Raw genomic sequence first — 72,089 nt, 5'->3', positions numbered from 1 at the left:
ATCACGAAATAGTAGAACGATTAGCTTTGACTGTTCCATTATTATTAAACTGAGTCCTATCACTGAAAAAAAAGATGATGCGAAAAAAAAGCAAATGAAAGGATTTCGGTAAAAACAAGTTCATATAATTTATTTTTATTGATTATTGTGTATCGACTTGATAGTCTATCAACTCTTTGGGAAGAAGATTGAAATTCATTATTTTATTATAATTTGTCTTTCATTAAAAGCTTTAGGATTATATAATGCATCTAGTCACTTGACACTGGGAATTTCCGTTATATTTATTCTGCGCTTCAGAAACAAATCTAAAGTTAGCAGAAATCAATAATTTGTATAGCAGCTTTTAATTCACTTCAAACAAAATTCTTGATTCAACGTTCGCGCGCATGGATTGGTAATATGTCTTTAAAAAAAATTGTAAAAATTAATATCACTATGCATGACCATCTTTTAAATAATGAATTTAACTTGGGTATCAGTCATTACCGATTATAACAACTTATTGGCTTTACCAATATAACCGTACCAAACATTTTTGTATAACATAAGTCACGAAATGATATATGTATTCTTTTTTATTCGTCGATAAGTTTGTTTAAAAATGAGGTCTCATCTCATAAACCAACCAAATAGCATCAGAGGCGGTTAAGGGGGACAGGGGGGTTCCCCCTTTTTTTAGGAAAAAAATTGGTTGAGTATATAGGGAATCACTAGATCGCGACGGAACGGCTCCCTTCATGCAGCCAGTGGCCCCCACTTATGGAAATTTCTAGATCCACCACTGACCATCGTCGCTGGTTGTACAACAAATTAGTGAGAATACGAGAAACAATAATACGATTCATAAACATTGCTCTTTCTGTAAATATAATTAGCCAATGATGTATTGAGCGAGTCCATCAGAGACGCACAAATATATGATGTTCCGTTTAACTTGAATGGCTTGACAGTAGTGCATACACATTGAATAGCAGTTATTAAGTAAACTATGATATAAAAATTACCTGAGTGTTTGTTTAGTCCGTAATCCACATTTGAAATTTGATATGGTATGGGATTAATCAGGCATACAAGATAATATAACTATTTATTGTTTTAGTTTTGTTTTAAATCAGTGACTTTATTAACTGAATAGAACATTTTAAGTTGTTATAACAAAACACATAATTATCAGAAGGACTTAATTTGGATAGAATATTTTAATTGAAACCAACACATCAGATCAAGAATATTCCATCCCAGAAAATTAAAAAGATATCTTTCTAATGACTTTCCCCAAATTTTTTTTTCCCAAAAGTTCCAATCGAGCTTTCTTCTTCACTTTACGTCTTACGTCCGTCATCGTCGTTCGTTTTACTTTTACAAAAATATTCCCTTCTGAAACTGCTGGGCCAAATGAAACTAAAATTGGCCTGCACCATCCTTAGGGTAACTAGTTTTAAAATTGTATCCGATGACCCCACCCATCAACCAAGATGGCCGCCATGGCTAAAAATAGAACATGAGGGAGGGGGGGGGATGGGGGGTGGGGGGGGGGGGTTAAAATACAGATTTTGGCTTACAGCTCCGAAACTACAGCATTTAGAGCAAATCTGACAATAGGGTTATTAAGTTCATCAGGTCAAGAACAAACATCCCTGAAAATATCAACAGTTGTTGGGTTCTATCTTAAATTGGTTATTGAAAGGAAATTTTTAAGAGCTTTTGGTTATTATCTTGTGTATTATAATAGATAAAGATAAACTGTAAACATCAATTTAAAGAGTTCAGCAAAGTTAGGTCTACAAGTAAGTTTATGAGTTACTGCCCTTCATAGTCTCAACTTTTGGGAAATAATTGTTTTCTTTTACAAAAATCTGCTCCTCTGAAACTACTGAGACAAATTTGACCACACGTGGCAACAATCATATCTAGTTAAAAATGTGTCAGATAACACTTCCTACCAACCAACATGGCTGTCATTGCTTAAAAAAGAACATGGGAGTAAAAAGACCATTTTGTCTAATTTTAGCTCACCTTGACCAAAGGGCCAAGTGAGCTTTTCCAATCACTTTGTGTCCGTCGTCTGGCGTCGTTAACTTTTACAAAAACCTTCTCCTCTGAAACTACTGGGCCAAATTTAGCCAAACTTGGCCACAATCATCATTGGGGTATCTAGTTTAAAAAAATGTGTCCAGTGACTCGGCCAACCAACCAAAATGGGCACCATGGTAAAATGTAGTTTTTGGCTTATGACTCAAAAACAAAAGCATTTAGAGCAAATCTGATATATGATGTTAAATTGTTTATCAGGTCAAGATCTATCTGCACTGAAATTTTCAGATAAATCAGACAACCCCTTGTTGGGTTGCTGCTCCTGAATTGGTAATTTTAAGAAAATTTTGCTGTTTTTGGTTATTATATTGAATATTATTATAGATAGATAAACTGTAAAAAAGCAATAATTTTCATCAAAGTAAGATTTACAAATAAGTCAACATGACCAAAATGGTCAGTTGATCCCTTTAGGAGTTATTGCCCCTTGTAGTCTTTTTTTAACAATTTTCATAAAATTTGTAAATTTTTACTTATATTTTCCACTGAAACTACTGGGCCAAGTTCATTATAGATAGAGATAATTGTAAGCAGCAAGAATGTTCAGTAAATAAGATGTACAAACACATCACCATCACCAAAACACAATTTTGTCATCAATCCATCTGCTTCCTTTGTTTAATATCCACAAATGCAAAAACCCATTTCTACAAAAGTATACAACCTTCTACAGAGTGTGGGTGATCACAATATCTTCTAAACTCTAAAATTCTGTAGTTGTTATTTGAATTTTATCATAGCATGGTTAACATTTAAGAGTATAAACTCTTGGCATGTTCATAAAGTATAAAGAATATTTATTATGGATCATAAAATAAAACATAACATTTTTCCTTGTAGAATGTTGATCTGTAAAGCATATGCGATATAATGTATTCAAAAGTTTCACACTTTGACTTATTTAAAATAATAATAGTTCCATCCATGATTCAATATTTATTTTTTTAATAGCAATACACACACCCAACTGAGAATAATGATACACACCATATAATCAGCAGACATGCTTAACCTACAGCAAAGCTGGAGTATGAACTTTTGGAAGCTGCCATTGTAGAATTTTGGAAGACTTTTTCTGGAAGGCTCTGCCGTGAAATAAATCTAAGAGGAAATTGATAGTTGTCTCAGTGGCAATCATACCACATCTTCTTTTTTATATTGTGAAAGGAATTCAATTTAAGCGATTAACTGCAGATCACATTAAAATTCTAGTCTTCAAGAAAATAAAATCCATTAGTTAGATGGTAGAATATTCATTTATACAACAATGTGGTCCACTTTTCTATGCATAACTTAAGTTATAAAATAACAATTCTTTTTAATTAAAAAATAAGATATGTAGTATGGCTGCCAAGATACAATGTTGATTTTTCGTAAAACATGTCAAGCATTTCTTTTTAGTGATGCAAAGAATTTGCCAAAATCTACAAACAATGCAGTTTTAAAAAATCTTTTATTATGTCTTTCAAGTTTCATACCATGTTCATTTATAACCTCAAATATTGGTAAAGCCTCATTATTACACATATATGCAACTGCAGAAGCCCATTTCTACAAAAGTATACAACCTTCTACAGAGTGTGGGTGATCACAATATCCTCTGAAGTTCCAGCTGTGTTAAAAAATTCTGTAGTTGTTATTTGAACTTTATCATAGCATGGTTAACATTTAATAGTATAAATTTTTGGCATGTTCATAAATTATAAAGAATATTTATTATGGATCATAAAATAAATCATAACATTTTTCCTGTAGAATGTTAATCTGTAAAACACATGTGATATAATGTATTCAAAATGTTTCACACTTTGACTTATTTTTGAAAAAATAAAAGTTTCATCCATGATTCAATATTTGTTTTTTTAATAGCAATACTTAACCGAGGAAAACGGTACACACCACATAATCAGAAGGACGCCTCCGGGTGTGAGAATTTCTCGCTACATTGAAGACCTATTGGTGACCTTCTGCTGTTGTTGTTTTTATTTTTTTATTTTTTTTTTTATTTGGTCGGGTTGTTGTCTCTTTGACACATTCCCCATTTCCATTCTCAATTTTAAACTTAACGTTCACCAAAGCTGTAGTATGAAATTTTGGAAGCTGCCATTGTAGAATTTTGGAAGACTTTTTCTGGAAGGCTCTGCTGTGAAATAATTCCAAGAGGAAATCGACTCTACCTGTTTGAATGGATAAACTTCCCCACACTTTGCACCAGTACTACATCAGGCCTGCTACCTTAAACAAGTCTTTGTTAGGCTACTTTTAATTTTAGATTTAGGTGACTATGAATTTTGAATTGTTATAATGTTTAGTTCTTGTTCTCCTTTGAATGTGCATTTTTTTTCTTGTGTACAAACGAAATGTTTTAACTTTTTCTAAACCAAACTAGTGTTATGAGTACACCAATTTCACAGGCGTGTTGGACACCAAAGAAAAGACAAATGATAGGATCCTTAATATGATGTACTTGTTAACAGGATTGATACGTAGCTGCTATCAATATTTATGTAGCAGCTAGTCTATAGCTACACATTCAATAGTCAAAATCTACGTAGCAGCTACGATATGGAACGCAGCCCTGGTTTTGTGAAAGGAATTCAATTGAAGCAATTAACTGATCACATTAAAATTCTAGTCTTCAACAAAATAAAATCCATTAGATAGATGGTAGAATATTCATTTATATAACAATATGATCCACTTTTCTACGAAGAACTTAATACGTTATAAAACAACAATTCTTTTTAATTTAAAAAATAAGAATATGTAGTATGACTGCCAATGAGACATTTATCCACCAGAGACCAATTGACATAGAAATTTTGCTAGGTCAATGTATGGCCTTCAACAATGAGCCAATTTCAAACTTTTACCAAGCTGTACAAGAACATGTTAATAACACATCATGTTATTGTTAATTTATTGTTTGTTTCATATCCATACAAAACATGCCTCCAATGCTACTAATAAAATCCTTCAACCTTATCATCTGTTTGATCCATTAATAAAAACATCAATCAGAATTTGTTATTTATTACATACTATTAATCAGATATATATTTAGAAATATAATAATAAAAAGTAAAATAAGGAAATTACATAAAATTTGTACACATAACAAACCTTCAATTAAGTAAACAAAATATCACAACCATTCAAAGAATCATTCCATGATTGAGGTAGACTTTGATTACAAAAGACAACTGTAAAATTTGAAAAACACTCAGTCTGATATCTATGGCAAGCGTTGAACCTACATCTTTAAATCCTAGCCAGTTTTATTCAATTTGATTACTGGCCCTTAAGAAAACAAAATTCAACTCTGTGTGACTCCAACTTGATTTTAACTACAAATAGAGAATATTCAGTTGGATTTGACAATATTCCTGTCTTGTTTGGTTAAATTGCTCCAGTTTAAGAGATGTTATGTTCATTAAGATTCATTAGGAGTATAGTTATTTCTATCATTTCTAAGAAATGATCAAAACCAAATTAGATTATTTTCAGGTTCAAACTTCTTATGATTGTTGAAACGAATTTCTATCATATCTTTTTTATAAAAAATTATTAGATAATTCATAATCAGAATTTAAAATTATCTAAGGCTTATGGTTTATCAAAGGTAAATAGTTTGACTTGGTCAGGTACTGGTTTTGAACACAAAGAACTTTTACAAAGGACCAACCAAAGTACCTTATTTCTGCCTAGAATAGTTCGAATCAGCCTGGTAGTATTAAAAACAGAACATGAAAAAGTTATGTTTGATGAACAACAAATGATGGCAATAACTCACACTGGCAATTTATACAATAATAGATAATTACACAGCATGAATAATATAATGTTTAAAACAGGGAATATCATCAACACATGTTTTCAAATAATATGGAGTCATTACATAAAATTACAAAACCATTCAAAAACTAATGGAATTAATTGTTTAGATATGAACATTAAATTTGATTGCTGGGTATATTATTTATTCTTATATTGATATTGGGATGTACCCTGTAGATTTCAAAATTCAGCACTGAAAAATAATGGTATAATCATTTATAAAATAACAAATATATTAAATTACATTTTCTGATATGCGAAACCATTAATAAGATGAGCAATCTAATATGTAAGATTCTTTAAAGATGTAACTGAGCAAAGTATGAAATTTATAAGAAATATATAAATTGTTTAGTCATTACATATGTAACATTATACAAACAGATATACTGTAAAATAATCTCTTTTATTCATTTTCAGACCTTTTTACAATTACAAAATGTACATTTAAGAAAAAATAATATTTACCCTCCTATTTTATTTTATCACATCGAAAATTTTATTGAATATTATATATGGACAGTGTCGCAGGATGATAATTTTTTATTTCTGAGTCACTGATTTTTTTTTTAGAATCAATTTTCAACATAAAAAATTAGGTCAAAATAATAATAAAAAAACCCACCAAATAAATAAAGAATAAAGGTTTGAAATTCTAAATTGTTCTTCTTATTTACTGTAAAAGTAACAGAACACAGTAATATAAAGCATTGAATGAAAATCTAGTATCTACTGATCAGTGTCAAAATGTGCAAATTTTCTGTTCCTTCTTATAACATTGGAAATCAGATCTGACTTAGGATATATAAAGACAGGAATGTAATCTGTCATTCATATGGTTATACATAACACACACCAAAACCAGCAGGTCCAACAATATATCGATTTTAACATATGTAATAGTGGAGGGATATTTAATATAAGTTAAGATTACTAAAATAATAAGATTGTAATACTGGTTATAATTTAAAAGAGATACTATAGATAAAAGTAGTAAAATATAAACAAACAAAAAAGGCACTATTCCTGACTAGAAAAATATTAAGTTAAATATAGATACAACCTATTCTATAATCTTTGTTCCATTCTTATTTTATATGTAAAACATAGGCAAATCCTAGGCCTCCTTGTAGTGGGAACAATTTGGTTGATTGTATAGGACATAACTGGAGGCCCACCCCCTTTTAGGTCGGTCAGTGCCCCCTCCTTTTAAAAAGTTCTGGATCTGCCACTATAAAATATACTTGGATTAAAGTCTATGAAAAAAGGTTTAATAATGTATGTTTCAGGAAATAAAAGTTGTTTTTAGGTGCTTTTTTGTTAAGGGGATAGAAGGGGTAGAAGGGCAAGGCAAGTTAGATTTATCATATTTTTAACTTAGCTCACCATGTAATACTGCTATTAACATTACATGAAAGGAAGACGGACAATATCATCGACATGGCAAAATAGAAGAACAAACAACATGCAACTTAACACCATACAGAAAACTGTGGATTGAATATAAACCAGATGCTCCCCAGGGCGCAGCTTTATACGACCGCAGAGGTTGAACCCTGAACGGTTGGGGCAAGTATGGACACAACATTCAAGCTGAATCCAGCTCTTAATTTGGATTGTGATTAAATAGTTGACACAGCATAGGTTTCTGACACAGAATGAATGTGTTCTAATGAACTTAAAATTTTTTTTTTCTCTTAGAGCAATTCACTATGCTGTTGAATATTAATCCTCTCAAAAAAATGTTTGAAGAAATTTTCTTTATCTTTATGAAATTTCAAATGAGAAAAATTGAACCACCCCACCCAATTTTTTTTTTCACATCCCACTTTCCCTTATTCCAAAACTAATCTCAATTAAAATTTCTAATGGAGTTTGCAACAATAACCACTCATTTAAATACATCATAAAATATTAAGATGTAAAAAACTGTTTGTTATCACTGAATGGTAAAGATTGTTTTAATTTATCAGTTGGTAGTAAAAAGTGAATATACATTGTATATTGTATATAACAAGTGAAACTGCGAGCTACTGCTCACTGATGATACCCCCGCCGCAAGTGGATAATATTAATAGTGTAAAAATATGCAAGTGTTCGGTAAACAGGAAGTTGTCGAGTGATGAATCTGAAAACGCATCACACGGTATAGGTGACTTATATAAATCCAGAAACCAAATTTCAGAAATCCTTGAATTGTAGTTCCTGAGAAAAATGTGACGAAAATTTTCAACTTGGCTATCATGTGTAAAATCATACAAGTGTTCGGTAAACAGGAAGTTGTCGAGTGATGAATCTGAAAACGCATCACACTGTAAAGCTGACTTATATAAATCGTGAAACCAAATTTCAGAAATCACAAGGAAGTTGTAGAGTGATGAATCTGAAAACGCATCACACGGTAAAGCTGACTTATATAAATCGTGAAACCAAATTTCAGAAATCCTTGTTTTGTAGTTCCTGAGAAAAATGTGACGAAAATTTTCAACTTGGCTATCATGTGTAAAATCATACAAGTGTTTGGTAAACAGGAAGTTGTCGAGTGATGAATCTGAAAATGCATCACACGGTAAAGCTGACTTATATAAATCGTGAAACCAAATTTCAGAAATCCTTGTATTGTAGTTCCTGAGAAAAATGTGACGAAAATTTTCAACTTGGCTATCATGTGTAAAATCATACAAGTGTTCAGTAAACAGGAAGTTGTCAAGTGATGAATCTGAAAACGCATCACACGGTATGGCTGACATATATAAATGTTGATACCAAATTACAGAAAGGGTGGATGTGTAGTTCCTGAGAAAAATGTGACGAAAGTTTTGTGGGACGGACTGACTGACGGACAGACTGATGGACGGATGGACAGACGGACGGACTGACAGACAGAGGTAAAACAGTAAACCCCCCCTTTTAAAAAAGATTTAAGTTGATTCTGGACAAAGAGAGATAACTCCAATTAAAAAATTTCTTGCTATTTCACAATATCGTGCAATTAGATATTTCTTGCTTACTATTCTGGACAAAGAAAGATAACTCTAATTAAAAAAAAAATTGCTGCTATTGCACAATATTGTGCAATTAGATATTTCTTGCTATTGCCCAATACTGTGCAATGGAAAATTTCTTGCTATTGCACAATACTTAATATAATAATTTTGGATCCTGATTTGGACCAATTTGAAAACTGGGCCCATAATCAAAATTCTAAGTACATGTTTGGATTAAGTATATCAAAGAATCGCAAGATTTCAATTTTTGTTAAAATCAAACTAAGTTTAATTTTGGACCCTTTGGACTTTAATGTAGACCAATTTGAAAACAGGACCAAAAATTAAGAATCTACATACACAGTTAGATTTGGTATATCAAAAGAGAACCCCATTTATTCAATTTTTGATGAAATCAAACAAAGTTTGATTTTGGACCCCGATTTGGACTAACTTGAAAACTGGGCCAATAATAAAAAAATCTAATTACATTTTTAGATTCAGTATATCAAAGAACCCCAAGGATTCAATTTTTGTCAAAATCAAACTAAGTTTATGTTGGACCCTTTGGACCTTTATGTACACCAATTGGAGAACGGAACCACAAATTAAGAATCTACATACACAGTTAGATTCAGCATATCAAAGAACCCCAATTATTCAATTCTTGATGAAATCAAACAAAGTTTAATTTTGGACCCTTTGGCCCCCTTATTCCTAAACTGTTAGGACCAAAACTCCCAAAATCAATACCAACCTTCCTTTTATGGTCATAAACCTTGTGTTTAAATTTCATAGATTTCTATTTACTTATACTAAAGTTATGGTGTGAAAACCAAGAAAAATGCTCATTTGGACCCCTTTTTGGCGCCCCTAATTCCTAAACTTTTAGCACAAACACTTCCAAAATCAATACCAACCTTCCTTATGTGGTCAAAACCTTGTGTTTAAATATCATTTATTTCTATTAACTTATACTAAAGTTATGGTGCAAAAACCAAGAAAATGCTTATTTGGGTCCCTTTTTGGCCCCTAATTCCTAAACTGTTGGAACCAAAACTCCCAAAATCAATCCCAACCTTTCTTTTGTGGTCATAAACCTTGTGTCAAAATTTCATAGATTTTTATTGACTTAAACTAAAGTTATAGTGCGAAAACCAAGAAAATGCTTATTTGGGCCCTTATTGGCCCCTAATTCCTAAAATATTGGGACCAAAACTCCCAAAATCAATCCCAACCTTCCTTTTGTGGTCATAAACCTTGTGTTAAAATTTCATAGATTTCTATTTACTTATACTAAAGTTATGGTGTGAAAACCAAGAAAAATGCTCATTTGGACCCCTTTTTGGCGCCCCTAATTCCTAAACTTTTAGCACAAACACTTCCAAAATCAATACCAACCTTCCTTATGTGGTCAAAACCTTGTGTTTAAATATCATTTATTTCTATTAACTTATACTAAAGTTATGGTGCAAAAACCAAGAAAATGCTTATTTGGGTCCCTTTTTGGCCCCTAATTCCTAAACTGTTGGAACCAAAACTCCCAAAATCAATCCCAACCTTTCTTTTGTGGTCATAAACCTTGTGTCAAAATTTCATAGATTTTTATTGACTTAAACTAAAGTTATAGTGCGAAAACCAAGAAAATGCTTATTTGGGCCCTTATTGGCCCCTAATTCCTAAAAGATTGGGACCAAAACTCCCAAAATCAATCCCAACCTTCCTTTTGTGGTCATAAACCTTGTGTTAAAATTTCATAGATTTCTATTCCATATTACTAAAGATAGACGAAATTTTTTCAAATTTTGCGATCGTATAAAAATTAAATAATAACCAGGATATGCAGCCATTTTGTTTTAGCATACCCATATCCAAGTTGGTAATGCAATCTGTGAATGAAATTTGAATGTACAGCCTAGGTCCTAAATCCCCTGCTAAAAAATGTCCCTTATTTCAGATTTATGATTTTGATGATTTTGCAGATTTGACATACATGAAGACTTTAGCATTTGGACAAAAATAAACAACCCTCTTATACACAGCCAATTTTGCATAGGTACTATTTTTGTACTTAAAATATGTAGTGCTGAAAATTTACTTTTGACATTAAGTACTTTTTCTTTACTTTAAAATTGTTGTACTATTTACGTACATGTATTATAAAGTACTTGATTTGTAAAGAAAATTTTGGTACAGTAATTATACCAAAAGTGATCACAATATTCCATGCTTGAAAAATATAATTTTAAGAAATTTGAATTAGACATACTATCAAAAGGCTAAAAATGGTAACGTTGTAACCAAAAATATGTAGTATTTAAATTTTCTTCAAGTACAAATCAAGTACTGTAAAATACAGGTACCTAAATATTACAATAATTTTAGAGTAACAAAAAAGTACTGAATATTAGAAGTAGATTTCCAGTACTACAGATTTTTGGTACAGACAAAGTAGCTGTGTAGAACAAAGCAACCAGACAGAAAAAAAACCAAATAAATAGGACTATAAAATTTCTAACTATTGATGAGCAACTAATAATATTAAAACATACATGATTTTATATAACAGTCTAAGATATAGTTCATACAAAATATATACAAATATAAAATTTATAAAAAATGCCCTTTAATTATTGCATAGCTGGGATATGTCTGAGGGAGGTCTGAATATAAAAATCATTTTTTTCCTCAAATTTTTAAGAAACAGTTATCATCATCCTTTAAACAACTTAATCTTAGGCAGGTTCTTATTTGATTAAATTAATTTTGCTGCTTTATTTAAAGTTTACAACTTAAATATGACTGTAAAACAATAAACAGTTGGCAATCCAAGTTTGTTCAGAACCATTTGTTTTTTAAAACAAAGTTGGTAATATTATGAATATAAGTATGATACAAACATGTTTCAAAAGGTTAAATTCACAAAATTTCAATACAAGCTTAGAATTTGTCTAATTTGTTTTTATGATTAAGACTTATTTATTTGTTAAATTATGACAATGAAGGACGAATAACATTAAGACTTTGATCAACTAATGTTAAAGGAATTATGTCAATCCAAGGAAAGATAATCTTATCTTTAGCAGGAAATTGTTAAACTTTTCATAATTTTCAAAGTTGACCCTACCTTGTCTTTAACCACCAACTCAAAGTTTTAGTTCAATAACAGAAAAAATATTATCAAAATTCCATTAAAATGTTGTATAATTGTGTAAGTGAAGGACTAATAAGCATAAGTTTTCAATAAACTCATCTTTGTGAAATAATCTTGTGAAAATGCAAGTGAACATAAAGCAATCATTTAAAAATCAAATGCAACTGAAATGTTATAAATTACACTATTAATATGTGTTTGACTACATAATTCCGTTAATGTTAAAACTTAATCTGAAAGCACCAGGACATTGTCTTTCCCCCTAACACTATCATCATGTTTACTAGGTAGGCTATGAGCCATCAGTATCACTAAATAATATCTCAATACTAAAGGTCTCTCGGAACACCTTCTGGGCTTTCTTCTTATGAGGATTATCTATCTCATCTCTGGTCAGGAATAATCTACAAAATAAAAAAAAGTTCACCAACATAAGCCAGAGAGTTGAGTGTTTACAAATATGTTTTTATCTGCCCTATCTTTATGTGTCTGTCCAAAGTCAGGAGCCTATAGTTCAGTCACTGTCGTTTATAGTTTGTTATATTTGTTTTTCGAAATTGTTTAGATTAGTTTCTAACCAATAATCTAATAAATAATTTCCCCCAAATATAGCCCTGTTAAAATAATTTTTTATAATAGGAACTGTGATTTACCATGAAGGAAAAATAAATCATCTTTAATTATGCTGTATATGGAAACAGAATATTTGTGTAAAATGTGACTACTGTAAACCAACTTATTTTCGCACACGATTTATTATTCGCAAGTAGAAAATAGCTCCAACTTAAAAAGTCATGAATATGTATAACTTGGATCTTTCCTTATTTAACTGCATGAAGTAAATTAGATAATAACGAAAATAAAATCACCACGAAGTGACCTAGAAAGGGCTAAACGCAAAATAAAATATCCACGAAAATAATTTGGTTTACATAACTGTAAATTCAGAAATTATTGCGAGGTTTTTATTATTTCCACAAAGGCGACAGAGTTGTAATCTCAATAATCTTAACTAACATTTTGAAATGTTTTATATTAATTATACAGGATTTTTCTGAAAATGGTAATAATTAAAATCGCATTTAAGTCTAAAATGACAAAATCGCAATAATAAATGCATGCAATAATTACGCACACAATTATTACGGAATTTACAGTATATGAATTATCTCTTGATCACTCGACATGCTCAATGTCTAGTCAGAAACTTCATAACAACATCTGGTATATTACTACCATGAGGCTAGTTAACTAGTCTACATATATACATAGTATTACCTGTTGTCTTCAATAAATGCAGCATAGAACCAGAAATAGAATGCACAGTTGTCATAAACCTTGGGTATATTTCTCTGTAAAGTAAATTTACACATATCAATATATAAGAACGATGAAAAGGACATAGATTTTTTTAAAAATATCAGATATAAGCAAAATAATATCATGTATACTGTCTTTACATTGGATTCATGTTTTTGTCCTAGATTACCAGTTTCATTGAACAAGGAAGTAGTATACAGTGTAATGCAATTCAAGCAAAGGTGTCCAATGGAAAATAAACGTTTCTTAATATCTTTGATAAAAATCTTGTGTTGACATTTTTTTTTTAGCCACTAATTTACTATATCTGTTATCATATATATGTGCTGGTGGTTGTTCCACAGGGCAGTAGTATGTGTCTAGTGTGGTTGTTTTTTTTATGAAAAGCAGCTACCGCTGGCTAGCTTACATATGTGAGCAAAAAGAGAGCCGAATGAGTAAGCCTCTCCTGCCAGTACATAGCCTCTACACTGTCAAGACTTCTACAGTGCCTCCACGCGACAGCACATGGTAACTGGGATCTAGTATCTCAGGCTTTACTGTTGAGGATCTTGGAGCAGCAAGGGCCCTAAAGATGCAGAATGTAGGCCCACCTGTGTGTGGACATGCCCTTACTCTCATTAACCTTGCCCCAACTATGGGTAAATAGCCGGTTAGATGAAGATCGTTAACCCAGGAAGGTAATTTATCTAGGAGAAAGAAAACTCTGAAATAAAAACAGGCAGATAATGGTTCGTCAGCCTTGGTCGGCAACTTGTCTAAAGGAAGGAAACCTCGACAAAAAATCCCTGGCCCTCCAAGTACCGGTAGGGGGTTCGGCATAGGGCCAAAAACTCTATCCTGTAAAAAGAATTAAGTTACGGAAACAGCAACAAAGTGTTGCTGCCCTACATGCCGATGGCATACCAGGCAGTAAGTAAGTAAGTTATCATATATCAAGTACATTTATTTTTACTTACAGCTTTTGATACAAATCTGATCTTGACATCATTTGTGACGACTGGTTTGTTATAAAATGTCACCAATATATAATCTTCTTCTTTATTGTGTTCAACCTAGGATAAATTATATAATAATAATGACTTGAAAAAATCTGAGTAACCTGGATGTATAAAAGTTTACACTAATCTTAAACATCAAAAATAGAATATCTTGAAACTAGAGGCTCTAAAAAGCCTGAGCTCACCTTGGTCTATGTGAATATTAAACAACAGACACAGATGGCAAAATTGTGTTTTGGTGATAGTGATGTGTTTGTAGATCTTACTTTACTGAACATTCTTGCTGCTTACAATTATCTGTATCTATAATAAACTTGGTCAGGTTAGTTTCAGTGGAAAATGATGGTGAAAATTTGACTATAAAGGGCAATAACTCCTTAGGAGGTCAATTGATCATTTTGGTCATATTGACTTATTTGTAAATCTTACTCAGCTGAACAATATTGCTGTTTAAAATTTATCTCTATCTATAATAATATTCAAGATATTAACCAAAAACAGCAAAATTTCCTTAAAATTAACAATTCAAGGGCAGCAACCTAACAACGGGTTGTCTAATTCATCTGAAAAATTTAGAGCAAATAGATCTTGACCTAAATAACAATTTTACCTCTTGTCAGATTTGCTCTAAATGCTTTGGTTTTTGAGTTATAAGCCAAAACTTCACTTTACCCCTACGTTATATTTTTAGCCATGGCGGCCATCTTGGATGGTTGGCCTGGTCATTGGACACATTTTTCAAACAAGATACCCCAATGATGATTGTGGCCAAGTTTGGTTAAATTTGGCCTAGTAGTTTCAGAGGAGAATATTTTTCTAAAAGATTACTAAGATCTACGAAAAATGGTTAAAAATTGACTATAAAGGGCAATAACTCCTAAAGGGGTCAACTGACCATTTCGGTCAAGTTGACTTATTTGTAAATCTTTCTTTGCTGAACATTATTGATGTTTTCAGTTTATCTCTATCTATAATAATATTCAAGATTATTAACCAAAAACAGCAAAATTTCCTTAAAATTACCAATTAAGGGGCAGCAACCTAACAACGGGTTGTCTGATTAATCTGAAAATTTCAGGGCAGATAGATCTTGACCTGAATAACAATTTTACCCCACGTCAGATTTGCTCTAAATGCTTTGGTTTTTGAATTATAAGCCAAAAACTGCATTTTACCCCTATGTTCTATTTTTAGCCATGACGGCCATCTTGGATGATTGGCCGGGTCGTCAGACACATTTTTTAAACTAGATACCCCAATGATGATTGTGGCCAAGTTTGGATAAATTTGGCCCAGTAGTTTCAGAGGAGAAGATTTTTGTAAAAGTTAACGACGATGGACAGCGACGGACGACAAGTGATGAGAAAAGCTCACTTGGCCCTTCGGGCCAGGTGAGCTAAAAAGTAGATTCATATTCCATCATAACAAGAAATTCATTTTTTAAAAGATTAAATGTTCTTTAATTTGAATTTATTATTGTGTATAATGGAGAGGCTGCTAAAACACTGTATAGTTGGTGTGCCATGTATAATCTAGCCAATAAAAAAACTTAATTTATTGCTAAGGAAAAGATTGAGGAGTCAAGGGCTACTACTGATTTAAGTTGTGCTCATTTCATTTAAACATCATTCATGATATATTTTGGCAAATATTCAAACATAAGTGTATTACAAATAGGAAATATCTATAAAGGAGTAGGTCCAGTAAGACCCATTTTTGACCCCAAAATATAGCAGTTTTACAAAATTGTTAAAATGTAAACTTTTAGTTATTTATTGGACAGTAGAATGCTTCTGCTACATAAATATGGGCTGTTTTTAACAATACAATGCACATATATCGGGTACTAGCACCATTAAATCATGCTAAATTACTAAAATCATCACAATTCTAGTATTTTAGTTAAATTTTAGATGGTTTCCGTGTAAAACGAAAGTGGACGCATTTGTGTTCATTCATAATATCGAAATGAGGATGAACACGGATGCCGGCACTTTCATTTTTGACATTTTTCGCCATATTTGGTAAATTTTTCATATTTGAGGTTGAATCAGATCATTTTTTATTGCCTAATCAGTCGAAATCTTTCACATAAACTAATTGAATCAAATGAAATAGACACTTAAGTGTTTAGAAAGTGGTCAAAATCTTTCGTCAGATGAACTTGAAATTTGAGGCCAAAATCGGTCCTTACCGGACCTACTCCTTTATAATCAATAACTTATATAAGGTATAAGATTTTACCTTACAATCTGTCTGCTGTTTGAAGTCCACTTGTGTATACTCTGGAGAGTAACCTAACAATATCTGCATAGCTAAATCTGTACCATCACCATTGCCTACACCTAGAATTGTCAATTTTATACATGACTAAAGTAAATGGTTCTCTCCTTCAGGTACCAATGTGCTTAATATATGTGTGTTCTGTTTGCTGTTTTACTTTTAAAGATTTTTTCTTTTCAACTTTTCAAAAATGTTTGCTCTGGTCAACTCTAATAAGACCACCACTATTAAACCAATCACATCATGTGGCTGTGCCATATCAAGCTTTATAGATCATGCTCTTTCTTGATCATTAATTTGATTTCTATGATGAGATTGTCAGTCCCCTATACTGTGGATTCATTTATTTTCGTGGATATCAATTTTCGTGGATTGCTGAAAACTTCATATTTGTGGATATTTGATTTCGTGGTTTTGCCAATCTATGTACACAAAGCCTATTGAAAATATGTTATTCGTTGAACATTTGAATTCGAGGTTCACTCTTATCCAGGAAACCCACGAAAATTGGTTATGGCATATCATACTTTTTCAACACACAAATCTAATTTGATAATTTAAGCTTCAAATTTAGATTTTTTTGTGAATCTGTTGTAATGTCTGCTCATGCTGTGAGATTCATTTTAACAGTCTACAGATAAAGGAAGGTGTGAGTGCCAATGAGACAACACTTCATCCAAATAACAATTTATAAAAATAAACCATTATAGGTTAATGTACAGCCTTCAACACAGAGCCTTGGTGCACACAGAACAAGCTATAAAGGGTCCCAAAATTACTAGTGTAAAACCATTCAAACGGGAAAACCAACGGTCTAATCTATATAAACAAAACGAGAAACACTTATATATTACATAAACAAACGACAACTACTGTACATCAGATTCCTGACTTAGGACAGTTGCAAACATTTGCAGCGGGATTAAACCTTTAAATGGATCCAAACCGTCTCCCTTTTTCTGAAACAATAGCATAACATCACAACATAGAAAAACATACGATAAAATATCAATTGGCAGACTTAACTCCTCAAAAAACGTAATATAAAAAATCTATATAAAAAAGAGAAACAAGATACATATAAATTACAAAAACAGACAGCAACTACTGTACATCAGAGGACAGGTGCAAACATTTGCAACCGGATTAAACGTTTTAATAGTACCTTCTCCCTTTTTCTGAAACAATAACATAACATCACAACATAGAAAACCACGTCTGTTTTAATTCCTAAAATTTTAGAACTTTTTTGCAAAAGCTTTCATGCTTGGTCATATTAGTAGTATACTATGGTACCTTCATTTTGATTTGAAGATTCAAACAAGAGTTATTGGACTTTGATAACTATTTTTACTTCTTTAGCATAATGACATTTTTTCAAAGAAGCTTCACTGATAACGCTCGCAAGAAGCTTTCTTACTTGGTGCAATTGCAATTTTTACTGTCTATGAAACAAACCTTTAATAGATGTAATTTTAACTGATTCTATTTTTAGATATTTAGGAGGTGGCATCTCTTCATTCAGATCGTACTTCACTTTCTCATAGTATCCAACATATCTACTCTGAAATGATAGAAAATACAGATCATCAGTTATCATTATATATATGCAAAAGTAGGAATTATTAGAAATACTAACAAGACTAAGGATATTCTTATCCCAGGCATGGACAACCTTGGGGCTATTCCAGAAAAAAAATGTAGGGGGGGGGGGGGGGGGGGGTGTCGAAGGCACATTGTATTAATAATGCTCGAGTGTCACTGATGAGTCTTATGAAGATAAAAGTGCATCTGGTGTATCAAATTATAAGTGTAATACCTTTGATAACTATATGATGCAAATGAATTATATTTAAGGGCAAACAATACAGGAAATATAGAAAACATATGCTTGGTATCCAATTTCCCATTTTTTAGATTAATCATATCATGGTGTACACTTTTAATCAAAGAGCAGAATGCTCTGAGGGATACGATTGCCATAGTTTTCATTGACACATGTATAGCAGTTCTGCCAAATTTTCATTAAACAAATGCATGATATTTGGCCAAAATTGAAAAGATCAAAGAGGAAAAAAATAGATCCAAGAATACTGTTGCAAAAAAAGCATGAACATGCGTGAGTCTCAAGCATTTTTGGCCGGTAACCCTGGTACAGCTGGATAGTATTATTCTCTAAACTAATTCAACTGCACATGCAAAATGTAACAATCTGAATAGTCACTCAACTTAAAGAATAGCCAATCCCCGTTACAAGTGTATGAGCCATGTACTTATTGTGTTTTATCGAATTATAGTTATTTGTACCATTGTAAACTCGTACCACTAAAAAAAAACTTGTACCAATGCAAACTCGTACCATTGCTAACTCGTACCAACTTATTTAAATGCATTCAAATGGTGTTAAATGATGAATATACATGATATACGTTACTTTCACCCAATACCTCTTAAGTCTGTAAAATGTATATAAGTACAATGACCAATTTGTAGCTTATGTAGATAATTAAGGTATATACAGTTTCACCCGAAGAACATTTTTCATGAATAATTAAATCTTAGCATTTAGTCAAAATGATTGCCAAAATTATTTTTACTGTCTATAAATAAATGTAACAATGAAATTTAACTGATTCCTGTTAAGGGGGTCCACATTTTCCCCACAAAAAAAGCACATGGCTTTCAACAATTGTAAACATAGCATTCAATTTGTGATCATGGATTACAGCTTTAATTAACTTAAATTGGATATATACATATTCAACATGTTCAATTTTAATAAGGTACAGTTAAAGCAATGTTTTAACTTTCCTCTGGATTAAGTTCTACAGTGGCGGATCCAGAACTTTTCCTAAGCATACCTGCCAACTTTTCAAAATGTCCATGGGGGTTTTACGTGCAAGATGGCTGTCATGGTCTTAAAAAACCTTCAAGGGGGCCTGCAAATACATTTTAATGTTGTTTTTTGGCTTCTTCAGTCTTTTATAAGCTTAATGTCATTGTAAAATTAATTGTTTTGTTTAAATTGTGGACAGAATTGCTCTTTCAAAGTTTCAATTTTGGAGCCTCCATGGGGGAAATCCCCCGCAAATAGTGACAGTTGGCAGGTATGCCTAAGGGGGAGCCCGCTGACTGACCTAAGAGGGGGCCCGCTCCAGTCATGCTTCAATGATTCCCTTTATAATCAACCAAATTTTTTCCACAAAAAAAGGGGGAGCTGGATCCGCCTATGTTCTAGTTTGAAAGATCAGTTAAAACATTAATGCTTTAAAACATTCTTTATTTTTGTCTAAGTTTTCATTTAACTCCTGTGTAAAATTCAAGTAATTCAACTTTATTTCTATTAAGTTTACAAACAGAAACCCATAAAACATCATATTTTTTGTATATTTTTCTGAATGTTACGACTTCCCAGTAACTACAAAATAACTTTTTTGGTTCCAATGCCGTGGTACGAGTTAACTTGCTTCCGTATCTTATCACCGTAATTCTAGGAGGAACCCTAAACTGGACCCCTGTTGTGTTCACTTATCGCTACACTGACCTTCGGTGCGAAGCTATATATAGAACAGCGGACCAGTTTAGGAGGAACCCCATTTCTTACTCTTTAATTATTATTATTATTGAAGTTCCTTTGGGTCAGAGGGCATGACTCCTTTCCGTACACACTCCTTTGTTTACATTGAGATCGTTCTTAATTAATACGACGTTTACCGGCATTAACGAGTTAATTCTTCTTGACGAATACTTCGAAAGGGGAAACAACTCGAAACGATAACATGGAAGATTCCATTTCTGCTGAAGGGGTATTATGGGTAATTTTTACGATGAAACATTTATTTTAATTTAAATTATGCATGTGATTTAAAATATAGAAATACTCCACTTCAGTTCTTGTGACAGAAATAGAATTATCGATCGGCTTTCAGAGAACTCTCGCAAGTTATCAAAATTTGGGAATTCCCTCTGACGTGTTTCTAAATTTATAAAAACACTAAATATAAATACTGTTTAATTCTGATTTTCCGTATTGTTAAAAACACGCATATAAGTCAAGGAAAATATCACACATGAAGATTATGAGTAAAACATTACAGGAAAGTTGTTTATGTTCAATTGTTTTGCTTGTTTTTACCTTTTAAAGCAAGACAATCATAAGAATCTGAGATTTTGCTGAATGTTTAGAATAAAACGAATGACGTGAGGGAGTGTATCATAGGGTCAATGGTAAAAGTCTACAGATTGCTTGACAGCAATCGTATCCCAAAAAACAACAGCCTTGTGCAGCTATTTATCATAAACACTTCACAAATTATTGTCATACAAATTTATTAATGATAATGAGTAATTATTAGTTGCCATCTGCCTACAATTTAAAGCTCCAGCAGAAGATAACTATCTAAATAATTTGAAAAAACTTTTAATAAACATATCCAGTTTGAGTACTTGCTACTGTACGGTATGCCTTAAACTACTCAATGCATTGTTTGAAATTTTAAGGGCTGCTAAGTTTTTAAATCTTTGTAAGTGAATCTTTTTATAAAAGGTTAAGATATTCCTAGAACTAAATAGTAAATAGCTGTAGTGATTTAAAAAAGTAAAGTTGCATGCTTTAGAAATATCAACAACAGTATGGATTATAGAAGTAAACATGTATGGTTTGTAAATTTTAACAGCTGAGTAGTTGGAAATGCAGGCCAACTTTTGGAGTGAAACTTGTTAAAACTTTGTGCATTTATCATAAATGAAGCTACATAAGTGGGAGGGGTCCTGGACTGTCCCCTCAATCCCCACTCCCCCTAATACCCCTCTGGGTTTGGAAATGTAAGGTTGAACAGTATGATATAGTCACTCACATTGACAAAATACTTACACTTCTATATCTTTTGTTTTATCTCATTGGGTTATATATATATAATTTTCGCCTCATTGCCTTACACCCATATCTAAATTCTACTCCTATTTACCTGACTAGGAGTTTCAACACCTTGGAATGTCTTCCCTACTTTTCTGTCTGTTCTTCTCTCACCAAAATAATTAAGGCTATCCTATAATGTAAAACACAACATTAAGTCATGTATCTTTAAAACAAGAAAACAATGTGACTGATGTGTTGATAATAATTTTGGCATTAAACTTAATTCTTGTGGTAATAGGCCTCCTCTAATCCCGTTTAAAATGAACATGTATAGATCTTGGTTTTTTATGTACCTTTGTTTTAAATATATCTACCCATACCTGTTTTGAACATTTGGTATGTACATGTACAGATCAAGTTTTTTTTTATTGAACATTGGTTTTGTGATATTTAGGATGTATATGTACACATCATGGTTTTTTATGTGAGCCTTGTTACAAATTACCTCCCTTGGTTGTAACAGATAGCAGTAAGTTGTACAGATAATTAAAGATTATCTAATTGAAGAATTCAAATAGAGAAAAATATTCAACATGTGACTGAACAACACTTTTGTTAAAAAATTACACGGATGAGATCATTGTATTCTTCTTTTTATTACCTTGGCAAATGGTTTTTTTCATGAAATTAAATAGAAAATGTAAGGGACTAAATCTTTTTCTACGCATTCACAATTTGTTTTGATGATGCCCATTCTTATATGACGTTAGAGGAGTGAAAAAGCCATGTTTATTTCAAAATTTTATTTCACTGGGAAATTTAAGTAATTCAATGCAACCAATGTAATAATGTTATTCATTTGGATTAAAGTCTTGTGACAACTGCAATCTAAATAGGAACAAGAATGTGTCCCAAGTACACGGATGCCCCAATCGCACTATCATTTTCTATGTTCAGTGGACCGTGAAATTGGGGTCAAAACTTTAATTTGGAATTAAAATTAGAAAGATCATATCATAGGGAACAAGTGTACTAAGTTTCAAGTTGATTAGACTTCAAATTTTTCAAAAACTACCTTGACCAAAAACTTTAACCTGAAGCGAACGGACACATAGACGGACGGATGAACGGACGCACAGACAGACAGACGGACAAAGGAGGCACAGACCAGAAAACATAATGCCCCTCTACTATTGTAGGTGGAGCATAAAAATATACCAGGTACAACTAAAATGTTTATGTACAAATCAAGGGTGTGTGTGCACTTATATCATGTGACCTCTCACCTCAGCTGCTTGGAATAGTTCAGTATGTATAAGGTAAGTACAGATCATTGTTCCAGTGCGACCTTTGCCCCCTTTACAATGGACAGCAATCACATTTTGTTCATCTTCAGCTAACCACATTCTAACATCTTTACAAAACTCTGTCATGTCACTGTAAGAAGATAAATAGGATTATGAGTTAAAGGGAATGTTGAGTATAAATTTATAAAACAGTGACCACTCTCCGCCACCCCCCCCCCCCCCCCCCCCAAAAAAAAAAAAAACACCCAAAAAACTAAAAATTTATGTTACCTTTCAATCAAAAGAGTGTAAAAATTATGTTTTGAAAGCTGTTAATCATTCAACAGAGAGCAAATTGTCAGACTTCCTGTCCAGGAAGACTTTTGATTGTGCTGTTCTTCAAAGGAAAATTAGACATCTTTTAGTCTTTGTTCTTACTCCTTAATTCTGTTAATGCTAGGTGCTTAACAGAGATGCAGCAAATATTTATGAAATAATAAGTCTTTGGTTAGTGTGGGTGCCTGATGAAAGTGTTCGCATATGGAATCCATCTGCATGGTGACCCCTATGTACCAGTCACATCATTCTACTATTACGTATGACCTATCCTGCTCGTTATAAAGTGAAGACAAAATATTGAACTTTAAAAATGTTTTCCTTGCACAATAATGAATTTATATTGGAACAGTTAATTCAGATATCAAACATGTTAGAAAAGTAGGATTGTGAAAAAATAACAAACCTTAATAAAGGAACATTGTGGTCATGTATGTATACTCTTCTTACTCTCTGATGGAATATACTCTCACTGTAGTTTAATTCACCTGGAAATAAATCAAATGGTATGATACAATAAACATAAAGAAATAAATGACATGATGTCGAGGCTTTTAAGATTTGAAAAGTTAATATAAAATAGATATTCCTCACACAAATGTGCATGATCATAACATGATTACATAAACTCTGTAGTGATCCTTGTGTTTTGTGTCTAAAAACTTCCCAACTTTCTACAAAATAGTAACAATATTTTCTGTTTTAGTCATCATGGTTATTGCATTTCAATGTAGATACAAGTTCAACATCCTCAATATACTTACTTATCTATGAAATCTGGTCTAATAATTAATTATTTGGTAGGAAAATATAACATTTCTTTTATTTCAAATAACTTTGAACAGGACTTAATAATTATTATACAAATTTTACAATAGTATATGTGTACAAACAAGTCCAATAATATGTATTACCGTTTGGATGGTTTTACATATTATTACCCTGTGCTTCATAACTAGGGACAAACCTGATTCAAAAATGTTTGGACTGTTGACAGTTTGTTATTTTGTATCTTAAAGTTATTTTGTTTTTTACATTATGAAAGACCATATTAATGATCATAATATGCTGTTTTGCATCTTGAAATGTATGAGAAATAAGCTGTTCTCCAATGAGGTAGTACTACAAACATGAATTTCTAAAAAAAAAAAAAAAGCTGTAAATAAATTTAAGGAGAACATGGAGAAGTAGAACAAAAATCAATGAGACAGCTTCCCAACAATTAGATGTCATTACTGTATTTCTATGCAAGTTTTGAGCAATTGCAATAAAACAAGAATAATATATAATAAAAGAACATATTTCAAGTTGGCCCATAATAACTAATATTCTCAAAACTTGATATGAAAATATTCATAAACAACCATGTTTGTCTACTAAGGAAGGACAACATTACACCTTCTATTACTATGTTTCTACATGCAAATGTCAATCAATACGACCAATGTAACAAATATTACAACTCTTTTCATGCTTCTTTATGTGAATAACATCTATATTAAAAGACATACATACATATCTAAAATTAGAAATAGTCACGATAGGTATTCATGCTTTTAAGATGTCCCAGTCCCTATATATAATGAAGGAAGTTTGTTTGGAATTGTCCATTTTACACATTTACAGGTCATATTTCAGAGTAAGACAAAAGTCCTATGTTAAGTATAATAGTTTACGGACTGAAATTGTAAAGACCCATTCAGTCATCACAAATAAAATACTGTGGATTCCTTTTATTTTCATTGATACCATTATTCTCAGATTGAAGTAAATTTTTTTTGTAGATATTTAATTACATGTTGTTTGCCAAAGTCTGGGTACAACCTTATATACAATTTGTTCATTGTTGAACATTTAAATACAAAGTTAAGCTGTACCCATGAAATCCATGAACATTGGTATCCCATGAAAAATCATAAATTCACAGTATTTAATACCACTAACAATGTGTTCTTTCTGGTACAAATACCACTGAAATAACCAAAGCATTGCTGTTATTATTTATGCTGTTAATAAATTATCATGCACAAATGTAACTTAAATTATTTTTTTTAAATGGCAAAAGGACATGATGGATTGTGGATATCAACATGATCAATAGTTTATAATTTCAACACCTTTAAGATTATGATGATGATGGATGTTTAATATCAAGCAACAAATATTACATGCATATTGGAGGATATCAATGTTGCATATTCATGTAAAATAAATCTTACTTCATTTTGTAAGTGCTGTCAAAATTTTTGTCATGCTAGCTCACAAAATTAGTCAATTTTGACATTAAAAGCTCATCAATCTATCCTCTCAAAACTAACTTTTTGAGAAGCAGTAAATACCAAGTCTTTGACTGACCCTGCATTGGATGAAAGATCAAGTGCACTTTACTTGAGGGAGACATGCTACCAGAAGACCATCAAAGATAATTTCTAGGTAAAAACTTTTATAGGAACCAGCTTTTTTATGCTACAAAACAGTTGTAAATTGGAAGCTCTGAGTTCAAAGGAAGACATTTGACCATACTTGATGATATAATGTTATTCTGAGTTCCTTAGAAATTTAAACACCCTTCATTTACATGATTTTCCTTTCATATGTCAAAAATACTTCTTCATCTTTAATTGAAATAAATCAGCTTCATTATATTTTTAGGGTAGATTTCAATATTATTTTAAGATATAGACAAATATTTCAAGCATTATAAATGGTTTTTCCTTTACTTTCTCTGACTCTTTATGTATAAAGGTCACTGGGATCTTCAGAACTTCTTTGATGGGCAATTTGATCCCTTTTATCTTACTGGCTTATATTTTTTTAGATTATGATCTGGACAAATGTTTCCTGCATCTAAATCCTGAAAGTTAAAACCATGATGATATCCACATAAACAAGAGGTTAAGATCCAAATTAAAAGCAAATCAAGCTGTTTGTACATTCATAAAATAATTTCTGGTTATTTCTAATTTTAAACATTAATTTAAACTGGTACCTTACCCCAATGGGATTTCTGTACAGAGCTCTAACTCCAGAAGATGGAAATGACATTGCTATAACTCTCTCTGTAAAGTAAAGTATTTTACACAATATTTAATTATGCAATAGTTTTTTTTTACAACACAAAATATTTTGAAATCTACCAGTTTGTAATTAGCACTAATCTAGAAAATAACTGGGTTTGGGATACATAAAAACACATATACATTTATCCAAAGATGTTAAAGATAGTGAGAACATACATGTTACAGTTAAGCATGTTTATTCTCATCAACATCGAGGGGCCACACCATCTTGAAAGTTAAGTTAGGAGAAATTAGTTCTCGATGTTGAAAGCCTTTTTGTAGCATTAAGATGAAGAACAGCAATAAAAAAGAGCTGTTATTTTACTTCTGTATTATGTAAAGATAGTGATTTAGAGTCATGAATTGATATACCATATATCCTTTCATTTAAAAAAAAAAAAGAATGCGTCCCCAGTACAAGGAGGCCCCATCCGCACTATCATTTTCAATGTTCAGTGGACCCTGAAAATTGGGGAAAATCTCTAGTTTTGCATTGAAATTAGAAAGATCACATCACAGGAAACATGTATACTAAGTTTCAAGCTGATTGGACTTCAACTTCATCAAAAACTACCTTGACTAATAACTTTAACCTGAAGCGGGATGAACTGATGAACAGAGGAACGCAAAAACCGACAGACAGATGGATGAACAGATGCACAGACCAGAAAACATAATGCCCATAAATGGGGCATAAAAAATTTATTATTTACCTGTTATATAACAAAGATCTAGATCAAATCCTTCCTTAACATATCTACGTTTGTTTTGTGATATAATTCGTCTTGTAACTTTCTTAAATCGTCTAAAATCTGAATACATGATGTATATACTACGAACAATACGTATTATTCTGACTGATCTTCCTGCAACACCAAGTCTACAAAACAATTATTAGAATTATTAATGTATGCATTACTCAAGAATTATTTGTTAAAAAACAAGTGTTGTTCTTTTAATTGGTTGATTTTTTGGTGTGGTTGGATTGTTTTCACATTGATATTAATTTATTTTATTCATATATTCAATATCATTGTACAGTCATTAGACAAAAGTGGGTTCCCACTCAAAAAATGTCCTATCATTTTAACTAAAGTCCATATTTTTCAAAAACATATTACCAAGTAACCACATGTCTCATTTATATCAAATAAATACCATAAGATGTAAAAATGTTTGAAGTTTGATTGTCTATTTGGCCATAAAATTATTCATGCTCATTTTAATTTTTTATAAGAGAAAATGAAATATTTTTTGAAAAGTTTGCTATGCATTCTAACCAAATTTAAATTGTAAATATTTGCATTTGTATTTAACCAATTAGATAAGAACAACAAACCTCACGAAAATTATGGCAAAATAAACAATAAAACTTCAGATATTTCTACATCTTATGGTATCTTTTTAATGAAAATCGCTCAATAAATTGCTTGGTAAAATTTGCTTGAAAAATATCCTTGCACAAGTTATGTAATTTTCTTCTCAACTTTGGTTAAAATGATAAGGCTTTTTTTTTTTAGTGGGAACTCACTTTTGTCCTATGACTGTATGTATTATTCTTTTATATCGATCTTCAAGGCAACTTTCAATAATGACAAATTTACAACTTTTTAAAAATGACAAAATTATAGGAGATATTTCAAAACGCAATAACTACTAAGAACATATTATCCTCTTGTGAACTTGGTAAGATATTGGATGCTACATTAACTCTATAGTTATAAATTCTTTAAACAGCAAATACTAGATTTATCTAATAATTTCATTAAAATTCAACACAAATTGCCGAGAATTAAAGAATCACAGTGATAATCAGAATACAAATAAATCAAAGAGCTTGTAAGCACTGAAAGGTAAAGATTGCTTTAATTCATCAGTGGGAAGTTAAATTAAGATTGCATTGTATAAAGCAATGGATTAAGTTAATTCAACTACAATTATGGACAAATCCAATTTCAAAAATTACTTAAACAATGCCATTATTGATATTTTTAGAACAGATATTAGATTCCTGCACCTTGCACAAGTTATGTAATTTTTTTCACAATTATAATATCATTTTGTAACTTGAATATATGAGTATTTATATCATTGTTAAATTTCTGGAAATATTCATAGATAGGATGTTAAGAATGTTATGATCCATGAACTATAATTGTGTATCTCAAAAGTAGTGATAAACTATGTAAGATTTAGATATCAAGTCAGTCCTATTGGGGTTTGATTGCAATTGTTGATGAGTTTTTTCAGGTTGTGATTTTCTTCAGTGTAGTCACTTAGTGTGGTGTTACTTTCTTGTGGATTACTTAGCATGTGCAGCCATTGACAACATATATTTCACCATACATCCTACAACATATCTTACCTGCCGTAGTCACTTAGAGCCCAATCAATTATAAAGGTAACAAACACGATAATCATATCAAGTACATCTGCCCAGTGGTGGAAAAATCTCACTCTACAACACACAAAACATATTATTTCAAATTTTTGTTCATGTTTAAAGGTTTGAACTAATGGATTATTTTACAATCACTGTTTACAATGATTGTAACTTTAGCAAATTAGGTTTATGCATCATTAATTTAAATGCGAATTAGATATAGACTTCCTATTTTGTTCTAACACTTTTTAAAACTAGCTTTCATCAGTAACTGTGATTACTCTTAGAATGATACTTTGTATCTTTTGTCTTCAAGTAACATATTTTTGGTGTCTGGTATCAATGTATTGAGCCAAGCCATTTCCAATTGATTTTTACTGTTTGTTCTAATGTTGAGCTATAGCCATTATACCATTGTCGTAGGTTAGGAGAAGGGTTGAGCACTCACAAACATATTTAACCATACAGCAATCTGTATGTGCATGTTTAAAGTCTATATGTTTGTTGTTGGTTGCAGTCTTTTATATTTGTTTTTTTTTTTACTGTTTTATCAGAAACCTTGACAATTTTGCTTTAAATTAAATTATTATCCCGTTTTGTCTTTTTGTAGCTGACTATACAGAATTGGTTTTGTTTATGCTTGAGGACCAACAGTAAATGAGTTGCTCAAATCCACATCATTTGAACTCCGAGCACTGGATAGTTGTGTGATTACCAACCATGATCATGTATAAATCTACAATACACAAATAATTGTATCTCATGGTGTATGTATAAATAATTTGTCAAAAATTTAATGTATATCATATAAACTGCACTTGCTTTTGGAATAAAGTATTATTATTATAAACTACTACGTTACCCTTTATAAAATATTCTCAGAAAAATTTCTATCACAAAATAAGTTATAATACATCTAGATGTAACTTCTAGTTCGTCATGGAAATGTGTATTGGGACCTGATGCCATATCCACAATTACAATGGTAAAGTCTGCTAAAATCAACACTATAGTAAACAAACGAAACCAGACGTTCTCCATCACAGAACCAATCATAAACCTCATTCTCCTGAAAAATAACAATGGTAAAGTCAGCTAAAATCAACACTATAGTAAACAAACGAAACCATATGTTCTCCATCACAGAACCAATCATAAACCTCATTCTCCTGAAAAATAACAATGGTAAAGTCTGCTAAAATCAACACTATAGTAAACAAACGAAACCATACGTTCTCCATCACAGAACCAATCATAAACCTCATTCTCCTGAAAAATAACAATGGTAAAGTCAGCTAAAATCAACACTATAGTAAACAAACGAAACCAGACGTTCTCCATCACAGAACCAATCATAAATCTCATTCTCCTGAAAAATAACAATGGTAAAGTCAGCTAAAATCAACACTATAGTAAACAAACGAAACCATACATTCTCCATCACAGAACCAATCATAAACCTCATTCTCCTGAAAAAGATCAACAAAGAATCATCTAAAATATAAAGAAAGACATTAAAGATAAATCAATGAGATAAAAGTATATTTACAAAGAAACTTTATAGTCTTGAACAACAGCAGAAATGTTTATTATATCTTAAGCAAAAATGTACATGATTGCACTTCGATCATCATATAAATTAATTATATTACAAACCCAATTTTTGTCTTAGGAAAATCAAAATATGCTGGATCATCTTCATCATGGTGTATAAACTTGTCTGTAGGGACTGGTCCTTCTAAATCTTGGTCTACTTCTTTACCCATCACTATGAAGATGTCCCCGTCTTCTTCTGTAGATTCATTCGGACTATCATTTCCATAACCATTGGCCTCTTTTTCATTTTGATGATCTGCTTCATCTATTTTTACAGCCACTTTATTTTCTTCAGTTGTTTCACTGTAAATGAAATATAAAAACCATGACGTCATAATTATTTGGACTTATGTAATTATATATTTTAATGGTTATTTTTTGAAAAATTTTTGGCCATTGAATTTTACTTGATTAAATCAAGTAAAATTCACTGGCCAAAAAATACTGTATACATTTGATTATTTCAATACAAACATGACAAAGAAATGATTAAATTACATTTCCTTTTGAATCATCCTTTAGTTTATAAGATTTATTGTTGTTGCTCAAAGCAGTTGCTTAACCAGGGTTCTCTTACACTAAAGATTAATGGCTTAATTCGGTCTCAAACTCCAAATAGTTGAGAGCAAAATTACCTCATAAAAGCCAACCAAAAAAAAATGGCTTTAATGTTATGAAATTGCTTTTTAACTTTATAAGTTTTCTATTAAAAAAAATATACACGAAACATGCAATAATAAGTCTAGTAATTTTTTATTGCAATTTAATGCAAAAACTAGTCAAAATAATTATAACATCTTGAAAGGCTTTTCTACTTATTTTATGAAAAAAATAATATAGCCTTTTACATTCATGATTATTTGGACTATGCAAATACTTCTGTCCTGAAAGAACGAATAAAAATGCTGCAGAGCAAATTCCCAGTGAACTTAGTTTCATGAAACATAAAATGCATTTGAATTTTATTTAGTAGGTCAAGCCATACTTTATACATTGTAACTCTGCCTAATGCACTATTTTATTCTATTCTACCATATAGTGACCGCCTTAAACAAATTGAAGATTATGTCACAGGAGGAATCTTACAACAAGACATAGATTGAAAAAATGTACAATTTTTTAAAAAATATGAAAAATTAAAAATATAGAATGTTTTGTATAATAAAATAAGATGTTGTAATTGAGTTAATATTGATGCTTTGAAAATGAAGATTTGAAAGAGTCTACTGAAGTGCAATTTACAATGTTATCCGGTAGTTATTCCGGAAGCAAGTTAACTCGTACCAACGAAAACTCTTACCATGTTAACTCGTACCAAAAAAGTTTACTCATACCACTGGGAAGTCGTACCACAAATCTGCCACGGTATTTTCTATCCAATAGACAGGGAACATTAGCTACCAATTGTTCATTGTACTTTCAAATTATATACATTTAACAGACTTGAGAGGTATTGAGTGAAAGTAAATTACATACATCTTTAACACCATTTAAATAAGTTGGTGTGAGTTAGCAGTGGTACGAGTTTGCATTGGTACAAGTTTTTGTAAAGTGGTATGAGTTGACGTTGGTACGAGTTTACAATGGTACGGGTTAACTATAATTCGTTATTCCAGTGGGTAATAGTTCTTGGAAAATAAGATTCTTTTCTGTACTGTGTTTTGCAGGATGGAATTTGGAAGCTGTTCGAATTAGAATGTCTTGTTTGTCTTTTTTGTGGAATCAATTTATTATTTTTAGGAATTGCAACCTTTTCGTTTTCAATTTTGTAAAGCATAACCTAGTCCGAGATTACTCTGATGTCCAACAGCTGTTTTGCCAGTCCCACAGCCCCAGCTTGTCTGGCAAAACAGCCGTCAGAGAAATCTCGGACTAAGCATTACCAATCTGGAGTCTTTTCTTCTGTCAGAGAGACTGCACCATTCAAGATGTTAATGTAACATGTTACCAACACTTGAGGTGTTTCTCTTTATTTGTTGGTAACAAAACGTGCAGCCCTCCTTTGAACTTTTTCAATGCTATCTATGTCTTGTTGTATGTATTTCATGCATTTAGAGTAAATTTTGTGTCTATCTGAAGTCAAGTTAGTCTTCAGGTACATGCACAGATAAAATTATATATATTCTTCGTGGTTTATGTATTTGTCATGAGTGGGGCACTTTATCCAACCAATTTGCTATGGGATCTTACACTTTTTCATGAGTGGGACGAGTTGGTAATTTAAAACAAGAGTTGGGCGATTTTTTTAAAAAGTGGGGCTTGTTTGTGAAAAAAGTGTGGGGTGATTTGCCAGTGGGGCGATTTTCATGGAAAAAGAAGAAAATACCTGTTCATCATCAGCTCACCAACAGATTTGTTTTAAAAAGAAAAAAAACTATCAAATATAAAATAATTTCTTCGTATACAAAGGGAAGTAACTCAATAAAAAAATACACAAAATTAGTATCACTGATCCCGAACCAATTTGCGAGAGTCTAAAACATAGACTGGGATCCGGCCCAATCTAGCTACGCGTCGTAATACTGACAAGATTAGCCAGGACCCCAGGCTATCTAAAACACGGAAGTCGGCAAAGTTCAAAATTAACATATCAAAGGGGCACTAGCTGTCAACTTCATGGTCACCGGTTGACTCAAATTCTTATATTTTATTTATAACATTTTTTTATCATTTATCCAAACAATCAAAAGTCGAAAGTAAACAATTTACAAAGCATAGGGTCGATACTATGTAGTTTCGTTCCATGTGTATTTAAGTCTTGATTCAATCTAATTAACTATCGAGTTGACCTCAGCATAAAAAGCATAAAGCTTAAGAAAACCAAGGATTTGTATAGTGAGAAGGATTGGAATCTCGCAGTATCTCGTTAGTTCGCGCGTATCGTGAGAAGTCATAAACTCGCCACTTATATCATGATACTCGCTTCTAATGTAAATGTCCGGTTTTATCGCTTGGTTAACAACGTTATGAAAATACACCTGGTAAGCTACGATCTTACGATCTTTTTACGATATAAGGTTTATGTAGATTTACCGATAAATAATTCTTATTTCTCTTCAATTACAAAGTAATAATTACCTAAATTGATCAAAAGGAAGAGCTGGCGTTTATAAAGTCTGTTTGTGCAATTTTCGTATTAAAATTAAATTACGTTTGTAAATTTGATATTCATCCCGGAAAAGATAAAAAAAAATATTTAGTTTTCCCCCTCATGTGACCGCAGTTTTGGTAGTCATTTATTATCTTCATAATAATCATTTACTCAAAGAGGAAGATGAAATAATAATTTGATTGTCACAGCTTGCTGTTTGACTTTCTGTTTTTTTAAATAGTTCTTTGTTTTTTATTAATTATGCAAGGAACTGTTTGTAATTGAAATATATTTTTGTGGTGATTAGATTAATTAGTGAAGAATATAATTAATTAAAGAAATTACAACCTTTAATCTCAAAACATAACATTTAATTTTTAAAAAATTAAGAGGGTTAATTAAAGAAAGTCTTTGATCTCAGTATCAGAACAAGCTTAGATATATTATAAAATGGGATATTTAGTTTTCAATTTTCAGTTCAAATTATTATTCAATGTTACAACCATGTCAGATTTTTTATCCTGGGACCAAGATATTGATCTTGATCTTTTGTTAGGTGAATATACTGAGTATGATCCAGAACCCAGTGACAGTGATGAAGAATGTAACATTGCCAAAAAGAAAAAGTCTGAACCTGTACCAGATACATGTATTAAACCTTCCTACACTTGTCCTGTTTGCAAAAAGACTCTGAAAACAATTTCAGGCTTCCGTGGTCATGTCCAGAAACAACATGGACAGAATTTAAGAGCAACAGACCATCGCACACATGCAGATAGTAAACTACCTAGCACAGTCAATGACGCCTTAAATGAAAGTTCATTTGCTGAAATATTCCCTACAGCTTTGCAGTCCAGTTTGTCCAACATTGCTAATGATCCATTTACCTTCAATGACAGCATAACAGACATTTGCAAATTTGTGACCAATTCAGCAGTAGTGCAAGACATTTTGTTGAAATATTTTCAGCCGATATTTGTTGAAACTACAAGCAACATATCTTCCTCATGTGACAAAGAGCAAATGTTTCGCCGTTTACACATAAGTAGAGTTAAGCCAGAATTGACAAACACTTTTCATTCGCATTGTCCATCTCACTCATTGAACTATACCAACTTATTCCTACAGATGGTACATGAGGATATTGTTGGTGAAATTTTTAAAGTTCAGACAATGACAGCTGTTCAGAAATCTAAATCAAACCAGGAAAAGTTAACAGAAAATGACCAAAGCATTCTTTATTATATTGCTGGTTACACCATTCGTGCCCTACAGAAGAGATACACCAGGTACTCTACTAAGAAGTTGTCTGTCATAAACAAATTTACAGACAATTCTTCGGGTGTTAACTTTGTGAAACAATATGACAAGTGGTACAAGACACAAGACCGTGGTGGCCTTCAGAAACCATCAGATTCCCTGTTTTTATTAATCCGTGAATTAGAGACAATTATTCGCAAAACAGTTGAACCTTCATATAGTGCTACTTCGCTTCTTATTGATCCTTTAAAAGAAGCTATGATGGAAGGGTTCATGGTAAAACATTATTGTGACATTCTTATGCAAGGTGAAACTGCAGATATTGTGTCAGCTATAACTGAAGACATCATTCATTTGTTTTTAACCATTCGTGGCTTTGCTGTTACTCGCATAGAACGCAATAAACTGACCAAGAAAGCAAAATCTCAACCCTCATCCAGTCTAAGACAAGCCTTAAAGGAGAAATCTTTAAACTGTTGACACTGAAATTTAGTTTTGTTCTGTTCAAACATGAAATATAATTATTTAAACTGTTTCCACATGATCTTTATGTAACTGTTGTATGAACATGAATATTTAAAAAAAAAAGTGAAATGTGTACATGTCTTTTTTATTCATTGTCGTTCATAACACTGCTTTCCAACTACTACTGTCACTCTATAATATTTTACTTGACCTTTGAAAATGTGTTATTCACGCATAAAGGGGATATGAGGTCTAAGCATGTCAATATTAAAGACAGCAACCAAACAACAAAAGTAACTGAAAGAAAATTTAGCTGCAATCCAACTACAAAACTTATCTCATATGGCCTACACTAAACAGGAACAATATAAGGTCTTCAACAAATGAGGGACGAAATAAATTCATTTGTATCCACGACAACCATCAATATTCTGTCAATTTAAGATAACAAATACATGTAAGAACAATTGTGGTACTTGAACCTAGCACATCAGGAGCATAACAAAGAAATATGACAAATATAAATACAATTTTGGTGTCAGAACATTGAACTCGGGTTGATAGTTGTCTCATTGTCATTCATACCACTCTTAGTTATACATGTATATAATTGTCCCTTGGATTCTTGTCTCATTGGGAATCATGTATCGTTTCTTATGACGACCACAGCAAAACATGGGAACTCATGAACATGAATTGAACACTACTTAAGTATCAGGGACACATACAACTTTATGTACCTAAATTTATCCAGGATAGCTTTTAATAACAGAGATTAGTTCATATTAAATTTTAATTTTCACAAAACACAATGCACCATATCAAATTATAATTTAAGCATGCAATAAACATTGAACATAATTTCTACATGTGTACACATTCATAAAACAATGAAAAAATATTAAACAAATAAAGATTGGCGCTATAAAAAAAACATCATATATTACATGTTATACACAATTTATTTCACATATTTGTTGTCTCAAAAACTACATAACCTAATTACATTTTTAGACAAAAACATGTGAGAGAATCAACACTTCACTAATAAGCGTTTAAAAACAAAATTTGTGTATAATATTTTTTCATCTATATTTTGAAATTAACATCTATAATTTGGAAAAAATTAATTAAAGTAAACTACCTAGCACAGTCTGTGACGCCTTAAATGAAAGCATATTTTTTCCTGTATATTTTGAAATTAACATCGAAAAATAAGAAATAATTAATTTTAAAATGCATAAAGATCAAATGAAGATTTATGAATTAATTTTTACTGTAAATGCACAATATCAAATTATAATTCAAGCATGTGACAAACATTGAACATTTTCTAACTCACTCAATTTCTACACATTCATAAAACAATGAAATAAATATTGTACAAATATAGATCGACGCAAAAAAAAAACCATCATATAATACACGTTATACACAATTTATTTCACATATTTGTTGTCTCAAAAACTACAAAACCTAATTACATTTTTAGACAGAAACATGTGAGAGAAATAACACTTCACTGATAAGCATGTTTAAAAAAAAAATCTTGTGTTAAATATTTTTTCTGGTATATTTTGGAATTAACATTGAAACATTAGAAATAATTAATTATAAAATGCATAAAGATTTGTGAATTACTACACATGTATTTACTGTAATAAAACTCTTTCAAATGCAAGGACTCAACTGAAAATTCAAAACTTGGTCTATTTGTATAACTTTTTGGTAAACCCAAGTACTGAGAACAAAAAAATAAATATTTAAACTTGCACCCTTACAAATTTTTTCTCAATTTCATAAGCATCGACACATGCGACATGACCAATGGTTTACTAAGACTTTTTTTAGTTTATGTACTATAAAGGATACCAGCAGTCATACGTATACAATTGTACATACATGTATGTTCATGTACCATGTGTACAGTTCACCTTTCAAGTTTACATGAAAATGTTAACAAAATACCAAACACTCATATACTGCTATTAGATTTGCATAATAATACATTATTTGGAAATAAATACATATGACAAGTATACATGTAAATTAAACTTGTACAAAAAAACTTCTTGCATTACTAACATTAATATGTTCTACGCTTTGGTAGCGAAGTGTTATCAATCACAAAGTTCCTGTCTCTCTGGTTACTGACATTTCCTCGTTTGGGTGCCAAAGCTTGAGCTCCAACCGCTCTCATGGAGGTCATCATATGACGAACATCATTCACTGTAGGGTTGTTATTGTCCCCAACCCTGTGCCGGTAGTGTCCAAAATGTTGCTCCAAGGGATCTTGGTTAAAGTGATGTGTCAGGACAAACTTTGCGCCAGATTCTAAGAGAAATTTAACACAGTCTACAATTGAAAACACACTGATTTTAAAACCTGTCAATGTTTGATGACTCAATTGCATTCCTTTGAGTTGTTTCCTTGAAAAATTACCAGCTCTTTGCATCACTGATTGTTCCCAGGAATCAAAGTACTTAATAAAGTCTACTCTCAACCACTGTAATCTTTCATCATTGACTGTTGTATATGGTTCAAGGTCAGGATTTCTCTTATTTCTACCTTCATATAAATTTCTTACATTCAAGCAATCAAAAAATTTGTTCATAATTCTGATGAAATTAACTGTTTCGGTTACATTATCTCCATACATCATTTCAAGGGCATTCGCTACTGTGGAGCTCAAAACTTGTGCTGCAATGTTGACTTTCATGCAACCGTAGGTTGTCATGTCAAGGTGACTTCTTGTTAATTTTGGACACGGACTGTACAGTGATAGTTCACAATGGTCTTCAAACAATTTCAACAGATGCATCCATGAAATATCTTTCCCATCTTTCCACATTTTTCTGGTGTTTTTATGTGAATAAGAATTGCTGAAACAGTTTCTTGTTGTTTTCACAAGATGGGGAACATCTGAGATGAAATAAAGTTTTCTTTCGTCTTTAGCATAAGGATTGGTTGTGTAATGAATAAATTCATTCACCTGTCCATGAATGTTGAAGAACTTCCTATTTGCAGATGCGCCATCACAAGTCAGAAAAAGTACTTTAAGTTGAGCAATGTTGGTCTCTAAAATTCGAATAGCCTTCCAAATAATTGGATAAAGATAATCAGCAGTAATACTTGAGGTAGCAAAGCCTGCTAAAGGGAATTTTAAGTCTGTTGCAACACCTCTCACCATTAGCACAAGCATGTATTTGGCAATGTCTGCATCTGTTTCTGTAGAACTTGTATCTTTCATACTTCTTTCAAAGTTCATTATCTGGTTTCCGACCTTATCTAGATTGCAATATCCAATTAGTTCGCCACTATGTTTATCATATACCAAGTCTGATTTCACTTTAATTTCGTCGAAAAGAAGTCCTACATAATTCTTCCATGGATCAACTGTACTGTACATATCTCTTTTCGAAGCCTCATTTTTCAGTTCTTTCACTACATCTGGCAAAAACCCATTGTCACTTTTAGTGTAATGCGAATAATCGAATAATGTCCTTGAACTTGGAAGTGTGATGAAACCAGAATCTCTTAAAGCCTCGTAGGCAGCACTTGATTTGTGACGTAAGTACAGACACCATCTCAGTATCATTGGGTGCCATCGCATACCCTTCAATGACTTCACATTCGTGCTCTTTTGTTGTTCTTCCCAGAAAAGGCGTTGATATGAATTGGCATCAGGAAATGCTTTCATTATTTCAGTTGTACATGCCGCCATTGTATCTTGCATTTCAAGTGTCTGACAGAAGTCTAATGTTACACCTTTACTGCTAACCTCGCGTTGAAACTTACGTTGAGTTCTGTCAATTTCACTTTGTAGGGTTGTTATTCTGTTTTTCTGCTGATGAATTTTTGTAATTAGTTCAGTACGGGACATCTTGGTATGTCCTATAGTGCTGTGTAAATAGTTTGGTATGTTTTCCTTACTTTTTCTCTCTTTTTCTTCTCTTCTGTGTTTTCTACTTATCAGCACTCTTCTTAATGTTGTACAGGGTGAACATCTGTTTCCCTGCACAAGTAGTAAACAGGTCATGCTTCTTACAGTTGAGGAATAGGAAATGGTACCTTTCACTGCTTCAAAGTCGCCTTCTCGAAAACCTTGGCTACTTGCAGAACCTTCTGCACTCTCAACAGGTGTGCCCACTGGTATGAAAGCCATTAAATCTGCCTCGAAATTTCCTGTACACACAGAATAACTTTGTAATTTCATAAGTAATGTTTGGATGTGTTTAACACTGTCAAACACTCTTGGTAAACTGATCCATAGGTCATGGTCTTGGCTGAGCTGGATTCTGTGTACAAATACTTTGGCAAAAAAATCTCTATTTATCATCACATTTAATTTAACAGATGTTCTTTCAGCTGACGGATATAAGAGCATTATCTTGATTGAATCACTGGTTGTATCTAAAACATATGGTGAACTGATGCAACCACTCTGGACAACATCTTGCTTAAGTTTATCGAAAGGGTCTGTATATGATGATGTCACACATTCGGTTTCCTCTATCATGTCTATAGCTACTTCTTCTTGATAGGAGGTATGTTCTATGTCCTCTATAGGCTCAGCTGTGTACAAAGGAAAGTCAGGGTCAATCCTTTCTCCATGCACTTCTACTTCTTCTTTCAGACATTGTTGCACAATTTCCTCGTTTGGCATACTATAAGAATGGTCATTATGCAAGTCAGTAGATTGGACTTTTTTACGTTTTCTCTGTGAAGGAACATCCCTTCTTTTCCTTAACTTTGGCATTCTGCAAATTAATAAAAACAGAATTGTTAGTCTAATTTTCACAGCCAATTGGGAATATAGCATGTAAAGTTATGGTTAAAAAAGTTTATATTGATTTAATTTTTAAACCTAACTAATTTGCCTAATGAGGTTTCCCTTAGGTAGGGTGTTCTTTTTACATTTAGTCTGGAGCTACTTTCTAACTTATCAATGAAAATTGTGGAAAATCTTTAGTTGAGGTTTGTTTATCATGTTTATGGGTTAAATAATAGTTTTTCTTTCATTATTGAATATTTAAGGCTGTTAGATTTCTTGTTTGAATTATTTTACATTGTCAATTCAGGTCCTTTTACAGCTGACTATGCAGTATGGGTTTTGCTCATTATTGAACTGGGTTCACTACTGAATTTCAGTGCAATATTACATCCTTCTTTTATCCTGTACGACTATTCTTTATAATTTGGCACCCCATTGTTCCCAAGCATAACTTTGATCATTACTTATTATTTCAATTCTCAAATTTATTAACCCCATTCAGACCCTCTTTTGTAATAGGGGAAAACAAAGTTGGTAATACCCCTATATGTACAGCATAATACCATCTGTTGCTTAATTAATACACAGGTATTATTCAAAAGATACAAGGGAATCCTGATTACAGGTAAAGTGTCTTTGGCTTTGCTCATTGTTGAAGGCCGTACGGTTACCTAGACTTGTTAATGTTTGTGTCATTTTGGTCTTTTGTGGATAGTTGTCTCATTGCCAATAATACCACATCTTCTTTTTTATATTGTAACCTCAGTTCTATCAGGAGCAGAGCTATTTTTAAAAGGGGGTAACAACTTCAGTCACATGCCTTGATCAGTCCAAAAAAGGCAATGTCTATATAGAAATGACTCCTTTATTTATGAAGTAATACAAATGTATATATGCACAATGATATATTATACTAGAACACACCCGTGATATCGCGGGTCCGTGACTGAATTAAGGTATATAACTATGCGCAAGCCTAATTTTAGTATTAGTATTGTCATCTGATAAAGTCATGCCGATTATAAGATACACAGTTTTTCTCTGCTTTCAAATCTTTCTGTTTGAACCCGTCGAACTCTTACTGATTAAAATACTACAATAGGTGGCTATTTGACAATTTAGTAGTGTCAACCCTGTGATTATGACCCGTGTATATAGCATATTAACCCTGAATACACCGTTTGGTGGTGTGCCTGTCAGATGCGGAACGTACAGATTAGGTAATAGGTAACAGGTGAATATACTATTGGTATCGGTATCGGACTCGACCCAGAACTTCTTAATTATTGGCAATATTAATTACGTGGAAAACAAAAGGGCCTGGAGTGGTGTAATTTTCAATCTACACCTTTGTACTATATTAGTGATATATAAAGTTGAAATCTTTGTTTCGTCGTTTTCACGTGATGACGGCTGAAAAATTGGACTTCGTAATTTTAGTATTATAGATGAGTAACACGATAATTACATGTATGTGAGATTTGGGCTTTAGAATTAGAATTACTTCTGGTAGTCTTGTTTAAACTATATTATGATCAATACCTTGTATTGTCATATAGTGGTAATACAAAACTTTTAACGTTTTGCCATGTTCCATGGGTAATTGAAAAATTCATGAAATGACATACAATGCATGAATCCATGATGCAGTACTATATATATACATCCATACGGGATGACAATTATTTACTAACAATTTGACAAATAGCACATTTTAAAATTGTCTCATTGTCAAACACACACATACAGTACTTAGACCATATGTAGACCAGATTTAATGATTTCTTGGTGAACAGGGGGAAAATATTTCAGAAATTAAAGAAATGTCAAAGTACGAGTGATAAATCAAGTTTTAATATTGTCAAAACCTACTATTTTATGTTTACAAAGAAATTTATAATCAATCGCTTTTACTTTCATGACTTTTCAAGCTTCGCCTCAAAAATTTGCAAATTAAATATTTTTTAGAACAAGAAATGAAATTGGTGTGGCCTAATATTTAAGTATGAGTTCTATATACATGTACACCCAGAATATATAAAGAGTGTGTCCATCTTAAAATAATAGCCTAGTTGAGTACTAAATGCCCTTATTAGTATAGGGACAAAACTAAAAGGGGACCCAGTCGCCCATGGCTCCTAGATTTTGAGCTGGGCCCCTAAACTTTCAGGTAAATTTCAGTTGAATATATAGGAACTAATTATGAAATATCTGGTCTGGGCTCCGAGCTTGAAATTCCCAAGTTTAGTCCCTGATTCATATACTGGACTGAACACAAAAAAAACATTGACCATTGAATCATGAAAATAAACTCCACGTGTTAAGTAGTCAGAGTACTGTAGTGCATAATAGTAAGAAAGGACAATATTTACCTGGCTATTATCTACCAAAACTTTTCTATCTTCAGAGGGCTGTATACTAAAAATCTTGAAATATGAAACCTGAAATTAAAATATGCAATTACTTCATGTTCTTAATTGAAATGTAACAGAAAACAGTTTTTGTTTGAACCTGTCCTAAGTCAGAAATCTGATGTACAGTAGTTTGTTTATGTAATTGTGTTTCTCGTTTTTCATATAGATAAGACCATTGGTTTTCCTGTTTGAATGGTTTTGATACTTGTAATTTTGAGGCCCTTGATAGTTGTCCGGTGTGAGCCAAGGCTCGGTGTTGAAGGCCATACATTGACCTATAATGGTTCACTTTTATTAATTGTTTTCTGGATGGAGAGTGGTCTCATTGGCACTCACACCACATCTTCTTATATCTATTTATACAGGGTTCTTACTAAGGAATTTTGAAGGGACTCATAATTCAGACAACCTTTCATTTATTTGAGTGTTTTTCAGTTTGAATTCATGCAAAGTTACTACTGAGACTGCACTGTTTGGGAATAATTTTAAGTAATTTTTTTTCTCAAATTGGGATTCTTCTCCATGGGAAAAAGCCTTTATTCTCCCCTTATTTAAGGCAGACAATATCACTGACTGTTATAAATTAAGATTACATATTTGGCATGATTGTCTATATGCGATATGTAAATAAAAATAAATTTCCTGTCTGAACATAATATGAAAAAATACGGCGTGAAAAATACAAATAAATATCTATACAAATCCTTGAGAAAACGCATAAAAGTTAAAAAAAAAAAAAAGAAGCATAAAGCTTTAAACAAGAGGCTGTCACAACGACAGCAAATCGGATTTATTAGCATTTATTTGTGTACTGGCAATATCACAAGAACCATTACTGATGATTGGTGAAAGTGAAAATCGTCAATATCAAATTTGACCTCTATTTTGTCATCAGTATCAACATATTAAAATTTGAAAAGCTTAGATTGAATGGTTCGTGAGTAAATGCAACAACGTGAATGGAAACACCATTTTACTATCTTTCAAGAACCATAACTCCTGAAAGGTAAAAGTCAAAATCGTCATTATTGAACTTGACCACTGTTTTGTTATCAGTAACAACATATTAAAATTTGAAAAGCTTTGGTTGAATGGTTCATGAGAAAATGCACAGACACGACTGGAAACACCATTTTTTAATCTTTTATGAACCATAACTCCTGAAAGGTAAAATTCAAAATCGTCATTATTGAACTTGACCTCCATTTAGTCATCGGTAACAACATATTAAAATTTGGGAAGCTTTGGTAGAAAAGTTCATGTGTAAATGCACGGACAAGACTGGAAACGCCATTTTACGATATTTGAAGAACCATAACTACTGAACGGTAAAAGTCAAAATCATCATTATTGAACTTGACCTTCATTTAGTTGTCAGTAACAACATATCAAAATTTTAAAAGCATTGGTTGAACGGTTCATGAGTTAATGCACGGACAACATTTGATTGCCGCCCGCCCGCCGAGCATCCCCAAATCACTAACCGACATTTTTGTCATAAAAATCCGGTTAAAAAGCATAACAAATTTATTTAAAGTTAATTGAAATAATCCACTTTCAATATTGACAGTAGATGTACAATGCATGCGTTGTCCACCTCTAGTTAAAGATTAAATTGAAGTTCACATGAATACGGATTTAATGTGGTCGAATTATTTACTTGCTATGTCATTTAGCTTAATTTGACAAAATTGAACAATTTTGGCTGCCAAAAGTTAATTATTATTTTCCTTTTTCACTTTGATTATTGATCATGTTGATTGAACAAAAACAAATCATACTTTTGGTTTTTTATAAATCTCGTAGCTAGTGCTTCTTTACTACAGTCTTTTTTTTTTAACGACAGAGTCTACTAAAATTTAAATTTAAATCCGTATGAATTAATTCAATAGATATAGGAAGATGTAGGGTGAGTGCCAATGAGACAACTCTCCATCCAAATAACAATTTAAAAAGTAAACCATTATAGGTTAAAGTACGGCCTTCAACACGGAGCCTTTGCTCACACCGAACAACAAGCTATAAAGGGCCCCAAAATTACTAGTGTAAAACCATTCAAACGGGAAAACCAACGGTCAAGTATGCAAATAAAGAAACTCTTTTAATCATATTGAAACAATATTTATACCGAAAAGGTGTATGAAAAATTGAAAAATATACAAACATTGAAAATTATTCTATGAAATCAAAAACAAATATTTTTAATCCATAACAACTATGTTAAACCAGGGATGCGCCAGAAAGTAATCATCAACTCGTTGATTTTTTATATATATATATACAGGAAGAAGAAAAAAGCCTTGAGCGTCGACAATCTTCATCTACAGAATACTTCTCAACATCAATATGTTGAAGATTACAAGAAGGCACCAAAATATGTTCTTTTGCACTAGAATAACGCGTCTAAATCCTTAAAGGACCTTATAGCTACGGTTCCGCAACTACCATTTAGCCTGGCGTGGAGTCTCTCGGCTACAATGACGTCGCACGTCAGAATGCATAATGCATTTCGGGAAAAATACAAGATTGACATTTACTGAAGTATTCGGATCATGCGGATATAAACTGACAGACACACTATACGGTGAGATTAGTATTGTAATAGATATAAGAAGATGTGGTATGAGTGCCAATATGACAACTCTGCATCCAAGTCACAATTTATAAAAGTTGAATCTTGTCTACTTTCGTGTCAAGTCTTTCAACTTTGGCAAGGAAGATACCTAGTAATTGATGATAACTTCTTTTCAATTGACACGTCTTTGTTTCACAGACAAAGGCAAGGACAACACAAAAAGCAAGATACAAACATCTTGCTTAGGTAGGGATGAATGATTTGACAACATATTTTTACGTTTGGATGACCTTTTTTAACAAAAAATCGGGCGTTCCCATGTAAACCAACTGTGCCCCTCATCTTGTCAACTTATTCTCTTATTTATAAGATGCTGATTTCATACAGGAGCTTCTGTGAGTAAGAACCTATCGCAGTTTAAACCTATTCATTCCGCTACATTGATTGTGTCCTCTATCTAAATAAATCAAAGTTTGGTTATCATGTTAACCGTTTCCATCCAATAAAACAACAGATACAGATAAGTCACTTACTAGTATATCTAATCTTTCATCTAGAAATTGACAATGCATGAGGGTCGGTTGAGTACAAAACGTAACGACAAAAGGGAAGATTTCAGTTACCCAATTGCAAACTTTCCATTGCTATAGGTAGCGACAACCCAACAACGCCTGCATATGAAGTATAATTATCTTCCAGTTGATACGTACCATTATAGGGCTTGCGTTTCCAATCATGATTTCCTTGATAGAGGGATGCTGCTGAAAAGGAAGCTTTTAAACCAAGAGCTCCAAGTAGAGAAGTTGAAATCATCCCTTTGAAAAATTTACGAACTTTACCCAGAGTTTTATTTCATTTTGGTATAGCTCATCTTCCTCTTTTCTAAGTATATATTTCAGGCTATTTTGGTTATAGATTTATAGTCGAAATTCTGAATTAAAGTGGCAATTAAAAAAAACCCCATTTTAGCTAATCTTATGCAATTTTGTTAGTTTATCAATTCCGGTAAATTTATCGTAACAATACAAAAAGCAATGTTGATACACATGTAGAAACAACCGGATTAAAGATTTAAACGTACATAATTCAGTTTATTTGTATATAAAATAGTCGGTTTATTTATTCATTGTATCAAATACATAGACCATGAACTGCTTGTTTTCTATTCAAAATGCTCAGTTTAGCTTGAAAGTATTCGTTTGTACTAAATCGTAATAACTAGCGACACGGAGAACACTTTCATATAATAAGACGCTCTATTTCTTTTTATGTGTATTTTCTTTAAATTTGTTTTCCTTTTTCGGAGATTTCACATTATGTATGAATATTGTTTCATCAACTATGAAGGTAAGATAATGTAACTTATCGGTATAGTAAAACTATCTGAAGATTTTGTCCAGAAAACGAGTGATCATCACAGTGGCGGCCCCCCCTTTTTTTTAAAGCTTAAATCATTTGAAATGGGACATCTTATAACCACCTTAATCCTGGAAGGAGCCCCTTTTTATAAATAGCTAGATCCGCCCCTGCCTCACCTTATTCTTGTATATTTGCTACTAATGTCAATTTATATCTCGATCAAATTCGCGGAATGCTTTTTTTTGTCTGCTAATGAAATGGGAATATTTTTTTTTACACAAGGATTCTGTAAAAGCCAGGGCATCTATAGCTGCTGTTTTTATTTAAACTTCCTTCCAAAACCGTTTGCACTATTCTTTACTTACACAATGATTCTGTAAAAGCCTACAGTTGCTGTTTTTATTTAAACTTCTTTCCAAAACCGTTTTTTTACATAAACGTGGGAAATCTACTTGAAATTACTTGCTTAGTCACCGAAATGTAATTTAAAAAAAAAAGCAAAATTTCGTAAGAAGTAGATTTAGAACTGTCATATGTATGTTTTATTAATTAATATTCGGGATTATTTTACTCATAGTCACCTATCTTGTGATTCAAACACTTACAATCTGTTATACATTCTATCGACATTAACGTAAAATGGCTCTTTTCACATAAGTTTTTTGTCCTTATTTACTCTTAATCATGTAAAAAAGAAGATGTGGTATGATTGCCAATGAGACAACTATCCACAAAAGACCAATGACACAAACATTAACGACTATAGGTCACAGTACGACCTTTAACAATGAGCAAAGCCCATACCGCATAGTCAGCCTTATTCATGCATTTTTTGAAATCTTATCCTATTTAAATCAAACTCCAGTTAAGAGATTTGACATAAAAACCGAATATCTTAACATAAGACAAAAACTAAAAACAAGACGCAGAGATGTATATATATTGTTACAATTATATTTTGTCTTTCGATACAGATGTTCTCGGCTGCTGACGTGTACTTGAAACGATTGAAACAGAGACCACCTCCTCCGGGATTTGCACAACTATACAGTACCAAAGATTTAAATAATAGTGCATTTAAAAAAAACGACAGCACAACTAATGCAAACGGTAAAATTTGGACAAAAGATGAACAGATTCTTTTACAAGCTGTCAAAATGTCTGAAAACTGCCCGCCTGCGTCGCGACCGATGTCAGAGGCAACCAAAGGATTTTGGGAGCTACTTAATCGAAATTTCTCGGTGACTAGAAACCAACAAGTTAAAAACACATGTGATAATGACACAAATACAGATAAGGAAACTTTACATCATAATTCATCTAATAATTCAATAGACAATGGAAACATGTGTAAAAATACACATGCGGATACTGACAATATATCGATAAACAATCGAAGCATGTTTAAAAAAACACAGGCGGATACTAACAATTTTTCGATAAACAAGGGAAGTATGCGTAATCATTTGCCTGCAGAAACCGATAATTTATCGATAAACAGCAAAGCGTCGCAGACATGTGTGTCTTCGATCAGCATGGACAGGGAACAGTTTGGAAACGTAAAACTGGTACTACATGCGTACAATGACTTTGTAGGCGGAGAACATTGTGTTGTAAACGTTTTAGAGGATACAGAACAAAATAAGAATTTAGAATCTAATCTTATATGCATAGACAATACACATGATATCAGACTTATATTTCGCAACAAACCGCATAATGTATTATCAACACTGGAATTAGCCAGTTGTCGTTTGGATAATTTATCTATGAATGACTTAGAAGATAAACTGTCAAAGATGGCTTATGAATAAAAAATTAAACACAAAATGTTACTCAAACTTTGTTTGTTAAAGGTCTTATACGATGATCGATAACGGTTATGTACATATTAGTTCTCTTGATAATTTCTTTGTATTGTTGGATAGCTGTCTCAATGGCAATCATACCACAGCTCTTTGTGTCTTTATATTATATATTTTGATTTATTTGGTTTTGCCTATTTTGTTCTCTTATAATTGACATGTATACATTAGATGGACAATAGATACCCAACAACAATTGGTTATTTAAACTGTGTACCTGAGTGGACTATATTAAGGTATATTCAACTGTTTGTTAATTTTATCATCTTCTGCAGGGACGAAAAAAAGTTCACGGCAAAATCTAGTTAAGTAATGAATTTTCTAAATCATACAATGCATTTGAATTTTATTTATCTAGGGCCTGCTATGTCCTAAAACGTTTCCAGATGCACAGGTTTGCCTGTACTCATAGTAAATTTTGAGGTGAAAATACGGCAATTTTAGCAATAGGGTCCACATGAACCTCAACTTATACCCAAAGAGTATATGTATCTTTTCAAATCTTGCGTTTTGTCTAACATAATTCTCGGCATATTCCCGTATAATTCTAATTATATATATATATATATTTTTAATAAGGCAGACGCTAACAGGGGGTACAATTACAAATCAATTCATGCCTTTAGATTCACACACGCTAATTTGTTTAGAAATGCTCCTTGCATGGCTATTGCCAGCAAATAAAAGTGAACACATAGATTTTATGAGAAAAGTAATAACCATAAATACAAACTGAAGATTAAATTAAAATTTGTCAGACTCTGCAGCACGTGTCTTTCTTGAAATATATGTATGTGCTAGGTATTAAAGAAACCAGGCCTATCGATTTGCTTGAATTTTGATGAAGGGTTTTGTATAATTTGTATAAAGCCACGGAAAGTATGTATTATGGTCTAAGCTATATTAATGTTTTGGTCAAAATATTTTCTTTAATAGGTGGGGACACGCACAACAATATCCTGAACAAACCCTGTCAGTGGGACATACATCAAACTTGTTAACTAGACTCGACACACTTAGCTGATGTTCCTATGATAGATTATCAATCTAATGGTGTTAACTAGACTAGACACACTTAGCTGATGTTCCTATGATAGATTATCAATCTAATGGTGTTAACTAGACTCGACACACTTAGCTGATGTTCCTATGATAGATTATCAATCTAATGGTGTTAACTAGACTAGACACACTTAGCTGATGTTCCTATGATAGATTACCAATCTAATGGTGTTAACTAGACTCGACACACTTAGCTGATGTTCCTATGATAGATTATCAATCTAATGGTGTTAACTAGACTAGACACACTTAGCTGATGTTCCTATGATAGATTATCAATCTAATGGTGTTAACTAGACTCGACACACTTAGCTGATGTTCCTATGATAGATTATCAATCTAATGGTGTTAACTAGACTAGACACACTTAGCTGATGTTCCTATGATAGATTATCAATCTAATGGTGTTTATTGTAATTGCGGTTATATAACTAAAGGATGCATTTTTTTTCGGATAACAGAAAACAAATTGTTATTTTCAACCACAGAGCACATACCTTCTATATGTATTAGTACATCATTTGTACCTATTGATTACAATAACAAATATTGTTAAGTTTAAACCACAGAGCTCCCACCTTTGATATGTACATCATTTGTACCTGTTGATTACAATAACAAATATTGTTAAGTTTAAAACCACAGCACCCACCTTTGATATGTACATCATTTGTACCTGTTAATTACAATAGCAAATATTGTTAAGTTTAAACCACAGAGCTCCCACCTTTGATATGTACATCATTTGTACCTGTTAATTACAATAGCAAATATTGTTAAGTTTAAACCACAGAGCTCCCACCTTTGATATGTACATCATTTGTACCTGTTGATTACTGTCTGAAGATCAAACAAGATGATACAAGGTATAAACCACCTGAAGACATATATTTTACAATGCAATAATGGACAAAGTAATTATATTTTATTGCCTGAATAATAGATACATATTTGTTAATACATTTATACAGAAATAAAAATAAACATCCTGGATGTCTATCTCTATTGAAATATATACTCTGTGGCGATTGTGTATCATGGCAAACTTATGAATGGACCACATCTTAACATTCTAATATTACTCGGACATTTGATTTAGAAAGACATTGTTCAATTACGGGTAATATTTTGGGATTTATTTTCTTCGTGCATGTGTTTGAATTGAATGAAAACTAATATTTACGTATTTGTGTTTCGATCTCTGATGGATTTAAAAATCGCAAAGGATTTTTATTTATCGACAACCATTTTCATGTGGTCAGTTGTTGTCAGTTAGACCTTTTAAGTGAAGAACAGCAAGCTCTTGCTATATAAAAAAAAACAAATAAGGAGAGCATTGATTAATCGAAACAAGACACTCATTAACCCAAGGAGAAGGTTAATATTATGTGACAAATCACCTAGGATTACAAGTACATTAGCATACGTACATGTATGACATACACTTTCCTTCCACTTTACATTCAATCAACAGTGAATAATCAAAACTAAAAATCAATAGTTTGCTTTCGTTTGAATTAATTCGTTGGCAGTATGTAAAACTTCTTGCACAGCACCATGCGAGGGAGTTAAAGATAACAGCTTTAAAGGATCACCAAGGATAGGTTGTCTAGAGGCTGAATTGCCAATATGTCTCAAAACGGAGAAATACAATTGTCATATGCAAGTAGTGAAGATTTGTTAAGCAGTGTCATCAACGTTTACAGGGAACTAACTGCAGACAGGGTACACGATGAAGACTTATCAGATTTAACACCGAATCAAATCAGAGAGATTACTGATTCCAGTTTGGACTTTGCTGATATTGGAATGCCAATTGAGTATACGTTAAATCGGCGTCTACAAAACACAGAAGCACCTAGAATTACAGAGGAAAACATAATGTGCGAATTACATGGAGATTGTGAACTGACACATTTTTGCAGGAAATGTGAAGTTCCTGTTTGTCAATTATGTAGACCATCACTGAAACATAAAGGCCACAGAACAAAACGTATAGCAGTGGCAGTAGAGGAAAGGAAACAAGAGCTTAATGACAAGTATATAAAAATGGAACAAGATAAGATCAAAGCACTTCGTAGAAATCAGGTGTTTGTTGAAAACGAAAAATCAAATGTCAGAGCGTCTTGCGACGAGGTTGTAGCAAGGATTCGCCAAAGGTGTGCTTATATGAAAAGTGTCCTGGATACAATTGCAAATAATTTTGTTAAAGAGGTATATTACAAAAAGAAAAACTGCTTACAACAGTACACAAATATCCAGAAAGAAATTGAGAGAGAAATAAAAGAGGGTGATTGTGTTCTAAAACGCATGGTTCATCTATCTGAATCACCTAACGATCAACAGTTTTTAAAAGATTTCAAAGACCTTAAAGAAAAGCCAAATGTTGTTAGAAAAGTTCCAAGCGTATGGAAGGAATACGTCACGTTTGGTCATGGGCGTCTTTCAGTCGAAGAGTTAATTGACAAGTTTGGCTCGGTTAGTTTTGTACTGGCGACTGATGGAGGAGCTTTTACTTATGAAAGCAAACGACAACATGGACGACTTTCGTGTAGAACTAAAACATCCTTTAGATGTGAAAGAAAGAAGGTTGAAACTGATGATGACGACCAAGGAGGGTCCATCAACTCAATTGTCAAACACGGGAATAGTCTTTGGGTAAACTCCGGTCTCAATTCAAAAAGTATATCATTGGTTAATGAAAATGGAAAGACAACTAGGTCACTGCCTTTAGGGTTCAAAATAGAAGACATAACGTGTTCTAAAAACGGTGAGCTAATCATCTCTTCATTTCGAGACAAAGTGATAAGAAAAGTTTCTAATAACGGAGTTACAAGCGATCTATTCAATATACCTTACCATCCGAAAGGTATAACTACAACTAAAGATGGCGGTTATCTCGTGTGTATGTGTGAAAGCTATTCTACGTCTGTATGTGAAGACAGTCGTCGTCTTGTTGTAAAATACACGTCCGAGGGCGACGAGGAATGTGTTTATGAATATAACGGAGAAGAAAAGCTGTTTACACGACCGTTTAGAGTAACAGAGAATATAAATGGAGATATATGTGTAATTGATAAAACTGCCATGGGCAGTGGTCAAGTGATAATTTTAGACAGAACCGGACTTGTCAAAACGATATATAGTGGAGATAGACATCAAACAAACAACGGTCATATTAATAAAATTGTATCCAGATTTGCCCCCTCTGACATTGCATGTGACAAGAACGGCCGAATTTTTATTGTTGAATCTGACAATCATAAAGTGCACCTTTTGAATAAGACTGGAAGTTTAATTGGACATTTTTTAACGAATGAAAGTGACTTTTTCTGTCCACTTTGTATAGCTACCGATGAAAATAACCAGATCTGGATAGGAAATGAATATGGTGAAATAAAAATGTTTACGTGTGACTGGCAATGAAATAAATGCATGAATACGTATAGATTATTACATGGCATTTTTCATATCAGACCCTTTATCGGCCCAAGGTTATGATATCAGCCCAAGAGCCGCAGGCTCGAGGTCTAATATCATGAACGAGGGCCGATAAAGGGTCTGATATGAAAAATGACATGTAATTATCTTTTTATCATATGCTTCAGCAGAAGAAATACAGACAAGAACTATTAAAATTTAATTTTGTTTGCCTTTGCACTTTCAGATAACATTTACAGACAACCAAAAATAAATCTTAACTTTAATTGTTTTTATTGATATCACAATCATTTTATTTATCTTATCACAACAACTATCATGTTCTTCAATAATATTGTCACCTTATCTATGTCTTTCAAAACACTGATTAACTAAATTCATTTTTGCTCCTCAACCATTTTTCTGAAAAGTCTTATTACTTGCCGTTTTCAAACAAATTTCCGGAAATGCACGAAGTTGCATGTGATAAACGTCACGGAAATTAACGGAAAGGCATGTGATAACATTCCGGAAGCAGTTAATAAAGGTACCTTTATCAGCCCGCAAAGGAAATTCTTAGGAATCTGGTTAATAAACCTAGTAATCCTTTTATAGCCTTTTGATATTTTAAAATGTTATTGAACTGTAAAAATTTAGTAATATTTTATACAAGTATATGATAAAAAAAGATAATTATATCATTGGTTAAAGAAAATGGAAAAACAATACAGTCACTGCCTTTAAGGTTCAAAATAGAAGATCAGCCCGCAAAGGAAATTCTTAGGAACCTGGGGTGGTGTTCTCGAAGGTATCCTAAGATTTGTCCTAAGTCATAGATAAGACCGATTTTAGGATGGACTTAGGATCGACTTAGGACACTCTTAAGTTATGTTTCGAAGCTCTCTTATATTAGACGAATCTAATGTTAGGACGTCCTAAACATTTCCTAAGTCGAAATTTTAAATCTTTAAAGTAATTTTTTGATAAAACATTTATTAATGACGAAATTATTAAACAAAATTGTTTACGAATTTTATAATAACATGTACAGAATTAAATGCATAATTACCAATGTAATTATATGAAAAAGGATTGTTATTTAAACTTAAAAACAATTTGTTTTGAAATGAGAATTAAACTTGTTGTGTAATCGTATCGTGAAACACGAAGTTCAAAGTTTAAAATCATGCACAATTTCTTTATATACGAGTTAATAACCGATGGTGCGTTTCATTTTATGTTCATTTTCACGTAAAATAATGAACAAAAAGCGAAATCCAAACATTATTACATTAGGATGAAGATAGGATGCTCTTAAGACACCTTATTGGGTGTCCTAAAGTTAGGACGAAAAATGAGATATATCATAAGTTAAGAGAGCTTCGAGAACACGACTTGGGACAAAGACTTGTCATAAGATAGACTTAGGACACGTCCTAATCCTAAGATAGCTTCGAGAACACCACCCCTGGTTAATAAACCTAGTAATCCTTTTATAGCCTTTTGATATTTTAAAATGTTATTGAACTGTAAAATTTTAGTAATATTTTATACAAGTATATGATAAAAAGATTTATTGTATACATCATTTGGTTAACTATAATTGATAGATGATCGTAACACGCATAACATGTATAATGTGGTTTGATTATAAACTGGAAATTTGGTAGTTCGTTTTCACTCTTATGTTTACTTATTTATTTGTTAAGGCAAACTAATAAAAATAAAAAAAAAATAAAAAAAAAAATAGTTAGAATAAAGCGGTTATTTTTTTTTTTGTTTTTGTGCACGACACGCAAACTTGCCATGCTAACAAGATGAAAGATACATTTACTAATTTGTTTCGTAAAAATACGAAAAATGTATCTGGTTAAAATAACGGTACCAGTCAAGGCTAACATCTGCTGACCCTTCCGGAGCACCTGAGATCACTCCCAGTTTCTGATAGGGTTCGTGTTGCTTAGTCTTTAGTTTTCTATGTTGTGTCTTTTGTACTATTAATTGTCTTTATCTTTTTTAGCCATGGTGTTGTTAGTTTATTTTCTATTTATGAGTTTGCCTGTCCCTCTGGCATCTTTCGCCCCTCTTTTATGATGCATTGAATTAACAAAAATAAATAAATGAGCATTATTCACATTGAAGCGACATCGTATAGAAAAATCTTTGTAACGCACACCACGAAATTGAAAATACATCACGAATTGCCACATTGACAACCAGTCACAGATGTCAATCAGGTATACGACTTAGAAAACAAAAATCGAGTCTATTAAATAAACTCATCATAGATACCAGAACTAAATTTTGTATATTTACGCCAGACGCGCGTTTCGTCTACAAAAGACTCATCAGTGACAAACCCAAAAAAGTTAAAATGGCCAAATGAAGTACGAAGTTAAAGGGCATTGTGGACTAAAATTCCTAAAAGTTTTGCCAAATTCAGCTAAGGTAATCTATGCCTGAGGTAGAAAGCCTAAGTATTTCAAAAATTCAAATATTTTGTAAAACGTTTATAAAAAAGTTTACAAGATAAACGGTGACCTAAAGTTGTTAATTTCTGTATCACTTGTTTTTTTTTTTTAAGAGAGCTGTCTCATGGGCAGTCATAGAACATCTTTTTCACTTTGATACTTATTATAGAATCGACTTTCACTTGCAGGAGTTCACAATTTAAAACCTATTTCATATATATCTGGGAGATTTAAGACTCGCTGAAGTACGTCCGTTATTTAAGAATATAGTATTTGCAAGATGTGTTGTTGATATCCTTATAATGACTGTTTGCAGTATATATGGTATTATCTGGTCATGTTAATTTTCTCCTGACCAGAATATTCGTTATAACATGCTCCACAAGTAATGTTTGGATGAAAGTTGAGAATATATGCACTAACGGAATTTTATGAAAGTGCTCAATGTTATCTTTATCCAGCCATTTCAATAGATACTCGAGATTGAGACATATAAAGATTGATACACATTTAGGTGGTTTCTTATTTATTCAATGTGGAAATTTTCTTAACCCTAGCTTGTGCATTGTTGACCGAGTTTATATATTAAGCAATGTTATTTTGCTATATATGTGTCATGAAGTTCACAATGCACTAATAACTTCCTATGATGGCTCTAAATGGATTGATTTTAACTTATTTTATATTTCTTTCAATCAATGCAATTGACTCCAAAACTTGTAGCAGAAAAAGAAGGTAATTGTTTAAATCAGTTTTGTAAAATATCTTTCTTACCAAATAGCGTTGCTAACAACACAGTTTGTAATGGTCATTTCGTCAACAGACATTAGATAGCAGATTGATTACGTTTATCAAAGAGAGTTACGATAGGTGATCAATCTATCGGTGAATTAAATTATGTGTGTATTTGATATGACCGTATAAGTTGCATAACGAACTTGTAAGATAGTTACATTCGCTTAGAGTTTAAAAGGTTATTGACAAATAGAAATTTATAATCTTACAGATTTCAGATGTAAACAAATATTTCGGACATGTAAATTCATAGCGACTTTCTTAGTATTGAATACATTAAATATGCATGCTGTATACGAAATGTACATAATAGAAATCACTATAATTAGACAGTTTGAATTATAAAATTTAGTACCAAAATAATGTATGACATATAAGTGAGAATTTTTCGTGTTGAACAATGATTTCTCGAAAACCGTAAATACAGTTTTGTTTAAATATGGTGCATTTCCAATGGACAACACCAGATTACGTTTTGATTGTTTAGTATACTTAGTATATTTTTAAACTATATTTTGCTATACAGTTTTCTTCTCTATGGCATCGATGGCCGAGTAGTTTAAGAAGTATAGCACTAGCTAGTCAACACTGATATTGTTAGTTTTAATTCGTCACGTTGACTAGGATTATCATTTTTCCGGTAGAAGGACAGTGGTTCTCTCTGGATTTTACGTCTTGTACATCAACAATAAATGACCGCCACCAAATAACACAATACGACTGAAAACGGCGTTACACATCAATCAATAAATAAATCTATAAATTCCTAATATTTGTTTCAAATATATTTATTTACGTCATATTTTTTTTTATATCAATTAGTTTTGTGTCTGGAGGAGCAACCATTTATAAAGTAGAATATTATTGTTGCGAAAATTCATATTCCTAGAATGGAGTATGTGACAGATATAATTGTTTAAAAATGTTGGAAAATTATGGTAAACATGTATAAGACTTAGGTATATTATAGTTGGTGTATTCTTATTCAAAATGTATGTTTGAAGTTCGGACATTCATGTATAATCAATTCAATTCAATTCTAAATTCTCACACATGATGATGTTTCAATTGTTATAGCTTCAGTCCTGTCCCCTTTTCCCCAAACGTGACATACCTTATAAGGTTTTCACCTGGTTTTGTACTGCCATGAGCAACACCGCGACGGCTGTCACATGTGGAGTTGGACCTGCTTACCCTTTCGAACTACTTAATATCATCCCCCATTCTTTTTACGGTTAGTGTAGTTCAGTCTTATTTTTTTTATTTTATGTTTTATTTAAAATGCTTACCAATACATATATATATCAACCGTTATCAACCACTAAATCATCAACCTGTACAACATTATTATACTGAGTTACTACTCCGAAGTTCATAATAAATAATAATGCAACTACTTTTGAATACTGTTTATGTCATATATATTTATTTTTTATAGATATTTGTCTTTTTGCAAATTGTAACCTTTACAGTTATTTATATAATTTTGCTGGTGGACTGTTAGTTCCAAAGGGTATCGTTAGCCCAGTGACAAAATTGTTTTATTTAGATTCGCCGGTATTAAATTGCAAAACCATTAAAAATTAAGAAATGTGTCTCTTTTATACAATGCTCTGATTCTTAGTTTGGCTATGATAATACTTGACGTTTGTATTAGGTTGTGAATTTTCAAATATTTTGTCATCAAGCATTACTGAAGAGACACTTCTTGTCAAAGAGTGCATCTGGTGCAGTAATATTTGTATCGTTGTTGATTGTTCACCAATCCTATATTAATTTATTTCTACAGTAAAAAAAACCAACTAAAACATTTAAAGATGAATTCATTGTAGGATATATATGTATAGCTTAATAAACTCATTTATTTAATGGGCTGTGATGCAACTGTCATGCAAGTGAGAGGTTTAGCTAGCTATAAAACCAGGTTTAATCCACCATTTTCTATATAAGAAAGTTAAAGGTCACCTTTACCTGGAATCTATTTATTGATATGTCGTGTACAAGTTGCGAATTTTTACAGGTTATAACATGTACAAAAATATTGTACATGTTATAACTTGTATAATGCAAAAATACAAGTTATAACATGTACAAAAGTACCTCATACATGTTATAACCTGTACAAAATATTGCTTAAAAATGGTTTTAACATGTACAAAATCTAAAAATAAGGATATTTTTCTATTATCGCAACAGATGATATTGACCTCAATAACATTTTCATAACTTTTTTATTATTCCTTCAAGTTAGTGTGTTTTGTCCTTTTTTGATACAGTTAATGTCCAGGGGTCGGTATTACAAAGCATTCCCGGTAAGACCTGTCCTAAGATACATATCTTAGGACATGTCTTATGATGACTATCTATGAACATGTCTGTATTTGATGAACTATAATTGTGAGTGTCCACTTTGAAGGCAATAGTAAAATACTTTCATTCTAGTTGACACTAAAAGACATAGGAGGATATCCAGGATAGATGTGTCTACAAAAAAATTGGGAATTGAATTCGGGTATGTGTCTAACTACAACAACCCGCCAATGGAGCAGACAACTTCCAAAGGCTACAAATAAATGCTTTCAAAGTAGAGGATAAAATAAAATTAAAACATCAAAATGACATTCGCCTCATGCAATGATCTTATAGTTTATAAACAAAAAGTGAGTTATAAATTTACATATTAAGTCATGCTGAAGGCCAACAATGTTGAAGAGTAGATCCAAAGATATTGATAATGAAGGTTGGTCCAATGAAAACTATTTCAGCTCTCTCTCTCTTGCTTTTACAGAGTAAGCATATAAGACATTGTTTTTGTCTTTGCATGCTATAAAATTGAGATGGAGGAGTATTTCCCAAAATTATTAAAAATCCTTCTTAAATTTTTTGGAAGAATTTAGTTACTAGTATCTAATGTAATTGTCATTGAGGGAATGCAAGCTTTTAGTAAACAGTTTCACACTTATTTAAACCATGATGACTGCATTGAACATACAATTACATGAAAACTCATTTTGCCAACATTATTCATGAAACATATATTTCTGATACTTTGTGATCATTGTCCTTTACAGAAAAAGACACGTTCTGGCCTATTTATTGTTGTTCTTTATGCATTTGTGAATTTAAATGTATATTTTACTTCTTTAAGATTAATTTTAAATTTTGTACAAGTTAAAACCATTTTAAAGCAATACTTTGTACAGGTTATAACATGTATGAGGTACTTTTTTATATGTTGTAACTTGTATTTTTGCATCATACAAGTTATAATATGTACAATATTTTTGTACATGTTATAAACTGTACAAAATCGCAACTTGTACACGACAGATATATAAATTTGAAAACGGTAAAAATAGATCAACCATGTTATCAATCAAATTAGACTAATATCTCTTTTACAAAAAACATTTAAAGACACATACTATATAGTTGGCTATGAAAAGCCCCGACATGGAAATGTGTAAATTGCCTAATTCATGACAAAATAAAAAAATTCAAAAAGCAGCAAATGTGGTGGACGTTAACTAACAACAACCTCCGTAATACACGCTCCCGAATCGGGACATGAACAAGAGAATTTGCAGGGTTTATACATGTTTGTGAGTGCTTAACCCTTCTTCTAACTTTGGACAGTGGTGTAAGAACCTTTAAAGATTTTTAAATTAATTTAAATGTTGTCTTTTCGTTCCGAGAATCTGTTCATTGTGTGCGTTTGTAGCGAACAGGAATCAAAATAAAAGTAATGTAATTTTTCATTTTATGTTTCGTTAGTTCATTATTTTTTTTTAATATTTAAGTCAGTTATCGAAAAATTGAAACACAAAAATAGTGATGTTATACCATATAACTAAAACCGTATGTTATTTCATATCAATTCTTATAAAATCAAGTTTATTATATTTTCATGTATATGTCAAATTCAGCATATAATCGATATTTACAATACCGGATATATAATAGGCAAAATCTATTCATTCTGTGTTGTTAAAATTTCCTTGACAAAAAACTTAACTTTTAAAAGTGCTAAAATCGTCTGATTCTTGTCCATTTTTATCAATCGCGTAATTTTAGCATCGTGGATCAATTGTTGCTAATATCCAATGCTTTGCTCTGCTGTCATACATGCCTTATGTTACGGGTTCTATTTATATTTATCCTGCCGATTTATTCTAATCTATTCAAAACACGAAGATAATCCATAAAACCCATTTCTCTCACGACGTCTATAGCTATCTGGTGTTTGTCTCCTCCCAAACGTCCCTTTAGATTTGTTAACAAGTAATCAATAAATAAATTTCGGAATTGTGATGAAGTGTGCTGGGAGCTCGTGAAAACTATGTATGATTTTCCTTTCTCTAGATCAGTCATCAATCTGCGGAAATATCTGTATTTTAATTCTTCGGGTACCAAAATGTCATATTTTGAAATATTTTCACCAATTGCCATAAGCCTGACCCTTTCTTTTAGCAGTGAGCTCTTGCCATGATCCAGAATAGTTTTTAATATATTTGGACCAATACAATGCGCAAATAATATGAACATCTTTTCATGAAGAGATTCAAAAGACGATTCTTTCTCTAAGACATACAAGTCTTTCAAAGCACAAAAACACGATAACAGTTCTTTTTTTCGCGACCTTCCAGTATAACTGGAGCGTCTTGATAGAAACTCTAACATACTATCACATTTGGTGTTGTCTAAATTTAGTAATGTTTTTTTTACTTTATTTCCACGAATAACAAGAAAAGCCAACGCCAGATACAAAGGATCATCTGCTGTTTGAAGTTGCATTACTTCCTCTTCTATATAATTGACAGGAAATGTAAAATATTCGATCATGTCATCAATCTCGGCCTCTTGAAATTTGGAACATAGCGACGGGAAAAAATTGTACAGCATAATCACTTCCGTATTGATACCATCTATAATATTGTTTGTAATACATTTCTCTCCTATGTCTCGTCTCTCCTCAAGTGTCAGTTTCAGATGATTCAATAACAAATTAACATGGCAAAATGGTTCGATCGTCGCCATTGAAGTTACTGACCGATATATATACGATCGACAGGTCATAACTATTTTTAGATTTGAAATTTCTTTCAGGGTATCTTTTACAGAACATCCCTGTCGAGACCACCACTCTGTATTGTATTCATTCACGGAGTATTTTCCAAATGCATCATCAATCAAATATATCTGATTTCTGTCTGTTGAAGAATACTTCAAAATATCACCTGGATCTGAAATTATCCACACCTCGAAATTTCCTTTTTCTTCAAGCTCCAAAGCTGCGCGAAATGTCGAAAAAGTTTTTCCACAACCAGCTGGTCCGGAAACAATCACAAACTGGTCTTTCTTTATACTATCTAATATTGCCAAATATGCCGCTGTTTTACCAACGTCATTGGAAAAATATGTTTTCCACTCTTTTTTTCTCTCGTTCTGAATTTCTAAAAGAAATTATATACATAATACTAGGTAGTACATACGGTTAGTACATGTATGAGTTAATAAATTGTTTTGTATAGGACATTGAACCAAACGTTGACTAATGATGTCTGATTTATTAGGATGGCGTTTTCTACATATTACAAGCAAGATTAAGCTGGGGCATTTGTGTATTCAGGCAAATTCTTCTATTATACCTAAATGGATGATTTTATGAGAATTGTTAATTAGGTAATTGGTATCATATACCGGGCAATGGTTGTATTGTCATTAAAAGATAAGTTTACTTTAATAATAATTAGATAAAACTCTGTTTCTTTCCACAAGTCACAAACATTTTTATCGATTATATTAAAACCTTTACAAAGGACATGCATGTACCAAATGTTTAGTAATAAACTGTTGTTCTGTTTAAACAATTGGAATTTTAAAATTCTTTTGAACAATAATACCGTTTGTCATTCCGCAATTATGAATTATGCTTAACAAACTTTCACTTTAATCCATAGTAAATAGAATTATGCATTATACATGTATTATGTAAATTTCAGTTTAAAAAATCAATTGTAATGTATATTTATGCAGTCATGAGGATCATTAACAAATTTAAGTAAGAAAAAAATGTTTTAAATATCATAGAAAATGTTTTCTTTACGAAATAATCATGGGAGATTTAATATTCTTCTTCCTGTTTGTAGTGTTTAAACAAAGTCTTCGAAAACACATTAAAATTCATATCGTTAAATGATGTATCTAGTAATTTCTGTGGCCTGAATTAAAAAAAAATAAAATAAATAATTACATGTTTAGAGAAAAAAACAAAGTTATTGTCACACATCTACTTTTTCAGTTATCTTATTAATATAGATTGGTATGTATTTCTCAAGTATACCAAAAATTATGCAGGTACACACTTTCCTTAGAAATAAACAATATGTTTTATTTGAATATTGAAAAAAGGAGACTGATAGCTAGTAAAATTACAGTGGCGTATCCAGAAATATTCATAAGCAAGGGCCCACCGACTGCCTAAGAGGGGACCCATTCCAGACACACTTCAGTGTTTCTCTATATAATTAACAAAATTTTCCCCGGAAAGAGGGGAGCAAGCATCCTACCCCACTTATAAATCCGCCCCTAAGTTATGCTGCATATATACATAAAGGAATATGTCTCTATATTCACAACATCGAGAAGGTCAATTTACATTTAGATGTTTGAAAATAATGGGTAATATCTATGTAACTTTTTCTATATCATTAAAAGTGAAATAAAAAAAACATTTGTGAAAGAGAAACTAAACAGATGTATTTTAGCAATTCAGCAGATGGTAACTTATATATCAGTACCTATTATATCCGGCGGAATCTGGTTTTGTGGCTGACAAATCATTCCCATACCTAAAATATAAAGTAGAAAAAACCCCTGATTTAGGCATTTAAATAAAGGCAATAGTAGTATACGTTGTTCAATAGTCATTTATTGATTTAATGGAATCAAATTCGGGTCACAGACCAAAACCAATGAAAAAAATTTTAAAAAAAAACAACAAAAAAAAAACCGGAACAACAGAAACACTGAACTGCTACAAAACAAATGACAACATACAATATTGTTGTCATACTAATGTAGGAAAGTATAAAACGTAAAAAAAATATGCATCATTGAACAGCATGAGTACAGTTTCATCTATAGACATGTGGGAATATACTTCTATATGCATACCTTTGAGAAAGTCAATATACAATTAGATGTTTAAGGTGGTATGGGTGTCTTTCGCCATCTGGGATTGTAAAAAATAGAGAATCCAAGGTCCATATTTTCTATCAAGTTAGCAAAATTTGATGCAGGAATGCAGATTTTTAATGTGAATTTTCATTTCAAAGAACCAATTTATAAGAATATAACTTATAAATATTAACATTTTTACAAGTGTTTATTATTATTTTTTTTTTTTTTTTTAATATTTTCAAATTGGCAATTTAAGGGGAGGTAACTCTAAAACAGTGCATTTTCTGAAGGACTCTACATGAAATTTTCCTATTTTGTCTTTTAGCCGGAAAAACGAACGGTGACCCTATCTTTTCTTTTGATATTCTCAAAGCATTGTCTGAAAGCAATCTTTTCCTAATTTATTTTACAATTCTATAATTTTGTTTAGTTTCTATTCACAAAATGTTGTTTTTTCCTGTATAATCCATACAAAATTTGTCATTTTGTCACAACCTGTAGCTTGAGAAAATGCGCTGTGACCTATCATTTTTATAATATTTATGAACATGTATCAATAGATACTACATTTTGACAAATTATGAACAAATTCTATTATTTTTATTTTAGACTCCCATTCCACCTTAAAGTAATATTTATGTTACTTTTTCTATTTCTATATCGTTAAAAGAGAAACAAAAAAATTGTGAAAGAGAAACTTAACAGATGCCTTTTCGCAATTAAACAGATCGTAACTTATATATCAGTACCTATAATGTCTTGCGGAATCTGGTTATGTGACTGAAAAATTATTCCAAGACCTGAAATTAGAAATAAACTGGTTTAAGCATATACTTATAGGTAATAGTAGGATAGCGCTGTATAATAGTCATAATTCGATTTATTGAAACAAACCTGGGTCGCAAACCAAAACCGATGGAAACAGATCAGCATAATAAAAAACCAAAAACAAAACGGAGCAACAGAAACACTGAACTTCTACAAAACAAATGGTGACATACAATCTAGTTGTTATACTAATGTAGCTAAGTAAAGTGAGCGAGGTACAAAACGTCATGCAGGACTGTTGAATCATCACACAACATGTGTTCAGTTTCATCTATAGGTGTAATACATAGCACGAAGAAATACTAAGAAAAATCTCCAAACTTATTTTAGTCCTAGCATCAATTTATATATTTAATTTTCTCAAACAACATATTTTAAGCAGTTGGTGTTGACGTACATAGTACACTACAAAATAATTGTAATTAAATGAACACATTTCCTATCCAGTAAACCATTGATGAATGTAATAAGATGAACATATTACCTATCAGTATGGTTAGCAAGGCGGTAAAGAAAATCATTATCATGACAATTCCAATGAGTATGCTGAGTATTATACTTGGCATCGGACTGGGCTTCTTGATACCTATAATATTGACATATAATTCACAACAGAGTTTAACCAAAACAAGAATGATTTTTATTACATTTCATTAAATTAAGCTCCAGAGGTACCGATTTCATGTAAAAAGTATATTTTTTCATCATCTGTGAAAGGAGATAAGTAATTGCATATATTTAAAGTAAAAAAGTTTACATATTTTTGTTTATTTTCGGCTTTGTGAAGTGTTTTAACTTCCTTAGAGTATTAAAGTCTAAAGAACGATTTTAACACAAAACTCTCCACATAGTCTCTGTTATTATGTTTTATTTTCAGCTCTCATCAGTTATATCGAAAAAGTTTCACCGTTTATCATTCAAAACGAAAATAAGATGTGAATAAGTAAATAATGTTCGTTCATATTTATTTCCCTTTTTGAAATAACAGCTAATTTAAAAACAAGTCTCCTTGTATTTTTTGTTTGCAATAACAAGTGTATCAATTCTTTATTTTTTATGATTAAAAGGTTAATGGTATTTAATAAAAAAAAAACATATTGGCGATAAGTGATATTAAGTTTACCTTTTTTATCGTCTGTCTTTGAGATTTGCATTAATAATCTTTCTTTGTCTCTGCCAATAGAATATTACAATTGTTATATCCAATTTAAAATCCAACCATGATATGCATAAATTACCCATTTTGCTGAGCTAATTCGTATATCTCTTCTTTCTGGCTACATTAATTACGATAAACACAGAATGCAAGAAGTGACAGTCAAGTAAAAATCTTTTTTTATATACTAGTATATTAATATTTATAGGATAATGAGAATAAAATTCAAACATCACTGTATACATGATGATGAACTCTGTATATTACCTGTGCGTTTTCTTTACGACAAAAGAGATGATTTCAGCTTCCCAATTGTGACCTCTCCATTTCTATGTAGCAGCATTTCAGCAGCGCCTGCATACGGAGCATATATTTCCAAATTGATACGATATGCCCGGGCATGCATTTCCTATCATGATTTCCTTGATAGAGGATTTCTACTCATACGGAAGCTATTAAAACAAGAGTTCTAATTCGTGAAGTTGAAATCATCCCTTCGTAAATTTTACGACGCCATCACGAGTTGGTTGACCGTTATGGAATTACTGTTTTACAGATGATATCTGATATGTCCTTATTTCGTAACTACAATACCCTTCCCTTTTCATGAATGTGACCTACCGAATTACACTATTCACCGAATTTGTAATAACATAAGCAATGCGACGGGTGCCACATGTGGAACAGTATCTGCTTACTCTTCCGGAACACCTCAAATCACCCCCAGTTTTTGGTTGGATTCGTGGTGCTTAGTCTTTAGTTTTCTTTGTTGTGTTATCTGTACTACTATTTGTCTGCTTATCTTTTTATTTTTAGCCATTGCGTCGTCAGTTTATTTTCTATCTATGAGTTCGACTGTCCCTCTGGTATCTTTTGTCCCTCTTTGCTAAATTCACCGAAGTAAATATTTCCATTTTCAATTTTATTAATCAGCCTGATATTGAATTTTGTTTTCTCTTTTTAAACTAGAACTAAAACTAGTTATTAGTAGTATTAAATATTCCAAGACAACCGGAAGCACCTTCTTTGAATTATGCTCGAACTTATTTCAACAATGCAATGTGTTCACCACCCAAATCGATGTACTTTAAACGTACATTCTACAATAGGAGATGGTGTTATGTTTTCTATCCGTGAGTTTGTCCGTCCATGAGGGCATTTCATTAGAACGATACACTAAAATGAGCTTGTGCATATCAAACTTTAAATTAATGGAGAAGGTAGTTTACCATGAAGTTGTTGACAATGTTAACTCTAAATTTTAACTGTTCATCTCAAATAAAATTTCGCAACTCACTGAACATCGAATGTGATTAAGCGTATCTTTTTGTTGTGGTATTTTACCACGAAGTATAAGTCATCTCGATTTGATATTTGGTACACATGTGCATTTTCACATGAACTTGAAACTATATGCCAAATTAGTCATGTTAGTATTGACTCAGTATTTCGAATTGCAAGCACTAAACATCAAAACCTGACAGTGCAGTGCGTTGTATTCTACGGATTCTTTTTTTATATATCTTGGTTGGAGAGTTGTCTTATTTGCACTAATACCACACCTTCTTATATCTATTTATTGACAATTAATTAATTACTGAAACTACCTTTTTGTACTATCCGGTAGCATACTGCAAGTTGATTTCATACTCCAATTTGACAGGTTCACACAACTATAGTCTGAAATATTTTAAGATTATGGAAATAAACATATAAAAAAATCTTCCTTATTTAATTGTATCTTGAAATGAATGATTGTAAATTGCTCTTTTAGTGTGAAAAAAAAAGTGAAAAACAAATTCGTCTATTACCATGTTATAAACCAGCCTCTATTGTTGCACTTAATGATATATAAACAGACAATAAAACTAGATGACAAATGCATACTCCAATTCAAAAAGATGAATTGTTTGAAAAAAACCTTTTTATTTACCTGGAGTCAGAAAAAAACCATATGAACATTTTTTTCGGTAACATGAACAATCTTCCTTTGATGGTTCACAATAGCAAGAATTCTTTGGTTTTTTGATAAAATCGTAGCCTCTGCTATAATCACAGCGACATTTTCTGTTGGTTTTTGTAGTACCGTTGTCGTAAGTAACTTGTCCTTCTGCATTGCAGTGGGTCTTTTTAAATGCGCAGGTAGAACTACCATTCGTCCAGTATTTGAAGGGTTGGTATGTATCATGTTCACAGTCGACGCCTTGAATGCCACCAACAATTACTACTTTATGACCTGGAAATGATTTGAAAAATGTGTATTAACTGTTTTGCGGCTGTTGACATTTGGTGAAAGGTCAATTATCAAAAGTTTTACATGCTCAATGTTTCTTTTTGTCTGTTCTTTAAACCTGTAAACATGTGTATTGTTCTGTAGATTATGCTCTTGACATGATGAAGTAATTTCTTCCTTTTTTTTTTTTTTTTACAAATAGTCATATGAAAGTAAATGGACATTATGTTTTTCTATGTTGTGATGTTATGCTATTGTTTCAGAAAAGGGAGAAGGTTTGGATCCGTTAAAACGTTTAATCCCGCTGCAAATGTTTGCACCTGTCCTAAGTCAGGAATCTGATGTACAGTAGTTGTCGTTTGTTTGTGTAATATATACGTGTTTCTCGTTTCTCGTTTTGTTTATATAGATTAGACCGTTGGTTTTCCCGTTTGAATGGTTTTACACTAGTAATTTTGGGGCCCTTTATAGCTTGTTGTTCGGTGTGAACCAAGGCTCCGTGTTGAAGGCCGTACTTTAACCTATAATGGTTTACTTTTTAAATAGTTACTTGGATGGAGAGTTGTCTCATTGGCACTCACACCACATCTTCCTATATCTATTAACAAAATTATATATGCATAAGATCTTATCAATATAATAATACACCAATTGAGACATAAAGGTGGAGTTTAGTTTGCTTTACGTTGAGTTTACGTCTCATGTATCAAAGTCAAACCAGAAAAAGAATTCCACCTTTGATAAGAATACGGAATAAAGAGATATATTTGATTCCAAGGTACAAATTAATTTAATGTCCGTTTCGAATAGGTAGAAACAAATAATATAGTGTAAAACGACATTCGTTTAAACAATTTTTAGACAATACCGGACATAGTTTCTTTTTATAAAAATCCTTTATTTTTAAACAATCATCTCATATATTGTCATACCTGCAGAATCAAATGTAGGAGTTTCCTGGCATATTTCTGTATATTTTCTATTGTTGTCATCATATAAACAGTAATATTGGTTTGCACTATTACAAGCGGATTTTGCTCTGTTAAACCATTGCGATGTACTTGGACAGAAGAATTCGAGGCAGTAAGCAAGTGGAACAGAGGCGAGTCCAAAGTACATAAGCAATAATAAATGCATCTGTAAATATAAAGCTAATAATATGCAAAGAACCCCATAAGCGTCATATGTTTTTTCGTAAAACATATTCCTCATGATAAACTATTCCGTTAGTTTTCTTGTTTGAATATGATAGCCCGAATCGGTGTAACTTATTTACATCAATATATTATTGTTCTATGCAGAACGATATTATTCATTAATTTACTAGGGGTCTTTCGTCATTTTTATCATATGTTACTTTAAAGCATGATAAATGCATGGTATCCAATTTTTTTTGACGACATGTTGATAAAAATGTATTTAAATATTTAAATGACAACGCGATTATTATAAACAAGTATCGACAAGTTTTTTTTATTAAGAAGGAAAAAGAAGTATTTCCGATGTTTTCTTCATAATTCTTATATTCTTGTATTTTGCTTATTGTGCATATTTTTTTTTATACGTGATCTAAAACTGTTTGAACGATTTTTCAGTTGTAAACAGTGTGAGAAATGGAAATAATTTCCGGAAAATCAATTGCTTCGAAATTGGGTCATTGATCTTTAAAATGCTGATACACATTAAAAATTAAAAAAATAAATGGATGAAATCCAAATTCTGCATAAAAATTGTTGAAAAATTAAGTGTGGCTTATATAGGTTTTGATATTAATTTTTACTTTGCTTTTACTTTCAATTATAATGGGAAGTATGTTTATGTCTTTGAAAGGAAATGATAAAATGAATTCATCAAAGACCGAAAAGACTAATTTTCAAAAATGGTTTTAGCTATCTTTTCCGAAAGTGTGTACTATAAATTAAAGAAAACAAGTATATTGAAAACTTCCTTGAAGGAATTATGATAACCATTATATAGACTTACCTGTAGTTTTGTCACGTGACATACTATTTATTTTTGTAACAAAGACAAGTAAAGAGGTCAGACTAAAGGGGTGTGTGTACCTATTTGAACAATTCCATAACGTTTTTAAATAGAAATTGTTAAAGAAATAAAAAAAGTTATACCAATTTTTTTTATTTTAACAGTATATATTCTAAAATGATACATACAACTTCATTTGTTTTGTTTAACGCTTGTTTTATAAAACAGTCATCGAAAAAGTAATCACAAGTGAATACAAAATCATCAAGAATAAGAAATAGGCTTAATCAGTTTTTGGATAAGCGGTATTCAAACTATATAAAATTGTCTCATTATAGTGGATATAGGGGCGATTGATTTGGGAATGATTGTTTAAGATTACCAATTATCTTCAAAAAATGGACATAAGATGAGCAAGAAACAAAAGAGAATGAAAAAGAAATAAGATGAGAGATATTAAAAAAAATAAACATCCCAAATAAGTCGCCTCATAAAAGTACCTGTATTTTTCAGATACCCGAAAGTATTTATAAACATTATACCATCGTCAGATAGAATAATCCACTTTAGCTGCATTAGTAAATACCAAATATTTCACGCATTTAGTCCTTGCATTTGAATCCTCTCAGAACTTCCGAATTCAAATCTATATATTTTTTTTTATGGAAAATGTAATTTCAACCGTTTGAAGGAACTGAATTAGATTGAAATTAATTTCTTCTAGTTGTCTCCCATAGACCGTTAGTTGTTTTCCCGCGCTTCATGGGATATAGCCATTCATCACGACAGGGCCGAATCGACTAGACGTGTTTCTCAGTTAAACTAAATATGGATTCCGATACACCTCATGAAGAAATATCTTTGCGGTCAGTTTTAGACGATGTTAATCGTCAAAAGCAGGATATCGAAGTTCTTGTTGACACAAAGATAAGTGAGAAGATAAATAGCTTGCGCGACGAAATCCATGGCACAAACCAGAGTATGAAGTCTCAAGTTAAGAAGCTGAAGTCGGACTCCCAGTACAAATGGCGTTCTGAAGGTAATAAAATTCAGTTCAATCATAATACAGAAAACCTTGAAGATTTAACCCAAGCTATTTGGGATATTGACATTGGCAAAGTTGATTATGCTAGAGACATTGTTGCATCCTGTACAGATAGGCTTAAACATAAAAATAAGCTAATAAAGATCGCGGATACTTCTGATGGAGGGTGGGATACAGCTCGCAAACCCAATCGCTAGCGATTCTGAAGATGAGTCCAAGATTATCAGGGCTGAAAACAGGGCCATTAGAAAGAAAAAGACTAAGAGCAAACCAGCAGCTAAACAGCAGCAGATTCCTGCCACCGCTAGCTTTAGCTTTACTTTTCAACAGCCCTTTCGAGGGGGCCAGTCGTCTTGGTAGTGAGGTTTCCCGTATGCCCAGGACCAGTACGATGGAAAATCTCAACAGGGACCTTGCTTCAACTGTGGGTAGTACAAACACTGGAGAGTTAACTGCCCCTTCCAAAACAACAAGACAGCAGGATCACACAAAAGAAACTAGCTTTGTAAAAGATGAGTATAATTTTGACATTATTTCTTTAGATAATGAGTATGCTCAAAATTTTACACATTAGTATTACGAGTATGAGCAAGATGGTACTGATATTATTGTTAAGGGTAGGCTGAAGGAAAATATACAATTTTGGATAGATATTGGTGCATATGACTAATAGTATATAATTGATACGATAAGAGATGGTTATAAGATACCATTTTACTCTATTCCTCCGTCTACGTATTTATTCAATTTTGTACATACATCTATTCAAGATTTATTACATAGAGGGTTAATAGTTCAGTGTGACTAACGACCTTTTGTTGTTAAGGTTCATCATAACATTTTGGCTAAAATGGCCATATTTACACCCCAAATTTTACTCTGAGGACAAACTAACCTATACACCTGCAACAGTTTTAAGGGATGGCAGGAACTAGATATATAAATTTTAAATGCATTTTCTAGATTTTGCTATCCATTTTTTTTCGTTCCTGCAGAAGGTGCAAAAATTAACTAAGTAGTGAAAACGATTTAGAAGCTCCCCTCATATAATCAATGTTGTGAGTAGTATTGATTTAAATTGACAGTAGATGGACAATAGAAACCTGTAAACAATAGGTGATTTAACAGGTTTAAACTGTGTAACTGAGTGGACCGTATCAAATGAAACTGGGGTGTTTGTTTATTTTGCTATCTTCTGTAGACTGAAAAAAATGGACATAAAAATCCAGGTAAGTTTATTATTTTTTTGAAACGTAGACCTCGTATAACTTTTATATATCTAGTTCCTGCCATGTCTTAAAATTTTCCTGGATGTACCAGTTTGTCTGTACTCGTAGTAATTTTTGAGGTGTAAGCACGGCCATATTTTTCAATTCCTTATGATGAACCTAATCCTCTTACTGTTGCGGTTCAGTCTAATTTAAAGAAAAGATTGATACTTGATTTGAGAGCGGTTGATAAACATTTATGGAAACAGAGCGTTAAATTTGAGGACATGAGGACTGCTCAACAGCATATCAAATTGAATTATTCCATGTTAAAGTATGATGTTCACTCAGCTTATCACCATATTGACATTTTTGAACCACACACAGAGTACTTAGGTTTTTCATGGATCATTAATGGCTGTCCTACATTTTTCAAATTTCTTGTTTTACCATTTGGTTTGAGTACAGCTTGTTTTTTTTTTTACTAAACTGTCTAGGCCACTTTTAAAGAAGTGGCGATCTGAAGGTAAGCAAGTTATAATGTATCTTGATAATGGTTTGGGTATAGAACAAGATCAAGAAATGTGCAAGATTGTGTAAGAACAAGTTAATCTAGATTTAGTTAGAAGTGGCTTTGTACCTAAGGCTGAAAAGTCATTGTGGGAACCTACTAAACGTTTGGTTTGGTTAGGTACATTTATTGATA

General features: G+C 32.0%; 4 protein-coding genes and 1 pseudogene across 5 annotated transcripts; 3 read left to right on the top strand and 2 right to left on the bottom strand.

The window, feature by feature from the left end:
• Nucleotides 1–12,308: 12,308 nt before the first annotated feature.
• LOC134696222 (phosphatidylinositol 3,4,5-trisphosphate 3-phosphatase TPTE2-like) lies at nt 12,309–32,646 on the bottom strand (annotated as a pseudogene).
• Nucleotides 32,647–33,144: 498 nt separating this feature from the next.
• LOC134695858 (uncharacterized) lies at nt 33,145–35,111 on the top strand. Its single transcript, XM_063557309.1, has one exon. It carries the CDS (start codon nt 33,739–33,741, stop codon nt 35,026–35,028), a length of 1,290 nt encoding a protein of 429 aa, XP_063413379.1. The 5' UTR covers nt 33,145–33,738; the 3' UTR covers nt 35,029–35,111.
• Nucleotides 35,112–36,673: 1,562 nt separating this feature from the next.
• On the bottom strand, nt 36,674–42,275 carry LOC134695985 (uncharacterized). The gene is made up of 2 exons (XM_063557493.1): nt 42,160–42,275; nt 36,674–39,773 (listed from the first exon to the last, which is right to left on the bottom strand). Exon 2 carries the CDS (start codon nt 39,770–39,772, stop codon nt 37,100–37,102), a length of 2,673 nt encoding a protein of 890 aa, XP_063413563.1. The 5' UTR covers nt 39,773; nt 42,160–42,275; the 3' UTR covers nt 36,674–37,099.
• Nucleotides 42,276–44,681: 2,406 nt separating this feature from the next.
• LOC134695765 (uncharacterized) lies at nt 44,682–47,973 on the top strand. Of its 2 annotated transcripts, none has more exons than XM_063557177.1 (2): nt 44,682–44,785; nt 47,110–47,973. In XM_063557177.1, exon 2 carries the CDS (start codon nt 47,110–47,112, stop codon nt 47,947–47,949), a length of 840 nt encoding a protein of 279 aa, XP_063413247.1. In that variant the 5' UTR covers nt 44,682–44,785; the 3' UTR covers nt 47,950–47,973. The 2 variants fall into 2 exon arrangements, with proteins under 2 accessions (XP_063413247.1, XP_063413246.1); XM_063557176.1 differs by lacking the exon at nt 44,682–44,785 and adding an exon at nt 45,885–46,123.
• Nucleotides 47,974–49,893: 1,920 nt separating this feature from the next.
• LOC134695927 (uncharacterized) lies at nt 49,894–52,516 on the top strand. Its single transcript, XM_063557419.1, has one exon. The coding sequence runs from the start codon at nt 50,692–50,694 to the stop codon at nt 52,486–52,488; it is 1,797 nt and encodes a 598-aa protein (XP_063413489.1). The 5' UTR covers nt 49,894–50,691; the 3' UTR covers nt 52,489–52,516.
• The last annotated feature ends 19,573 nt before the right edge of the window (nt 52,517–72,089 follow it).

This window comes from Mytilus trossulus, chromosome 14 (genome assembly GCF_036588685.1).
Source record: "Mytilus trossulus isolate FHL-02 chromosome 14, PNRI_Mtr1.1.1.hap1, whole genome shotgun sequence".
Lineage (NCBI taxonomy): Eukaryota > Metazoa > Mollusca > Bivalvia > Mytilida > Mytilidae > Mytilus > Mytilus trossulus.
Note: the sequence above shows the minus strand (reverse complement) of the source record. Positions and strands in the feature narration are given on the sequence as shown.

What these genes read in the sequence shown, in the direction of transcription:
- LOC134695927 (XM_063557419.1), top strand. Translation starts at nt 50,692, where the DNA reads ATGTCTCAAAACGGAGAAATACAATTGTCATATGCAAGTAGTGAAGAT.
- LOC134695765 (XM_063557176.1), top strand. Translation starts at nt 46,097, where the DNA reads ATGAATATTGTTTCATCAACTATGAAG. An exon ending in TTGTTTCATCAACTATGAAG is followed by an intron (nt 46,124 to 47,109) that starts GTAAGATAATGT and finishes CTTTCGATACAG; the next exon opens with ATGTTCTCGGCTGCTGACGT.
- LOC134695985 (XM_063557493.1), bottom strand. Translation starts at nt 39,772, where the DNA reads ATGCCAAAGTTAAGGAAAAGAAGGGATGTTCCTTCACAGAGAAAACGT.
- LOC134695858 (XM_063557309.1), top strand. Translation starts at nt 33,739, where the DNA reads ATGGGATATTTAGTTTTCAATTTTCAGTTCAAATTATTATTCAATGTT.